The 72089-nt window shown below is 38.4% G+C and overlaps 3 pseudogenes across 1 annotated transcript; 1 reads left to right on the forward strand and 2 right to left on the reverse strand.

Annotated features, from left to right (window-relative positions):
• The first annotated feature begins 3906 nt into the window (after positions 1 to 3906).
• Positions 3907 to 14897, forward strand: LOC147828166 (vomeronasal type-2 receptor 116-like; annotated as a pseudogene). Its single transcript, XR_015451208.1, has 4 exons — positions 3907 to 4653; positions 5347 to 5574; positions 5918 to 6041; positions 12222 to 14897. The product of XR_015451208.1 is annotated as a vomeronasal type-2 receptor 116-like (transcript).
• Positions 14898 to 18389: 3492 nt separating this feature from the next.
• Positions 18390 to 40124, reverse strand: LOC101708815 (vomeronasal type-2 receptor 116-like; annotated as a pseudogene).
• An 11792-nt stretch (positions 40125 to 51916) lies between these two features.
• LOC101697289 (DNA replication complex GINS protein SLD5 pseudogene) lies at positions 51917 to 52799 on the reverse strand (annotated as a pseudogene).
• Between the last annotated feature and the right edge of the window lie 19290 nt (positions 52800 to 72089).

A 72089-nucleotide genomic window follows, 5' to 3' on the forward strand; every position in this document is an offset into this window, starting at 1 on the left:
TAAGAGCTGTTATTGTTATGGATCTTATAATAATGTTTAGATCCATTACTTCATAGTGCTAAAATCTCTATTAAAAGTACCACACTATACTATTATAAAGGTGCTCAAAGTCACTAATTACTTTTGCTTTTCTTAATTTTTATTTCTGGAGTTGTGTCTTTAGGGAAAAGATAAGCATGATAATTATGGAATTTTGTTTAAATTTTTCATTTTTAAGGGAACAGTTATTACAAGACCACTTTGCAAAATATGTTTGATTGACTCCCCAATGCTAGATGAAAATCTTAATATGCTTTCATTTCTTTTTTCCCCTTCAAATACATATTACCTAGTTATAATTTAAATTTTTTGTTCCTAATAGTTAAAATTTTTCTCTTCTGACTTTTAGGTAGTTTGTATTAGGTCATATTAACATAGGTTTTTTTAGACAACAATTTCATTTTTTCTTTTTTCCAGTTATCTATGGAAGTATTTGCTTTGAGTTACCAGTTACTGACAGGAGAAGAATTAGATATTCTCAGATTAACTTAGAGTCACAGAAGAGGAAATAAAGACAATCAGTAATGTGTCAGTTGACATGACTGAAGTAGACACTAATAACTTCTGAGGAAAAAAAAGTCTAAATAAAGATCCTAAATTCACTTCACATTTCAATGGCACAAGAAGCAGATCAACACTTTAGAAAATCTACAACTGTTTATTTTTGTCAGCAACACACACAGAAAAATTAAATAATAATAGTTTTAGATAATTCATTGCTCAATAGTCAAACATACCAACATGCAAATAAAAATACTAAAAAATTATTCATAGAAATGAATTCTACAACAAATATTAACCAGAAAATTCTCCAAAATGACAAATTTACAAAGAAACATGTAGATTTTTAAAAGTTGGAAGTTTCCTACATGGGTTATATTGGAGATAGAAAATGGAAAACTCAATTGTAATTCAAAAGATAACATAAATCAGTACCCCACATAAAAACCCCACAAACACACAAGGAACTTGAGTGTATTCAAACATAAATTCAATATGAAAGGACATCAAATGTAGAAAAGATTCTGAAACAAAAATAGGTGAATAATGTAAAAACAGCTGAAAGTTGAAAAGTCCATTAATTTTTAAAGAGATGAGAAAATATGTCCAGTTCAGCAACTGGTGTTTAGTTGTATAATGCATGGTAAATTAGAAGGGTAGAAAATAGCACTTACCCAAATAGAAGGGATACAGTAGAATAACAAAAGCAAATACATACAAATACATGAAAAATAAACCTTAGAATGAGTTAGAACCAATGTGAAAATAGAAACCAAATATTCATAGTAGAAGAAAGGACATTTGTTAATTATTACAAAATTGCACCAATTTTTTCACTTGAATACTGTACAATCTGTGAAATTTGATGAGAAAACAACAAATTTAGTTAACTCTTTGTGAAAGATATGTAGAAACTAAATTAATTTGCAAATTTTCACCAACAAAATATCACAGTTATTGTGCCAATGTTACTTGGAAAATACAATGAGAATAAATCTTTGGTAGTTTTATTAAATATCAACAAATTAGATAAAATACCTTATAGAAATAATAAGAAAATGTATGCTTAATTTATAATGCTGTGGATTTTCAAATTATCACAAATAAATAATATGATCTTACACACATTAATATTTAAGATAATGTAGATACAAAAAATAAAAAGAAGAAAATGAAGTTTATAATGATGAAGACGAGAAGGAAAAATACCAATAAGAAAACATATGGCAGTATTCTGGGGAATTCCAACTCTGTCTGAGAGAAAGATGACATTTCTGCAATAATAGTCTGACAAAGGTTAAGTTAGCAAGTTGTATTTATTAGACATATATAGATAGCTGTATGCCACAACTGAAAAATACGTATTCTGTGCTGGAATGTGGCAGAGGAGTAGAGAACTAGTATAGGGGGAGGGTCCCTGGGGTCAGTTTACATCAGTGCAAGAAAAAAAACATATTCTTTCCCCTCAAACAAGGAGTATTAAAAAGATGTGCATATGAACTAGTTTCATTAAGCCTTAACAGGTAGAACAATCAGGAATACTTCAAAAAGACTGTGCTATAGTCTTGCAAAATCAAATATCAGGCAGTATTAATGAAAAATGTCACTTGCTAGGAAACCATTTACAAGATATCAGAAAATGTGGAGCACAGATGCTATTTAAGATAAGCACTGCAACAGATGTCAAATTTTGCATTGAAATTATTTTTCACTTTTTAATGTGAAGAGGGACTATGCACGCACAGTGCCACCTCTCTTAGTATCCTGAGAATTTTCACTCTTGTCCATCCTTTATTTCTCTTCCAAATGTCTTTGCCTTTTCAAGGTTTCCCACCTGTGAAGCTCTAAAGGTAACGGGAGCTTCTTGGGTTTCAATGGCAGAGCCAGCCTTCTGCTGCATCATACTCACCCCACAGATGCCAACATATTCTGCATGTATGCACCATTCAATGTCGTTGTTCCCCTATTTGTTATTATCTTCATGTGGATGTCATGTCTGTAACATGAACTATTAAATGGTGTATTACTGTTTGAGATTACCTTGGTTCTTCATAATAGAAAATATTTATAACCACACCCTAAACGTCTCCTGCTTTTCCATCCTTCACACTTTCCTTTATAAATGGAACCATTTTCCTTTGTGCATGTAAAAAGTGGTAAGGATCACCAAGACCCCAAGCTACACCATTACTTTAGTATAAGTTCTAAGACCTTCTAGTCATGAGCTCTTCCAGAAATGAATTATTATGTCTGGTTATTCATCTTGATTTAGAATGTGATCTTAAATCAGACTTCTGTATAAAAGTGTACCACAAGCAATGTGTCTAAAGTAAAATTTATTTATCATAAGTCTTCAAGCTAAGAAATTAAGAGAGCACCTGATTGATAGTTTTTGTGTGGAGATGTGTCAATGTTACCTTCTATCACAAAAATACAAAGCAAGTTCTCTTTGATCTCCTGTAAAGACATTAATCTCATCCATGATAAATACACAGGCAGAATCTAGTTTAACATGAATCAACTTCCAAAAGACAACCTAAAGCCAGCACATTCAGGTTTAGGCTCTTAGGATACGAATTATGGGAAGACACAGCATTCAATTAACAAGTGGTATTGTCCTGGACTGAAAGACAATTATGTATTGAGTCTTTTCTCTAAGGATTACTTGCTCTCTTTTCAGCCTTATCCACAACAGTTACCAGAATGTTCTAGCCATCAGTTTTGCCATTGAAGAGATCAACAAGAATACTCATCTTTTACCCAACATCTCTCTGGGATATGAGTACCATAATTTAGTTTACAGTCACTGGAAGTTTTTAGAAAGTATCATCACTTTGTACACAGGACAAAATGGGACACCTAACTATAGGTGTGGGAGAAAGACTAAATCTGTAGCATTACTCACAGGATCACCATGGGTAATTTCTTCTCAAATTGGACCTTTGCTGGAACTCTACAAATTTCCACAGGTGAGACAGGGTAAATAGGGTAGGATCAAATAATGCCACATTAGTGGACAGTTTCAGGTTCAGTTCCTAAGGATGGTCAATGGATGGACTGGGTTTATGTTATGCACAAATTGTACAACCTCAAAATGTAACACACTGAGATTTGTCAATTACCCATATTCTCTTTATGTACATCATGAAGGAGGTACAGAGGAAATTAAGGATTTCCTGAACTCAGAGTCTGCTCAGTTATTTTCTAAAACAGGACACTTATGAAGTGAGATGATTAAATAGATGGGATAATGAATATTTCCTTGTACAATTTTCAGATATTTTTCAGTGCTCTTCAGGCCTAAGGTTGTGCTTTGCGTCAACTTGCTTCACAAAACTTTCACTTTTCTTTTCCTTTTAGCTTATCTTTGGTGGTTTTGATCCTGAGTTCAGTGAAAATAGTTTCCTTCTGTCCATCAGATGGCCTCAAAGGATGAATCTCTGGCCCTTGGCATGGTGTCCTCGATGCTTCATTTCCACTGGACCTGGGTGGGACTGGTCATCACAGCAGGTCAGAATGGTTTTCGATTTCTCTCAGATGTGAGGGGAGAGATGGACAAGAATGGAGTCTGTGTAGCATTTGTAAAAATGATCAAAAATGCTATTGCGTCATACCTCTGGAGTCCAAAGCTGCAAGATTTCCTGAGCAGAGAAACATCACCTGTAAATGTGGTTATCATTTATTATGATACTGACAGTCTAAATGATATAAACTATCAGGTCAGGGTACATCTAGTGACATGGAGAGTCTGGGTGACAAACACTCAATGGCATGCTGAATTGTCTGGGAGAAATTTTATCCTTGATTCATTCCATGAGAGTCTCATTTTTACACACCACTATGAGGAGATTTCCGGTTTTAATGAGTTTATCCAGACAGCTACCCCATTCAAATACCCAGAAGACACTTTCCTCACTCTGTATGGGTTCCGGAATTTCCACTGCTCTGGAATGGCTGCCTGCAAATCGTTTCGACACTGCCATGAGCGACGGGAGCTACAACGCATACAATGCTGTGTATTTGGTAGCGTACGCCCTGCAAGAGATGCTTCTTCAACCAGGTGAAATGCAACTGATGGGAAGTGAGGACACTACGGTGTTCTTCCCCTGGCAGGTAATGTATTTTTATTGTGAGGCAGGCCCTGTTATCATGATCATCTTATAGAACTTTCTACAAGTGCTCAAATCCAGTTAACAAAAATCTTTTCCTGAAAAACCCAAAGATTCTGTATTAATTTTATTTTTCAGATAAAATTTTGACCCGGAAATGAATCAAGATCATTGCTGTGCTTGGAAAAGATGTTAATATTCTATCTAATCATATTTTCCATCAAAAGATGAAAACTTTACCTTTGCAGTTTAAAAGAGAAAGCATGAATATATATGAATATTATATATCATATATGAATATATATGAATATTTACATATATAATTTACTTGTGTACCTAAATGTGGCAAATATTGCAGTGGATGTTTTATATAAAATTTGCATTTTATTCTATAACCATTTTGGATTGATAACTTCATTTTGCACATAAATGCTGTGGGAACAATCACAAAATTCTGATTAGACAGTGTTGCTACCCATGCAAATCGTATATTTACATGGGTTTTGTTTAAATATCTTCTCTTCAAGCTGACATTTTAGAAACATTGTGATATTTAATTTATTCCACTTCATTTGTTGCCTGTGTTGAGCTTCCACTATGAAACAAGGAGTAAAGAAAATTAGCGACTGTCCCATATTCAGGTTTTGTTTCTTAACATTGGGATGCAATTCATCATAGGATTATTCATCCTTTTCAGCTCCACCCCTTTCTGAAGGACCTCCAGTTCAACAGTCCCACTGGAGAACAAGTAAACTTAGACAAGGCAAATAAAATGGGTACAAAGTATGATATTCTCAACTTGTGGAACTTTCCAGAAGGCGTTAGACTCAGGGTGAAAGTTGGAGGGTTTTCCCCTCATGCTCCACTTGGTCAGCAGCTGTCTGTGTCTGAGGAGATGGTAGAGTGGGCTGCAGGAATTACTGAGGTAACTTGGATCTGCACATAACTCATTCCATGACATTTCATTAGACATAAATAAATGAAATTCTCTGTATTTTGTGCCCCACCCCTGGTCACAAATGGTCACAAATGGAATAACAGTTTGCCTTTCAATGCTAAGCATTTTCTTATTTCTCTAATTTCTGTTGAATGGGAATAAAGCTCATTTACTCAACCATATTTTAGTCAATATTCATGTTTTTATCATTAAGTATGGGATTCAAGTAAATATATGACTTTATGCATTTATAAAAATTGTTTGTTACTATGATTGTGAAAGGTTAAGTAAAATTTAGAGAAGGTGCCAACACTCATCTGATTGTCCCCAGACTCCCTGCTCTGTATGCAGTGAGAGCTGCAGTCCTGGATTCAGGAAATCCCCTCAGGAGGGAAAACCTGCCTGTTGTTTTGATTGCACCCCTTGCCCAAAGAATGAGATTGCCAATGAAACAGGTAAGAGTAAATCTTCTCAACCAATTGTCATGCTTTCTTTGGCTTCACATAACTCGAAGAAAAGAATATAATTTTGAACTGAAGAGCAAAGGCAAATTCTTTCTTCCTTTATTGAGCAATTTACCTCTGTAATATTACCCTTTCATAAACCACACTCTCTATCCCCTGAGCTATTTCTGAGATTTTTTTCTTTTGCTTTCCTGGGAATGTGATATAGACACATTCTACCACCGGGCGACATCCCCATTTCTTTTAAATTTATTATGCTTAGGAAAAAATCTCACTAAGTTTCTCAGGCTCACCTAAAACTTTTGATCCACCTCCTATAGCTTCCAGAAGTTGGGAATATAGGCATGTGCCACCACACCTGGTGCCTTTATATATTTTTCTAGACTCATTGAAAGCATGATGTTCCCAGCCCATTAGGGTGGTGCATGTCTGTTATCCCAGCACTCTGAGAGGCTGGGGCAGTATGATTGAGTTTGAACTCTATCTGGGACAGCTTAATGATTTAGTGAGATAATTTTACAAAATCAAAAATCACAAAATTCTGGAATGTGATACAGTGTGAAGGCCCTGGGATTTGTCTTCAGTTCCACAGAAACAAAGATAAAAGAAAGTACTGTATTCTCAACAGGAAATTAGAAGAATAAAGACATGCCATGCCCAGGATCCTAATAAACACTATATGTCATAATATGAACTAAGACAAATAATAGCAACATGTATGAAAAAGAGGGTAGGGCAATAGGATGAGGAAGGAGGAGGGACATGAAAGGGGAAGGTGATTACAAAAAAGAAACTAGCTGTAGTATGTACATGTCACTGCTCCCAGAGATGATTGTAAACTCCATGAACTACAAAGATAAAAATATTTTAAAAGAATAAAAAATGAGATAAATGCCTGAAAACCCTCTTTTACTCCCCAAAGTTGCTTCTCTTTCACCTCCATCACTATTTTAACAGAATATTATTAAGTACCAACACTTCTTTTTGAAACTTCATTTAGATCTCCTCAAAGACAATCAAATTCCAGATCCTTAGTTTCTCAGTAACGTAGCATGTCTCTTGACACAAGTGCTAGAGGGATTGTGTGTGTGTAAGAGGTATGCAATGGTGAAGAGCAAGTTTATGCTCAATCCTTGGCTTTTTATCCTTGCTCTCCTGCAATTTATAGGAGATTAAGGGGACTGCATCTTGGGGTGTATTCCATAAACTGTGCATTTAATTTTAAAAAATGACTGTAAAAGATGCATTGTCATTAATTTCTCTTAAAACACTCTTGCTTACTTTGAACACACTTATCCCATAATTTCTGCCACTTTTTGCAACAGGTTTTAATAAGCATATTTATTTGCACTGTTAGGCTGTAACATCTTCAAAATGTTTATCTTTCTTGTCATTGTGACTTTGGGGAAGAGCCAGAGGGAGCACTGTGGCAAATCCAGTGAACAGGTGGATGAGGATGCACCATAGTGTTCTACAGCCTACTTTTCTGTACTTAACTGCAGAGTTCACTGAATATTTGATCACATCTCATAGAGACACAAAAAAAGACTTTCTGAACCAATTCACAAAGCTGCAAGAATTATGGAAAAAGTGCTTTGAAAGTAAAGGAGGGTATATTAAGGGAAATTAATACCAACCTGTCTTTTACTGTCACAATGTTTAAAATTTTAACATTGTCCATACTTTTGAATTAATAATTACATATTCATATGAATTATGGTTAATGCCATGAGCTTCAAGATTTATATCTGCAAAGAGTGTAGGATGTAATAAATGATCAAGTCTACATTTTTATCTGTGTTTTATAAACTTTTTTTCACTCTGTATTATATCAGATGGGTGTAGGGTGTTAAATTGTTGATATGATCAACAGAAATGGAGATCATGGAATATCTCTAATTTGTATAATAGGTGAAGTACATAAAATGAGTTTCAATATTATGAAAGAATGGAGAATATGCAGATGGGTTTTGGGCCATGGTGCAGAAATGGTAAAGAAAACCCATATTGAATATTTTTGAACAACAAAATTGTCACTTTGGAAATAGTTGAATTTTTGATAATAAACCTTGGCTTGGTAAAATCACCTCTGTGCTGCATATTTTAAATTTTTAACTGTTACATATTTTAATTTCACAATATTTTGCATAATTTTGAATTAATTTTGAAATATAATGAGATTGATTATATAGTGTAACATGCAGTATACTCAGATTGGGTGTATGGTGTTTTTAGATATATACATTCCATGTGCACACGTAGAGAAGAATACATCCACACTATCTGCTTCTGGTTTAAGAAATGCAGTCTTCAGTATTAAAAATACATATCATATAAAATTAATATCATAAAAATTTACACAGTTATTATATAAATAAATATAAATATAGCATGTAATACTAAAACAGAAATTGTCTTTGAGAATTTTACCTACCAAACTCTTGGATTGAAGGTAAAACTATCATTAGAGAGAAATATTTACCTGGTATATACTTATATCCTATTATGTATATTTCAATAAAGAAAGCATGAAATCCTACATTTAGAGATTTTTATCAGAAACTAGCCAAAAAGCACTAATTCCACTAAACTAAAATGAGAGACAAAAAATATTATGACAGGAAATTTTAAGAAAATATATAGATGTAGAAAACAAATTTTAAGCGCACACTTGATTCAAGGAAAAAACAACCCTTATAACCTTTAATAAATTTGATCAGAAAGAAAAATTTGCAGAATGATAAAATTTAATTACTACAAATTTATTTCAATCTATGAAAATGTGCTTGAAATTTAGAAATTCACAAGAAAATAGCCAAATAATCCTAAGGAAAAAATAAAAAATATCCACAGTACCATATGTGTTAGCAATATGAGCTTATAAATTAATATTTTCCTAGAATTTTTATGGTACTTGTAGCCTCACTGGAAAAATTGATAAGCATTCAAAAACATACTAATACTGAGCATATTAAGTAAAAGTGAAAAAATATTCATTTTGTATGAGGGGATAGTTTGGCAGTCATTGCCAAAAATGTCACTAATAAAACAAATTTCACACTACTCTGCTTAAAGAAAACTCCAATCTGTGATAGAGGCTACATCATAACTAGATTTGCTTTTTGCAACATAATTCAATGCAGTTGTTTCCCATAAAATAGAAATTAAATAACTAAAGAAAAACCAACAAAATTGAGCACCTTTTGATAATTTAGAAATAAACAATGACAATAATGATGCTTACAAAATTAGAAGTAGGAGGAAACCATCTTAGTTCCATAAATAATGTACAGAATGCAAAGCAAACATAATATTAATAAAATCAAGAATGTGATAGGAATTCATTTGACTACTTCTACTCAATTACAATTTTGGGGGAAAATTAAAATATGAAATTCTCAGTAAAGATTTAGTATAACTGATATTATTTTTCAATATTAGTGGTATGTATATGATATTAATGAATTAATTAATTTACTTTGCAGTGACTGAGTGATTTATGTTAAATTACTTATGTGTCTAACTTACAAAACATTCAAAAAATTTAAAATATATTTAAAGTGTTAAGTACTGCTCAAAAATTCGTGTAATGTTTGGACATCTAGTGGTTAGAAATGAAAGAAAAAAATTTATAGCAAATAAACTGAAATAAATTGTGAATAAAACATTCTTGTGGATAGAAGATTCAATTTTGGAAAAATGTCATTACTTAGCAAGTTGATGTGTTATTCTAAGCAGTTTTGGTAAATATTCAGTTTTGGGGGTATTTTTTGTGTGTTTGTGTGGTCCTGGGGATTGAACTCAGGACCTTGTACTTGCGAGGCAGGCACATTGCCACTGAGCTAAATCCCCGGCCCTTCAATTATGTCTTTTAGTGAAACTCACAACCTTTTATAGGGTGACAATTCATACACATCCTGATGTTAAGTACTACTGGCAATACCTGCTTCACAGAACTTGTCAGATTATGGTGGTTTGTCAATAATTTCTTGGAGAGTGAAAGAAAACCTAGGACAACACCTACAGAGATTTATTTTAGGTACAGAAGGCATTCTACTTTGTGAAAAGAAAGAAATGCTGCTATGAATGTGCCAGATTAATAAGGACAATAAAGTGTCATCCATGAGATCATAAATAAGATGGCCAGTATCAATAAGTAACGATTCTTACATAATATTTTTACATATTTACAAAAAAAAAGAGAAACTTGCCTCAGCTAACCATGAGCGTCTTATGGTAAGGGCTGGGAATAGGAAGGAAAAACTAAAATTGCAGTGACAATAATTTGAATTTCTCACTAGATATGGAGCAGTGTGTGACATGTCCAGATCATCAGTATGCCAACATTCAGAGAAACCACTATCTCAAAAAGTCTGGGCAAAGGATAAAAAGAGAAAACTAAACAAAAAGAAATAGAATAAGAGATTAATGTTTATTCTACTGAAAAATATTAGATAATCCTTAAAAAGATGCATCAAGTAGAAAGAGAAACAACACAAATTCATAAAACAATATATAGTCTATTTTACAGATATAGAGAAAATCTACAAAAATATATAAATAATATCACATTAAGCTATTTGAAAATGTAATAAAACTTACAAATTTAAATACAGTTAACTTTCCAAAGAAAAAATAAGTTCTCCCATAGTATCATGTCAATTATCAAAATTGAATTCCCAATTATTTCTTCCACAATTATTGAGCTGTAAATATTTTTGTCATTGAACTTTAGAAGCATTCAGTGGCATATCATATAAATTTACTTTAGAAAGTTGGAAAAACAAAACTTTGGAAAACGCATTTTATTTTATGAAACAAGATACACTTTGCTAACCACACTTTACAGTGCAAGTTTCAGAAAAAACCCTTATAGGTTTTCCATCTTTTACTAAATTCACATTTCTTATTCTTAGCTTAGAGGTATTTTTAGGGAGGTTATATTGTGACTATACTTAATGTACATAATATAAGTTCTGGTAATAGTATGTGGAATAGGCAATAGTCTCAGAAATGAGAAAACATCCTAAAATTAAACATCTTTCCATGATTTATAAAGAAGAAATGGCAAATCAACCATTGCTAAAATGGGAGTAGAAAGTGTCTTAATTACATTAATTAGATATAAACAATGCTAAAGGAATTATCATGTATTCTAGTTTAATATTGAAATAAAAAATGAGACAAGCATGTTCCATATCATCACTTCTACTTGAAAATATGCTGGAGGTCTTGACTAAAGAAATATTGTCATAAAATATATAAAACAAATATTTAATGGAAATATTTTGTTTCCATTTTTTCACTTCTCATATTAATTCCATTACCCAAAAAATATGATGTATTATTTTGTGACTATACTTATGTATAAGGGTAAGAAATAGGTAAATAAACATAAACAATTGAATGTAGTGCTGAACAAATATAAGGTTAATACACAAATATTATATTTATATCTCACTCATAAGCTATTCAAAATGAAAATTTAAAAGATGATATTTATTATATCTTAAGTTTAGAAATATTCATCAATAAAGTCTGTTAAGGTTTTGAATGATTCTACCAATAAATTATTGAAAAGAGTTTAGACCAAAGGAAGTAAAACCTGTGGTTGTAAAAGTATATTTATGACTGAAGACTCAGTAATGAAAAGATTTTTATATGTACTCATCCAATTTGTCTATCAATTCAATCTAGTTGTAATCAAAAATTCCATTACACTTGGGATAAAAATGATAATTGTAGAAAATGAAGGAACTTACTATGCTTGACCTTGAGCAGAATTGGTCATATTTGGTTCCCTAGATCTTAATAAAAAATATGGTGAGTAATCCTCCCTATATTTTTTTCCTTGACTGAATCCCAAGACCATTGTTTACAGAGGTTTAGTTTAGAAAGGTAGGTCTTTAATTATTCAGTGAGAAGAGAAAAATACTGTGATGGCTAAAGTAGATATACAATGAGGAAAAATTTGTTTGGTTCTCTTCACCATGAAGAAGCTGATTGGTACTAATTGCAAATTACGGTCTATGTAATTTTTTACTTAATGCCCAGAAAAGCAAAGTAGGACAATTCACATCAACTGTTCCAGTGAATTTCTGCATTGGGGAAGAGATGTAAATAATGTGAAAGAATAAATTTGGAATGATAACAGTTTGCATTTCACACTAGATAGGGAGCAGTGTATGAAGTGTCCAGATCATCAGTATGCCAACACTCAGCAAAACCATTGCATTGAAAAGTCTGTGACATTTCTGACTTTTGAAGATCCCATGGGGAAGGCTCTGGCTGGTACTGTCCTGAGTCTCACTGTCCTCACAGCTGCTGTTCTTGGGCTCTTTGTGAAACATCAAGACACTCCCATTGTCAAAGCCAACAACTGAAATCTCAATTACATCCTACTCATCTCCCTCATCTTCTGCTTTCTCTGCTCCTTACTCTTTGTTGGCCATCCCAACACAGCCACCTGCATCCTCAAGCAGACCACATTTGGAGTTGTGTTCACTGTGGCTGTTTCCACCGTCTTGGCCAAAACTGTCGCTGTGGTGCTGGCCTTTAAGATCACTGCTCCAGGCAGAAGGATGAGGCAGTTGTTGGTATCAGGGGCACATAACTACATCATTCCCCTTTGCTGCCTGATCCAACTCACTGTGGAGTCTGCATGGGCACTAATCCACCCCACATTGACACAGATGCTCACTCTGAACATGGCCACATCATCATTGTGTGCGACAAGGGCTTGCTCACTGCCTTCTACTGTGTCCTGGGATACTTGGGCTCCCTGGCCCTGGTGAGATTCACTGTGGCTTTCCTGGCCCGGAACCTGCTGGACACCTTCAATGAAGCCAAGTTCCTGACCTTCAGCATGCCGGTGTTCTGCAGTGTGTGGGTCACCTTCCTCCCTGTGTACCATAGCCTCAGGGGGAAGGTCATGGTGGCCATGGAGGTCTTCATCTTGGCCTCTGGTGCAGGGTTGCTGGCCTGCATTTTTGCCCCCAAGTGTTATATTATTTTATTAAGGGTAGATAGACATTCTTGGACTAAATTCAAAGATAAAATATATACTAGAAGTAAAAATCCTTCTTAAATTTAATTTAATAATGTATTTTTTTTTCTGAAATACATGGAGGACCCTGAGGTTAATCAGCACCATTTGTTTAGAGAAATGTTAAATAGCAATATGGGTTTCATTTTAATGAACCAATGGCTTTTACTTCTTTGTGTAGTAGTTTAACATTCAGTACAACATATAGCCATCATCATTATAATGTAAAGTTCTTCTGGATATATTTTTTCCTCCAATAATATCTAATTGCATTTTTATTATGTTTGCTTAGTCTCTTCTTTGATTTTTGAAACTATTTATTTTTGCAGTCCATGGGGTTGATCCCAAGGACTTCAAACTGAAATACATCCATACCCCTTTGTAATTTCCTTCTTTATTTTGAAGAAAATTCCTGTAAAGTCTAAGTAGCCAAGGGCGGCCTTGAACTTGAATCCTTCCAATTCAAAATCATGGAGAGAATAGTAAATCTAATTATTCTAGGGTCAATATCCTAGTCAAGTGCTGTGAAAGATGTAGATATGGGAAAGGACCCCAAGCAGGTTTTCAAACTAGTGTATGTGAAGAAAAACTAAAGGACACAAGAATATGCAGTCTTGGTAAAATATAGTTAAATGTGATAGGCATGGTTGTGGACTTCTGTAATTTCAGGTATTTCTGAGTCTAAGATGTGAGAATCACTTGAGCTCACAAGTTGAAGAGCATTCTGAGAACCATATTGAGAACCCACTTGTATTTTAAAAAACAAACACAAAATGTATTATATATATGTGTGTGTCATATATATTATGTGAATATATGTGTCATAAATTTTATTTATATTTATATATATATGGTGTGATAAAAACTATAGTCAATGCTTAAATTAAAACAAATTACAATAGAAGATACTTTGCCATTAATTTTACCCCATAGACTCTACCACATCTGAGAGACACCACATTGTTCTTCTATCTTTCTGAAGCAATTCTGGAAGGCCTTTTCTTATGAATGTCTTTATCTGCACTGCATTGGCTAATAAAAATTTTTACCTTTCATGGTTATTTTTACTCTGGGTGTGAGCTAGAGTTGAAATGGTGCCATGTTTGGTGAGTAAGGCTTCTGGAAACATAGAGCAATTTTTTGAGCCTATATTTCCATCAGATGACACTAAGGAGTAACATTCATTGTATTTTTTAATCACACCTTGTAAAGACACTCAGGACAGAGGACTTCCAGAGCTGCTCAGATAGTGGCACAAATGCTAGCACAAGACTGAAGAAAGAGCAAGTATGAATTAATGGCCATGTGCCTTTTATGCTAATAAACTTTTAAATTAAATATTCACTGTGTATTTCAATCACACTTCACATACATAATGAGCAACTGGAGTGAGCAGGAGAATAAGAAGGAGGGGATGGTGCAATTGATAGATGACATTTTCTTTTGGTGATCAAAATGAGTCATTCGCAGCAATTGTGGGAATCATCTAGAAGAAAACATTCCAGGACAAACAGGCCTTGTGTGGGCCATTGAAATGGAACATGTTTAGAAATTTTAGAAAAGGAGACACATGTCATATTATACTCATGAATTTTACTCTGTTACTACATTTTCAGAAATGCAGGCATCTTCATTTGGAAATAGGCAACTAATGCCTAAGCAGAACTTTATATTGAGGTTTAAATATTCCTTATGTAAAAACATAAACATGTTTTCAATTATTAGAATCATTCTTGTGTTTGTTTTCTTTCAGATACCATAGGGTTAAAGAATTGTGTTAATCTTACTTCATATTATGACACATTATCATCCTTTATCATGCAGTATATTTAATTATTAACCTTATTAGAACTGTAGCTTATAAGTGCCTCATGTACACAAGTGTGAATGGAGGACCACTGCTCTTCATAGGGATTATTAACAAATGGCAGGAAGTAAGCACTACTTTCCTAGTGCATCAGAGCCAAGGAAATTTCTCCAGGCTCTTTTGCTTTATATTTTATGACTCCTCCTGCCATTCAGGATCATGGCACACAACACTGACATTGTGACCTGGTCACAGATGTGACTTTACTGGAAAAATATTTTACAACACGCTTGCCCTGTGGGACTTGCTATTCCCCCAGCAGGTTCCACCTAATCTTTAGTGGATTCTATACCAGTCTCGGTAGAAATCCATATACAGAGTGGTATGGAAATAGGTATATGTGAGATAGAAGAAACAACATTGTCTGAATGTCTTACCTGAAAGGAGAGAAATGATTAAAGTTGTCCCCAAAGAAACATTAGAGTGTGAACAGTGTACAAGCTCTAAGCTTCTAGAATGAATGAGGGGGGAAAAGTGCTTGTGTGTCCAACCAAGAATAAATAAATTTGAGCAAAAATCAAAAAATTCCTTCTTGCATTTGGAGAACAATAGCTATACACCACACACATCACTTTATCCTAGGATTTAGTGTCAAGAGGAAAGGTAGAACTATAAGAAAAATTAATGAATAAAAGTATACTTTACGTTTCTTTAAATGTAAAATGGTGATACAAATGTATAGGTACCTAAGGTAAAGCTCGATGGCACTCTACCATGGAACTACATTCCCAGCACCAATCTTCTTTTGAGACAAGATTTCACTTAGTTGCCCATGCTGTTCTCCAACATGTGATCCTCTTGCCTCAGCATGGCAGCAATCTGTCAGTGGAATCATGTACGTCCAGGCAATGATGAACATATGCTTTATGAGCAGCAAGAGCCAAAGTTTGAATTTTCTCCGTGGAAGAGAAGAGGGCCCCTCTGTTTTTCAGAACAGTCTGAAAGTACAGAGGCTGGGGTTTGGATGGGCCGATCTCAGAGGATGAGTTGGGTCTTCAGAACTGAAGCATCTGCAATAGTGGACAAAACTGAATTTCACTTCTTCCTCCTTGGTCAGCTCTGCCTGTGGCTCAGGCAGAGGAAAGTGGTTGGAGATGAGTTCTTCACAACCAATTCCCAAGTAAGGAGGGACCTAGACTGTTTCCTAAAATTACCTCTATGGCCAACAGATGGAGAAGTCTGTTCTCTTGGCCAGAATCATCCAATGTGGTCAAGAAGTGTTAAAGAATGTGAGCTCCTGGTAGGATTCTCCAGCACTCTAATGATTAGTGTGCCACAGATTCATACAAACATAGTTGGTTTTGTACAACTTATTCTGATTGATTCCCAGCCATATTAAAATGTATTGATCAGAAATATGAATTCCCTTTGCCTTTTTCTCCTTAGACCAAATGTGATGAGAAAAACACAATTAAATATTTAATTTAATGCAAACAGTGGCCTTAACTTTTGACAAAAAGAAAATAGAGATGAGAAAAAGAGTGGAAGATAAATTTCTGGGTAACATGAAACTTATTTTCCACAGATGAGTCAGTCAGACCAGGGCCAAAGTTGAGGTGTCTGCAAGATTTAGCAGCTAACAAAGAAAATTGTGCTTCTGTAGGTTTAGGTCAAATAGGCCAGTTTTAAATATTTTTAAATGTCAACTGTATTAAAGTTTAGATTGAAAATAATTAAAAGCTTTAAAACCTATACAAAAATTTAAAAGTTCTCCACTTCTCTGTTTATTTCATGTGCTTGCCTTCCCTCCACCTTCCATTCATTTTTTTCCTTGTACTCCTCCCATTATTTTGCCTTTAACACTCTTCCACGCATCTACCTATCCTTCTGTCCCCCAGTCCATGTCTCCATTTAGTTCCTCTCTTCACTTAGGCAAAGAAGTAGAAACAGAAAATAACATATGAAAAAATGTTCAACTTATGAAATATATTTTATTGCATTTATAAACTTAAAAATCCAGCAAGGATGGCACTACAAAGAAATAACATCTACTAATTCATTTAAAATAGTTGCAAACATTCTAAATTTAAATTTATTCAAAATAATCTTAGAAAAGTTCAGTACATCATGAAAAAATAATTTTTCCTGATAAGTACTATGTATTATTAATTGAATTTCTAATCTTTATAAGTACTGACAAAATTATGAATTTAATTCAAACAATTAGTTTCACCACATATTGGTTACAAATTAAGAGTAATTTAGAAATCTACAAACTCATTTTTATATGTTCTAAATTATAGACAAAAATAATAAACATAATAATTGATGTAAAAACCTTGGATTGTTCACTGAAACTATAGGTAATAGAAAGAAGTCTTTGGTCATTTTTGAAATAAAGTACCATATTAGTAATGTAAAGAAAAACAGAAAAAAACCACATCAATAGAATAAAGAAGAAAAATATATGATTACCATATCATATGGACTACAAATCCAAGAGATTCAACAAGGACAATTATAGAGATAAAAAAATTTGGCCATCTGATTCAACAAGTACCTCTTTCCTTACAAAATATTTAGTATATATTTTATAGATAAACTATGTTTACATTATCAACAAATCCTAAAATTATGCAAGAATAAATAGAAGAAAAATATTCCACATGATATTTATGTGTATATGTAGTAAATACAAAACAGACATATGGACATATTTTACATTGAAAAAGAATGTTTAAACAAGATAAGTAGAAATATTTAACTGACAGAACACTAATCATCTCTACATTTAACACATAAATTCAATTTAATGCATAAATTCAATTCAGTGCCATTTTAAATTCAAGACTATTTGTTATCACATGTGATCAGACAATCCTAGGATTCTACAGACAACAAGAAAGAGAATTTCTGCAAAACTAGCTTCAGAAGAATTTTCAGGCATGGGTGAGCTAGGGAATACAAAACCATTTATCAAAATAAAATATAAACAGCATAGTTAAGGTATGGTAATTGTTGAAGTGGAAAAATTTAATGAAATGCATCAAGGAATTCACAAATATGCTGACCTACAGACAAAAGTTACCATATTAACATTGAGCAAAAATGATCAAGGAGGTCAAGTGCTGCACAAGATAAAAGTGTAACAGAATGAAACAAGCAAAAATATAAGGGTTTATTAATGATTTTATGAGAGGAACAAAAATATTTCAGACTATGATTCAAAAAGAAAAGGCTGGCTGGGGATTTAGCTCAGTGGTTTTGCCACCTGCTGTGCAAGCACAAGGACCTGAGTTCGATCCCCAGTACCAAAAAAAAAAGAAAAAGTAAAAGTTATTGTTAACAATTGTTAGTGACTCTTTGAAAGAAATGAGACCCTCGGTAATGGAAGTAAATTCCATGCTGTAATGTAATTTGTAACTGAAAATAATAGTACAGATTTTGCTCCAGCCTCATTGCATATTTTGAGAAAAACACATTTTTTTTATCTTAAAAAGGTTCTGTCAGATTGTAATTCATCTCTGAACCCATGCAGAGAATTTCTCACTGGTCTTAAGAAAATACTGTAGGACTTAGGGGTAAAGATGCAGCCCAGCAGCCCTGCACTAGAGGCCAAACTGGAGAAGAATTCCATGGCCACCATGACCTTCGCCCTGGTGCCGAGGTACAAAGGAAGGTGACCCATGCATTGCAGAACACCAGCAGGCTGAAGGTCAGGAACTTGGCTTCATTGAATATGTCATGAAGGTTCCTGGCCAGGAAAGCCACAGTGAACCTCACCAGGGCCAGGGAGCCCAGGCATCCCAGGACACAGTAGAAGGAAGTGAGCCCTCATTACACATGATGTGGCCATGTTCAGAATGTGCACTCATGGCAATAAAGGGTGGATTTGTTGCCATCCATACTTTACAGTGAGTGAGTTGGATGATGGAGCATATTAGGATGATGTAGTTAGGTGTTCCTAATACCAGCAACTGCCTCATCCTTCTGCCTGGAGAAGTGACCATAAAGGCTAGCACCACAGTAATGGTTTTGGCCAAGACAGTGGAAACAGCCACAGTACACACAGATCCAAATGTGCTCTACTGGAGAATGCAGGTTACTGTGTTGGGGTGGCCAATGAAGAGTAAGGAGCAGAGAAAACAGAAGGTGAGGAAAGGAGCAGGTTGTAACTGAGAGCCCAATTGCTGGCCTAGTGATGGGAGTGTCTCAGTGCTTCAAAACGAGCCCAAGAACAGCGGCTGTGAGAATAGTGAGACACAGGGCAGTGCCAGTCAGACAGAGCCTTCTGCAAGGGGTCTTCATGAGCCAGAAAAGTCAGCAGATTATTACAGGCAGTGATTTCACTGAGTGTTGGCATACTGATAAACTGGACACTTCACACTTTTTATCTAGCAAAAAATGCAAATTTTTCTCAGTGTAGGTTTAGTAATTCCCTTTTTTCATACCCTCCACCCAAAGTAGCACACTGGAATAGTTGAGTCATACTCATCCTCTTGTGTTGTTATAGACCCCAAAATTCCAAATCAATACTGATTTTCTTCATTACAGTGCAGTAAACGGTACTAATATTGATTCTTTTTATTTTTGTGGCATGTTCTTGAGAAAATTTTTCCATTCTCTCAAGCCTTTAAAAATTTACCTGCTCAAACTAAAAACGTGGAAGCAATAAGATATGTATTCATTCAATGAGGGAGCACTCACTGGGAAACCTCCATGAGCTGTATTTTTTAATTTTCAGGAAAATAAATATGTGCCATAACACTCTATGAGGTACAGTAAGTTTTGTGAGTTTTTGCAGCTTTTACCACAAAACATAGTGGGATTTTCATTGTGATTGAATGGGATCAGTACAACAGTGTAAAGTATTATCATATTATTATTGACCCTTTTGATTCAGAAATCTTTATCAACTCATTTCAGGTTAATTGTTTGTAATAATTTCCTGTTATATATGTGTTGTTAGAAACTTTTGAAAATTTGACAATTTATTTCTAAATATTGCATAGTTATGATATAATGTCTTTTAAAATTCAGGTTCTGAATTATGAATGAGGTGAACAAAGTGTTGTTTGAACATTTCCTGATATTCAATCACCAATTGGTTTCATTGATAATTAATTTACCTGGACTTTATCCTTGTACACCATTATCATTCCAGATTAACACTGCTATTTTTTTTCCTTCCCAATATATGCTGCTTTTATTTCTTTTCCTGACCTTATTGAATTGGCTAGCATCTCTACCATACCATGAGATAGATGTAAAATTAAGAACTCCTGCCTCATGTTTGTTTTTAACATTGAAGGATTCTGTAAACATTTTTTGTGGCATTAACAAAGTTTCCTCCTATTTCTTATTTAATATAATTTGTTGTCATTTGTTTATAAATTGTAGCTAAGCTTCAATTTCTTTATCTATTACTTCATTTATTGACATTTTTAATGTTTTTTTCTAGAATCTAGTGCCCTGAATTACATGAAGTAAGCAAAATTTGGCCTTCATGTAGCCTCCTTAAACTATAGCACAAATAGGAACAGGAAATGTGATTTTGATGGAAGAAAGAAAGTTGCAAGCTGGGTGTGGGCATGCACACCTGTAATTTCACCAATTAGGAGGAGGTAGGAGGATCCTTGCAAATTCCAGGACAGCCTGGGTGACATAGTGAATTCATGACCAGTCTGAACTACATGGCATGACCCTGTCTGAAACAAACCAACAAAAAACCAAACAAAAAAGAGAAAAGTTGCTTGTGATGTTTGATTTTCTGTTGTCATGCATGAGTAGCACAGTTCAAGCTTGCTCATAAAATGCATTGATTTCCCCCTTCCCTGTTTATCTGAAGGAGTTTGAGTAATTTAGCAATGGCACTCTCTTGAATATTTGTAAAGTTCACCAGTTAAACTCTGAATCAACATAAAAATTGTGAGAAAAAAATGGCATATGGATTCAACTTTTTAGTAGATGTGTTATTTTGAAAAAATTTGATCAGTATTTATGTGTAAATTCATGAAGTTTACAAAGATTTCCAACTACATTGATGTGGAGCTATTTATATTTTCTTATAAAATGTTTTGTATTATTTTCAGATGTGTCTATTTTCAGAGTTTGTATATTTGGTTTTGCAATTGATCTCTTTGTGGTCAATTTTATAAGAGCTATCACTTATATTTTGTTGCCAAAATCAACTTTAATTTTTATGACATTTATGTTCTTCTATTTCCCTTTTATTTCCTATCTTCCAATTTCATTGTTTCCTTTTTCTTTTGATTTCTTGTTGGTGTTGAATATTTCAGATGCAGAACTTCAGCTTAGCTTTGCATAAACACACTCATAAAATACATACATATATATGTCTCATCAGATAATTTTAGCTTTAACAGACTTAATGAATGGTATTTTCAGTTTCAATTGTTTGTAATTTCTCCTAATTTCTTTTCTAGAAATCATTTTGAGAATGTTATTTATTAAAACAAAATAATTATTGCTTGGTGCACTTTTTAAATCTTCATGTGGTACATACAATGAAACTACTATATACCAAATAAGTGTAAAAATATATATTATACAAATATATATATTTTGTATATATAGTATGCAAATTAACTATAAGGTACAAGAAAATATTAATTTTGGCACATATTAAAAATATTGATATCATACAGTGAGGTGAAATTGAATCATATATCAGTGATCAAAAATATGGAAAAGGCTAAGCAGAGATATGATTCCAACCTGTCATGATTTCATATGATAAATGCAAGTATTTACAAAGGGGTAATGATGAAACAGAACATCTTCAGTATTGACTTTCTGTACATTCTCTATTTCATGTCTCAAGTACCCTCCCACATTGAGTATTTTCATAACATTGAACATTGAAGCTTAGTTCCTTTGAGTATTATATGTGGGAATGTGCCATTTTGACACTTCTGTTGAACTTCATAAGAATTTTTACGTACTTCTCATTCATCAGATATAATGTTAATATTACTTCTTCAGTGAAGTTTAAAACATTGTTCTTATTGGGCATGGTGTCACATGCCTATAATCACAGCACTCAGGAGACTGAGACAGGAGGATCTCGGTGAGCTTTAGGACAGCTTAGGCTATACAGTGAGTTCAAGGGCAACCTGTACTACATTGAGAGACCTTGCCTCAAAGAAAAGCTAAATAAAGTGCTGTTCCAAAATATTATATATATAGCATCACTTACTGAACCTCAGTCATATCATTATACTGATATATTATGACTGATATATACTCACTCATTACTGCTGAACTATGTGTATTGAAATCTATGAATAAGATGGAATTTACAAAGCTAAATTATTCAGGAATGAGGTATTGTGAAATTAGTGCTTTTGATGATTCCAGAAAAATGAATCAAGAAATGTTCAAGGGTCAGTGAGTGTGTTTTTTTCATTAAGTTTATTAGTACATTTTAGGTATATAATGTGATGACATTCATCATTAGAAATGTGTAACTTTACATGATATATGTTGATTCTTATATTTTCCTCATTTCTCTGCCCTCTCTTCAACCCTTCCACTCCTCTCTTTTTCACAAAGACTTGGTTTCCATTTTTTCCTTTTCTCATATTTTCTCCTTTCCCCTACTCCTCATGCTCCCTCCTCCCCTTTAGACCTTTCCTCCCTGTTTCATACTGTCTATTATACATTTTGATTCTCATTTACACCTTAAATTTCTCACACCAGGGAAACTATTCTGTATTTACACATGTGTGTCCTATTTATTTCACTTAAGAGTATTGCCTCAATGTGTTCCATTTAGCTATAAATGTCTCTAGTTTCTCATTCTTTATGGCTGAATAGTACTCCCTTTTATAAAATAAAACACATTTTCTTTATCCAGTCTCCAGGTGATGGGCAATTGGGCTATTTCCAAGTTTTAACTATTACAAACTGTGCTGCTGTGAATATGGATGCACATATATCACTGTGGTATAATTATTTTGGGAAGATACCCAGCAGGGAAACAGCTGGGTCAAATAGGACCTCTAATCCTAGTTATTTGAGTATCTCCATATTCATCACCACAGTGGTTTCACCATTCTGCACTCCCACCAGCAATGAAGAAAGGTTCCATTCTCCCGACAACACCACCAGCATTTGTTATTGGTTGATTTCTTGATACCAGCCATTCTTTCTGGGGTGAGGTGGAATCTCAGTATTGTTTTCATCTGCATTTCTCGAAGGACCAGTGATGTTGAACATTTTTTCATATGTTTATGTCCTCCTTTTACTTCTTTTTTCTGAGAAATGTCTGTTCATTTCAGAAGCCCATTTTTTAATTGGGTCTTCAAATTTAGGAGGTCTGATTTTTTAAAGTTCTTTTTATATTCTAGATAGTAGTCCTTTGTCTAAGGTTCAGCTAGTAAAAAAATTACCCACATTATGGGCTGTCTCTTAGCTTTTTTGGTGGTTTCTCTTGCAGTGAAGAAGCTTTTTAATAAGATGAGATCCCAGTTATTGATTCTCTGTGATAGTTCCCGTGCTACTGAAATTTTGTTCATGAAGTGTTTTCTTATGCCAATGTTGTCGAGTTCTGCCTAAACCATCTTCCAGCAAATTTAGTGTTCTTGTTTTAATATTTAGATCTTTGATCCATTTTGATTTTAGTTTAGTGCGTGGGGAAAGATATAGTTCTAGTTTTAATCTGTTGCAGGTTGAAATCCAGTTTTTCTAGCACCATTTATTAAAGAGGCTATCTTCCCTCCAGTGAGGGTGGTTGGCTCCTTTATCATAGATGAGATGGCTGAGTATGTTTGGAATTGTTTCTGCATCTTCTATTCTATTCCAATGATCTCCAGGTGTATTTCTTTAACAGTACCATGCTGTTTTTATCACAGTGGCTTTGTGGTATAGTTTAAAATTGGGTATTGTGATACCCCCAGCCATGTCTCTGTTACCTAGAGTTGCTTTTGTTATTCTAGGTCTCTTCTGGTTCCAAATGAATTTTTGGATTATTTTCTCTAGTTCTGTGAAAAATACTTTTGGGATTTAAATCGTGATTGCATTGAATCTATACAGCAATTTTAGAAGTATGGCCAGTTTTACTATATTGATTTTTCCCACCCAGGAGCAAGGAATATCTTTCCATTTTCTGATATCCTCTTCAATCTCTTTTCAGAGTGCTGTGGTTTTCAAGATAGAGGTTTTTTACTCACTTCGTTAGACTGATTCCTAGATATTTCAGTTTTTTGGATGCTATTGTGAAAGGAATTGTTTCCCCAATTTCTCAGTGAGTCTATTATTTGTGTACAAGAAGGCTATTGATTTTTGAGTGTTGACCTTGTGTCTAGGTACTCTTTTGCATCTTCCAATTAAGTGTAGAAGGTTTTATCAGAGTTTTTTGGTTCTTCTCTGTAGAGTATCATGTCATCAGCAAATAAGACAGTGTGATTTCTTCCTTTCCTATCTTTATTCCTTTTATTTCTTTCTCTTGTCTAATTCTGGGGATAATGTTTCCAAAACTATATTGAACAGGAGTCAGTGGATATCCTTATCTTGTTACAGATTTTATCAAGAAAGCTTTCGGTTTTTAACCACTTAGTATGATGTTCACTGTTGATTTTTCATAGATAGCCTTTATTAGATTGAGATAAAGACCATTTATTCCAATTTTTTTGTAGTGTTTTTATAATGAATGGGTGTTGGATTATGTTGAATCCTTTTTCTGCATATTGAGATGATCATATGGTTTTGTCCTTGGCTCTATTAATATAGTATATTACATTAATTGATTTACATATGTTGAACCATCTTTACATCCCTGGGATGAATCCAAATTGGTCAGGGTGTATGATCTTCTTGATAATCTTCTGTATTTTGCTTGCCAGTATGTGATTGAGGATTCTTACATCTATGTTCATTAGGGAGATTGGCCTGTAGTTCTCTTTTTCTGTGTGGGTCTTTCTCTGCTTTCCTAATCAAAGTATTGGTTCCTTCCAGGAACGAATTTGGGGGTATTGGTTCCCTTTCAATTTCATTAAAGAGTTTGAGAAATAGTGGCATTAGCTTTTCCCTAAATTTCTTGTAGAATTCAGAAGTAAAGCCATCAGGACCTGGGATTTTCTTTGTTGGTAAATTTATACATTATTCATTTTCACTGATTGAAATTGGAGTGTTTAGAATTTTTATATCTTCTTTGTTCAGCTTTCATAATTGATATGTATCGAGGAATCTGTCCATTTCTTCTGTGTTTTCAATTTTATTGGAGTACAGGTTCTCAAAGCAGATATTGATGATCCTCTGGATTTCTACTGAATGTGTTGTGATCTCACACTTTTCGTTCCTAATTGCATGGATTTGAGCCTTTTTCTTTCCTTTTTCTGATGTTTCATTAAGGGTTTGTCAATTTTATTCATTCCTTTGAATAACCAACTCTTTGATTCATTGATTTCTTTTTCTATCATTCTCAGTCTCCATTGCAATGGTTTCTGCTCTGATTCTTTTTTTTTAAATAAAATTCTTTTATTGGTACATTGTAGGTATACAACACAATTACATTTCTCATTGGAAATTGTACCTTTACATAATGCATCTTGGTTCTTATTTTTTCCCATTCCTAGCCTTCCCTTCATGCCTTCCACCCTTCCCTACTTACAAAGACTTTATTTCCATTTTTCCCATTTCTCATCATTTTTCCTTTCCCTTCTTCCCTTTCCCCTGCCCCTCCCACTACCCCTACCCCTTTGGACCTTTTCTTCCTATTTTACATTTTTGATTATTCATTCTAATCATTGGTACATTTTAGGTATACAATATAATGGCATTCATCATTGGAAATTGGCATGTTTACATAGTCTCTCTTGGTTCTTATTTTTCACCCTTGCCCAGCCCTCCCTTCAACCCCTCCATTCCTCCCTATTTACAAAGATTTTGTTCCTATTTTTCCATTTTCTCATATTAATCCTATTCCCTTCTATCCTATCCCCTAGCCCTCCCACTTCCTTCCCCTTTGCCCCTTTTCTTCCTATTTCACATTACCTATTATACATTTTAGTGCTTATTTACACTTTCAGTTTCTCATACCAGAGAAACTATTCCATATTTTTACATGTGTGTCCTATTGATTTCACTTAAGAGTATCACCTCAATGTGCATCCACTTAGCTATAAATGTCTGTAATTTCTCATTTTTTATGGTTGAGTACTACTCCATTTTATAAAAAAAAAAAACCCACATTCTCTTTATGCAGTCTCCAGTTGATAGGCATTTGGGCTGTCTCCAAGTTTTCGCTATTACAAACTGTGCTGCTATAAACATGTGTGCACATATATCACTGTGGTATGATTCTTTTAATTCTTTGGGGAAGATCCCCAGCAGTGGAATAGCGGGGTCAAATGGGACTTCCAGTCCTAGTGCTTTGAGGTATCCGCATACTGATTTCCACAGTGCTTGCACCAGTCTACACTCCCACCAGCAGTGGAGCAGAGTTCCTCTTTCCCCACAGCCATGCCAGCATTTGTTATTGGTTGATTTCATGATAGCAGCCATTCTTTCTGGAGTGAAGTGGAATCTCAGTGTTGTTTTCATTTGCATCTCTCGAATGACCAGTGATGTTGAACATTTTTTCATGTATTTATTTGCTATTTCTAATTCTTTGTCTGAGAAATGTCTGTTCCTTTCAGATGCCCGTTTATGGATTGGATCTTTAAATTTGGGAGGTCTGATCTTTTAAATTTCTTTATAGATTCAAGATAGTAGACCTTTGTCTGAGGAAGAACAGGTGAAGATATTTTCCCACATTGTGGATTGTCTGTTCGCACTGCTGGTGGTTTCTCTTGCTGTGCAGAAGCTTTTTTATAAGAAGAGATCCCATTTATTGATTGTTTTTGCTAGTTCACGGGCAACTGAGGTTTTGTTCATAAAATCTTTTCCTACACTGATGTCTTCAAGGGTTCTACCTAACCTCTGTTCCAACTGGTTCAGAGTCTCTATTTTAATATTTAGATCTTTAATCCATTTTGACTTTAGTTTAGTGCATGGTGAGAGATATAGGTCTGGTTTTAATCTTTGGCAAGTTGAAGCCCAATTTTTCCAGCACCATTTATTAAAGAGGCTATCTTTCCTCCAGTGAGGGTGTTTGGCTCCTTTGTCAAAGATGAGATGGCCGAGTGTGTCTGGCGTTGTTTCTGCATCTTCTAATCTGTTCCACTGGTCCTCAAGTCTGTTTCTTTGCCAGTACCATGCTGTTTTTATCACAGTAGCTCTGTAGTAGAGTTGCAGGTTGGGGATTGTGATACCTCCTGCCATGTCTCTGTTACCTAGAATTGCTTTTGATATTCTGGGTCTCTTCTTGCTCCAAATGAATTTTTGGATTGTTTTCTCAAGGTCTATGAAGTATGCTGCTGGGATCTCAATTGGAATTGCATTAAATCTATATAACAGTTTTGGAAGTATGGCCATAGTTTTCAGAGAAGAGGTCTTTGATTTCTTTCGTTAGGATGACTCCTGGGTATTTCATTTTTTGGATGCTATTGTGAAAGGAATTATTTGCCCTATTTCTCTCTCAGTGAGTCTGTCATTGGTGTAGAGGAAAGCTATTGATTTTTGTGTGTTGATCTTGTAACCAGCTACTTGACTGAATTTAGTTATTAAGTCTAGGAAGACTTTTGGTGGAGTTCTTGGGGTGTTCTATATAGAGTATCATGTCATCTGCAAATAATGACAATTTGACTTCTTCATTACCTATCTTTATTCCTTTTATTTCTTTCTCTTGTCTAATTGCAGTGGCTAATGTTCCAAAAACTATATTGAACAAGAGTGGTGATAGTGGACATCCTTGTCTTGTTCCTGATTTTCGTGTGAAGGATTTCAGTTTTTGACCATTTAGTATGATATTGGCTGTTGGTTTTTCATAGATGGCTTCTATCAGTTTGAGGTAGAGACCATCTATTCAAATTTTGTGTAGGGTTTTTATCAGAAATGCATGTTGGATTTTGACAAATGCTTTTTCTGCATCTATGGAGATAATCATATGGTTTTTGTCCTTGTCTCTATTGATAGTGTATTACATTGATTGATTTGCGTATATTGAACCATCCCTGCATCCCTGGGATGAATCCCACTTGATCAGGGTGTATGATCTTCTTGATGATCTTCTGCATTCTGTTTGCCAGTATCTTATTAAGGATTTTTGCATCTATGTTCATTAGTGAGATTGGCCTATAGTTCTCTTTTTCAGTTGGGTGTTTCTCTGCTTTGGCGATCAAGGTGATGCTTGTTTCCAGGAATGAATTTGGGAATATTGCTTCCCTTTCAATTTCATTGAAGAGTTTAGACAGTAGTGGCAGCAGTTCCTCTCTAAATGTCTTGTAGAATTCAGCAGTGAAGCCATCAGGGCCCGGGCTTTTCTTAGTTGATAAGTGTTTAATTACATTTTCAATTTCATTGGTTGATATTGGGTTGTTCAGAATTTTTAGGTCTTCTTCAACTTTGGCAATTCATATGTATCTAGGAATCTGTCCAATTCTTCTGTGTTGTCCATCTTATTCGCTTATAGGTTCTGGAAGTAGGTATTGATGATCATCTGGACTTCTGCTGGGTCTGTTGTAATTTCACCCTTTTTATTCCTAATTGCATGGATTTGGGCCTTTTGTTTCCTTTTTCTGACAAGATAGGCTAAAGGTTTGTCAATTTTGTTGATTCTTTCGAAGAACCAACTGTTGGCTTCATTGAGTTTTTGTATCATTCTCTTAGTTTCCATTGCATTGATTTCTCCTCTGATCTTTATAATTTCCTCCCTAGTATAGGCTTTGGGGTTGTCCTGCTCTTCTTTTTCTAGAAGCTTGAGGTTCAGCATCAGGTTGTTTAATTGGGCTCATTCTGTTTTCCAATATGCGTATTCACTGCTATGAATTTCCCTCGTAACACTGCTTTCATTGTGCCCCATAGATTCCGATATGTTGTATTGTCATTGTCATTTAATTGAAGGGAATGTCTGATTTCTTTTTTAATTTCCTCTGTGGCCCATTGGTTATTCAGAAGTGTGTTGTTCAATTTCCATGTGTTTATGAAATTTTTTGAGTTTCTTTTGCTATGGATCTCCAATTTCATCGCACTATGGTCTGATAATATATAGGGCATAACTTCAATTCCTTTGCACTTACTTAAACATGTTCTATGTGTGAATATGTGGTCTATTTTTGAGAATGACCCATGTGCAGCTGAGAAGAATGTGTATTCTGATTTTGTGGGGTGGAAGACTCTGTAAACATCTGTTAAGTTCATTTGTTCAAGAGTTTGATTGAGTTCTAGTATTTCATTACTTATTTTTAGTCTAGTTGATGTATCTATTTGTGACAGTGGGGTGTTCAGGTCCCCCACTACAATTGTATTAGTGGATATATGACTTTTTATGTCCGTTACTATTGGTTTTATATAGTTGGGTGCACTAGTGTTTGGTGCATAGATATTTATGATTGTCATCTCTTCCTCTTGGATTCTTCCCTTTACAAGGATGTAGTGTCCTTCTTCATCTCTCTTAATCAGTGTTGGTTTGAAATCTACTTGATCTGCCAAGAGGATAGCTACTCCTGCCTTTTGTTGGGTTCCTGCCACATGCAGTATTGTTTTCCACCCTTTAACTTTCAGTCCATGAGTTTCCTTTTGAATTAAGTGTGTTTCTTGTATGCAGCATATTGTTGGATTTTGCTTCTTGACCCATTCTGCCAGTCTATTTCTTTTGATTGGTGAATTGAGACCATTAACATTGATGGTTATAACTGAAACATATTGACTTGTCATTGCCATGACTTTTTCTTTTTGTTGGGTTCTCCCCGATTACATTTAATTTCTTGTCATGCCAGATGGGTTCCTTCTGCTTTGCTTCCTGGGGTTGTGATCCTCAATGTCTGTTGCTAGGATATTGTGTAAAATTCTTTGGAGTGCTGGTTTGGTATTCACGAAGTTCCTAAGGTGCTCTTTGTCATGAAAGTATCTTATTTCTCCATCCATTTTGAAAGATAGTTTTGCAGAGTACATCAATCTGGGTTGGAGGCTGTTTTCTTTTAGGGCTTGGAATATGTCACTCCAAGCTCTTCTTGCCTTGATGGTTTGTGTTGAGAAGTCTGCTGTGATTCTGATGGGCTTTCCTTTGTATGTGATTTGTTTCTTTTCTCTGACTGCTTGGAGAACTTTGTTCTTCTGTTGTGTTTCTGGAATCTTAACAATTATATGGCTATGTGTAGATTTTTTCTGATCAAAACTATTTGGAGTCCTATATGCCTCACTTATCTGTATGTCAAGCACTTTTCCCCTGCTTGGGAAGTTTTCTGCCATTATTTCTGTGAAGAGATTTTTTATGTTATCTCCACTCTCTCCTGTTTCTTCATTGAGCCCAATCAGTCTTATGTTATTCTTTTTTGCATCATCTAGCAGCTGCTGGATTGATTTCTCATGTTCCCTTATAATTTTGAAGCAATTTTTCTTTTCCTGGTCACTAATTGCAATCTTATCTTCTATATCTGAAATTCTGTCCTCATATTGGCTCATTCTGCTGTGTAGACTTTCAGTGGAGTTTTTCATGTCCTGGGAATCTATTTGCATCTGTTTTAAGGATTCCGTTTGTTTCTTATGTTGGGATTCCATCATGTTCCTGAGCTCCTCTCTAGATTTATTAATCATGTCTTGCACTAGGGGCACAATTTCTCCTGTTATCTGAGAAATTATTTTTGATTTCATTTTTTCCAGATCCCCTTTTGTTTCCAGTTCAGTGGGTCCAGGTGGTTGAGTATCAGAGTGTTCCATTTCATTTTCCTTTGTGGTTGCTCTAGGTGATCTGGAAGTCTGGTTTTGAGACTTATTTACATGTTTTCTCATTTCCACTGGGGATGGGGGCTGTTAGCACCTGAACGGATTACCTCCTCTGAGCTGGCAGAGGTGGGACAGGGGCCGGGAGCAACGGTAGGGATGCTGACCCAAAAGCCCTTTCCTGTGGGCTGGGAGCAGCGAGAGGGATGGTGGTCGGGAAACCCCTTCCTCTGGACTAGGGGCAGTGGGATGGTGGCTCAGAAGACCCTCCCTCTGGGCTGGGAGCCATGGGAGTGATGGTGGCCCAGAAGCCCCTTCCTCTAGGCCAGGAGCACCTGGACAGAAGGTGGACCCAAAGCCCTTTCCTCTGGGCTGGGAGTAGTGTGAGTGATGGTTACCAGGAAGCCCCTTCCTCTGGACCAGGAGCAGTGGGACGAAGGCTCAGAAGCCCCTACCTCTGGTCTGGGAACAGAATGACTCAGTACCTTGGTCTGGTGGTCGGATGTCATCTGTGTCTTTGTAGTGTGGAATCAGGTGCCTTCCTGTCTTCAGTGGGGTGATTCGGTGTCTTCTGTGTGTTTCAGGGCCCAGTAGGGCCTGCACAGACCTGTCTGTCTGCAGCGGGCTGATTCCCCGTGTGTTCCACGTGACTGGGGACCTCGGTAGCATGTAATCAGACCTGCCTGTCCACAGTGGGGTGATTTGGTGTCTTCCAAGTGACTCGAGATCTCGGTAGGGTATGCATAGACCTGCCAGTCTGCTGTGGGCTGATTCGGCATGTTCTGTGTGACTCAGGACCTAGATAGGGCATGGCAGACCTGCCTGTCTGCAGTAGGCTGATTTGGCATGTGTTCCACATGAATGGGGACTTCAGTAGTGTGTGGGCAGACCTGCCTGTCTGCAGAGAGGTGATTCAGTGTCTTCCACGTGACTCAGGACCTCGGTAGGGCATGCAAAGACCTGCCTGTCTGCAGTGGGCTGATTGGGTGTGTGTTCCGTGCTACCGGGAACCTTGGTAAGGTGTCCCTGCTTGGATCTTTATAACTTCCTCCCTTGTATGAGCTTTGGGTTTGTCTTGGTCTTATTTTTCTATGAGCTTGATGTTCAGCATTCCATTGTTTATTTGAGCTCACTCTGTTTTCTTAGCATGGGCATTCAGTGCTATGAATTTCTCTAGTAGAATTACTTTCATTGTGTCCCAAATGTTCCTGTATATTGTATTGGCATTAACATTTAATTGTAGCAACTGTGTAATTTCTTGTTTAATTTCCTCTGTGACACATTGGTTGTTCAGGAGAGTGTTATTCAATTTCCATATGTTTCTGAAGTTCTTCAGTTTCTTATGCTATTGATCTCTAGTTTAATTGCACTATGGTCTAATAATATACAGGGGATAATTTCAATTACTTTGTATTTACTTAAACATGTTCTCTGAGCTTGAATGTGGTCTATTTTGGAGAATGGCCTGTGTGCAGCTGAATAGAAAGTGTATTCTGATTTTGTGGTGTGAAATACTCTGTAAACATCAATTAAATCCATTTGTTCAAAAGTTTGGTTCAGCTCTATTATTTTGTTTTTAATTTTCTGCCTAGATAATCTCTCTGTTTGTGACAGTGGAGTATTGAGGTCCCCCACTACAATTTTATTAGTTCTTGTTTGGTCTTTCATGTCCATTAATATTTGTTTTATATAGTTGGGTGCACTAGTATTTTGTGCATATATATTTAGGATTGTTATCTCTTCCTTTTTGATTGTTCCCTTTACAAGGATGTAGAGACCTTCTTTGTCTCTCTTAATTAGTTTTGGTTTGAAATCCACTTTGTCTGCAAATAAGATTGCTACCCCTGCTTTTATCCTTGGTTCCTGTCACATGGAGAACTGTTTTCCATGCTTTTACTTTCAGTCTATGAATTTCTTTTTCAATTAAGCATGTCCCTTGTATACAGCATATTGTTGGATTTTGCTTCTTAATCCATTCTGCCAGTCTATTTCTTTTGATTGCTGAATTGAGACCATAAACATTGATGGTTATAACTGATATGTCTTGACTTATCCTTGTCATAATATTTTCCTGTTGTTGACTTTTATTTTTTATTTTCCACTTTAATTTTAATTTTTCCCTTTAATTTCTTGCCTTGCCTGATGGCTTCACTCTGTTGGATCTTATGGAATTGTGACCCTCATTGTCTTTTTCCAGGATATTGCTTAGAATTGTTGGGAGTGCTGGTTTGAGATTCATGAAGTTTCTCAGATATTCTTTGTCATGGAAGTATCTAATTTCCCCATTAACTTGAAAGTTAATTTTCCAGGATACAGCAACCTAAGTTGGAGGTTACTTTCTTTTAGGGATTCAAATACTTCACACCTGGCTCTCCTTGACTTAAAGGTTTGTGTTGAAAAGTTTGCTGTGATTCTGTTGGGCTTTCCTTTGTAGGTGGTTTGTTTCTTTTTTCTAACTGCCTGTAGGATTTTGCTCTTCTGTTCGTTTTCTGGGAGCTTGACTATTATATGTCTATGTGTAGATTTTTCTGATCATGGCTAGTTGGAGTCATATGTGCATCACATATCTGTATGTCAAATTCTTTTCCTCTGCTTTTGAAGTTTTCTGCCATTACTTCTGTGAGATATTTTAAATGTCATTTGTAGTTTCTCCTGCTTTTTCATGTACTCTTATCAGGCTTATGTTATCCTTCTCTGTATCATCTTGCAGCTGCTGGATCTATTTCTCATGGTCCCTTAGTATTTTTAAGAAATCTCTCTTTTCATGGTCACTAACAGCAGTCCTATCTTCTATATCTAATATTCTATATTTACATTGGGTCATTCTGCTGTGAATAGAGAGTGAATTTTTGACAAGGGATATTGTATTGTGTACAATCATTAAATCAGATACTAAAGGAAGGAGGAATTATATTTTGGCAAGCTCTTCACTTATTTTCCATTTTCTAGGGAGAAGGCAGTGTAAAGTGATAAATGGAGATTTTCTCTGGAAGGGAATGTACTTAATTGTCTGGTTGGAGATCTCATTCTCTGGGCAAGAAGTTCAATGGAAACAACAAGCAGCCTGTCCTTCCTGAGGGTATTTCCTGAATCCAAGATGACAGAATGAGGAGTCACTGCGCACAGAATGGTGGTCTGAAGGGAATCAGATATGTGTCAGTAACTTACTGGATTTTTACCTAATACTTCAAATATAGAGGAATAGAGTAAATTAAATAGGCATAAATCCCATATTTACTAAATGATATGAATATGTAATTTTTTTGAAAATATGGTTAAAGAACTTAAACCCTTTTCCATTCATCAAAACTAATTAATGAGAATAATTTGAAACTGAATTGCAACTTTTGAATCTCTGCGAGTGAACATTTCCTAAGCTAAGGAAAAGACTAAACACTCACAGCATAATTTCACTGTTTATGAGTAGTGAAATGCATTATCATTTCATCCAAACTACCCTGTAATTCCTGTGCTGCACTCTATCACATCCTTGTTTGAAGACAATTGCTGACTACGTGGAACATGTGGGGGAAAGTCCTACTTTTGTTGTAAGTCTGAGACCCTCTGGAAGATTCCAAAAGTTGAGAATATCATACTCTGTGCCCTGTTTCCTTTGCTCATCCATGTTGAATTGGTCTTCAGCAGGATTACTAAATTGAAGTTCCTTCAGAAAGTGGTGCAACTACAAGAGATGCACACCTCTGTAAATATCTTGGGCCCATAGTTAATGATCAGAAGTCCACCAGGGAAGGTCCTTGATTGTGTTTAGTCTCTGATTTTCAATGATTATTTTGCACATGCTCCAGTGAAGTAGAAAGAATGAAAGGCTGTGAAAAAGTCAAATATCACAATATCCCAGAAATATCCATGAAAAATGCTACAACAAAGCCCAACTAAATATTATTTAAAAACAAAAAACAATTTAGCTGTACAGTGAAAGCCTTCCACATCCATTTTCGGTCTTATTGTTTCCAGAAGATAAACATGAAAAACAATATTCTCAATACTAATTCAAATAATATATACAATATAATGCTATTATTGTTTAATAAGTACATACATACATTTACCTAGTATGTAAGGAATATGTTACCTATAGTCTATTAAATCTTCATGGGAAAATTTCAGATTTGTTTAGTTGAAAACATTAGGTGCACAGTACTTATCATGATTCATGTCTAATTTCCCCCATGCTAGTGTCTCCTTATTCTAAATAACCATTTGTGCTCAGATTGCTATAAATTTGACATATGAAACTGATGCAATGAAAATGATATATAGTCTGTTGTTCTTTGGATAAAATATTCTACACTGTGTCATTTGCACACCTGTGGAACCTCACAAGTTAAACACACTGCGGCAGTACCTGTCATCTAATGCAAGAGCCATTACCTGCCAAGGGGATAATCCCTTCAATTCTCCAATCTTTCTTCATTGCATCTGAACTTGTTGAAGAAACATCTCATGGAGGGCATGGGCCAAGGCATACACAGTATTGTAGATATTGTAACTCTTGTCACACATGGCTGGATAAAAACGGCACAGGCAAACGTGTGAAAGAAACATTGGATGGGAAGTTCTTCAATGTACAAACAAAATTAGATAAAGTGAAGTAAAATTACATGGACCAAAATACAATGAGGTAAATATCTTCTGGGTATTTTGAAGGGATAGCTGTCTGGATAAAATTTTGAAACCAGAAATCTCCTCATATTGGTTTGAAAAAATGAGTGGAAAGAGTCAATTATGAAATTTTCCCCAAAGGTTACAGAATGCCATTGTGAGTTTGTGACCAAGACTCTCCACATCACTAAATACTGTCCAGTGTAAAATCCTCCAGCACTTACACTATTAGTATCAAAGTATATGATAACACCATTTTCTGGTAATGTTTCTTTGTGTGGTCCATAAGTCATATGTTGGTCTATTAGATGAGTGTAGTATGGCACTGATTGAGATCATTTTCACAAATACTACACAGATTCTGTTCCTGTTCATCTCTTTCCACAAGTCTGAGAGAAACTGAAGATCTTTCTGACCCTCTGCAATTATCAGTCCCACCCATGTCCAGCTAAAATGAAGCATCAATGAGACCATGCCAAGGGCTAGAGATATGTCTTTGGGAGCCGTCTGATAGAGAGTGGGAAACTGGCCATTGTCACTGAGCATAGGATCAAAAGAGCCAAAGTTCAGCTACAAAGAAAAGAAAAGTGAAAGCTAAATGATGAAGAGATTGGTAGAAAGCACAATCTCAGATTTGAAGTACATTAATCATGAGCTGGAAATGATAAAAGGGGATATATGTTCATTCTACTCTTTTAATTATCTCACTCTTTAAAAGCCTTTCAGAAAATAATTAGATGCAGGGTTCCAGAAAACATCTTTGTCCACTTCCTTCTCTTCCTCATTGTTGTAGACAATTACAATAAGAGTGACCTATAGTAGTTTCTTTGTATTCCTTCTTTTAGATTATACAATTTTCTCATTTTTAAAAATTTTTTTATTAGTACATATTTGTCAGTTGATTATTTTCATCCATAGGGAATTTTAACTATATATAATTTATCTTAATTCATTTTTCCTATTTCCCTCCCCACCCTTCAATCCCTAATCTACTCTCAATTTACAGAAGCTTTATTTGCATTTTTCCTTCTTATCTCATTTTTCCTTTTCCCTTCCTCCCTCCTACTTTCCAATATCTGTTTTTGCCTTATTTACATTTAGATTCTCACACAAGAGAAACAATGGGATATTTAAACATATGTGTCTGACATATTGCCCTTAAAAGTATGATCTCAATGTGGATGCATTGACCGAAAAAATGTCTCATGTTTATCCTTCTCTATGGGAGAGTAATACTCCACTGTAGATAAAAATAACACCATCTATATTCATTCATCCTTTAATGGGCAACTATACAGTTTCCAAATTTAGCTTTTACAAGCCATGCTGCTATAAACATGAGTGTGTACATATCACTGAGAATCAACCACTCATGGCAAGAGAAGATAGCAAAAGCAACCAGAGACCTTAACAGCAACTTCTTATCCCTTTTATATTCTACCTAGGCAAGTGGGATCATGGTGGTGCCAAACCAATCAGTGGAGTGATTTAGTAATCACACATCCTTAATCCTATTATGGATGAGCTAGTTCAAATAATAGAGATGCACAACACTCTGTGCCAGATTCCAGCCCATTTATTATAGCTGGCGGTGGAGGAGGCACTAGTGCCCAGAAGTTTCCTCAGCAATGGGAAGCATTTTGATTTCTCCTACTAAATTATGCTTTCAGTTGGGGAGGGCTCAGGGGACAGCAAGGAGAATCTTACAGAAGCAGAACCATGCCAGGTTAGTTGGGGGTGGTATAAGGAAGTTTCACATATTAGGTGAGCTACAAAACATCCTGCAACTGCAGCACGTTTACTGCCAAGCATGTTGTGGGGGTTTTGGGTGCTTTGTTCAAGCACAAGCACTTTGTTCAAGCACAGGTACAAAATGGCACTGAGGCATAAAATGAACTCAGGTTGGCTATCACATTCCTAACTCCTCTAAGCATAATGTCAAAGCATTGACTCAATGAGACCCTTTTAATTGGATAGGAGTTTATACAAGGGATTGTAGTAGGATCTCATATACATCAGTTAAACAAAGGCTACAAAGTTTACAAAGTGATTATCCAATTAAGAACACAAGGGCCAATCAAGAGCCCAAGAAAAAGTAGGATGAGAGGACCACCCAGTCCAGTGATAAGGGTAGCTACCCAAGGGCTCCAATTGGAACCATGAGTTTTTACTTTCCTTTTTCTTCTGATATCTATCTTGATTTTCCTTGACCTTTTGAAGGGTGTCATGGATTACACCAGACCTGGCATAGAAACAACATGGCTCCTGTAGAGCAGCACATAATCCTCCTTGTGACAAGAGCACTATACCAAGTCTCCTTTGATTCTGGAGAAACATCTCAGCTAGTGACTCTACTTGGGAGTGAAGAGTCTCAATGGCATATTGCAGGCTTCCTAGGTCAATGTCTACCTGTTCTGCCAAAGCTGAGAGTCCAAGTTCTCCTCTACGCAATGCAGCAGTTCCAAGTGCTGCTGAGCCAACTACCAATAATCCCAATAAAATTGGAATGACTAAGGGGTTGCTCACTTCTGACTGTATGGTAGTTCTAGGGATGCTATGAAATCCAATCCCTGTGGTCCTCTGTACACATAAACTTGAGGAAGAACTCACATCAGGATGCACAAGACTTCAGGTCTAGTATCTCCCTCAGGAATTCTGACACACCTAGTGAGTCCTGAGTTACAAGCTAGCCAAGTGCTGTTATGGGAAAAGTAAGCCTTCAAGGTCTCCAGAGTCATGGTTTGGCTACACACATCATGGAAAGTAGAGTTACTCATATCATAAGAAGTGACTAGACAGGTTGCATTTCCATAATCTTCACCAATTGTCAAGGAGGGCTTTGCGGAAGTGCATGCTGAGGCAGTTCTTGAGGCTTTTATTGAGCCCCAAACCTCCACACCCTCATAACAAGGATGTTTTGCTTTTAGTCAGAGCCAACAGTCCTGAGCCAGGTTTGGTTGAGTCAGGTTTAACATAGTGTGGATGGCTCCCAGCATGGAGAAAATGGAGGAAGACAGTCCATGTGAAGGATCTGCTTTATTGGTAGCTAAGAGCAGATGCTTCAAAAGAGGGATAATAGGGTGAGGCTCAAGTAAGGGGTCCTTTACCTTCATTAAGGGTCCTATTGGCTGTCTCGGTGCTTGGATTAGCAACCAGGTTTGAAAGGTAATGATTTCCCCTGCATCAGGTATTAGTCCTCAAGGGATACAGAAGCAGAATCCCAAATTCCATCCTGTGCCACATTTAGAGTCCCAAGGCCTTTGTATCAGAACTGTGACTTGGCTTCCATGTTTTGGAACTATGATATCATTAGTGACATTTGGGCCCACACTATAGAAGGCAATCTTTACACAGCACCAGTTAGGGCAGTAGACACCAGTTGGGGACCAACAACACTGCTGTCCAAGTAGACTGAACCCTGTACACCTATAAAAGTCCTGGCCTCCCAGGTTTGGGAAGTGATAGTAGTAGCTTCCCCAATTTCTTCTAATTTACAGAGATCAAGCTCAGGCAACCTGAGAGGACGCCAGGGGTGGAAGGTACCAAAAGTGACATTACTTAGAATTTCTCCTGAGCTAAAGGATGTGAGGAGAAAACAGTGCAACTCTGCTCATTTTATTTCCCCAGAGATCAGTCTCATCAGCACAAAGACAATAAGGACAAATGTCACAATCATGATGGGACTAGGCTTAGCTTTAAAGAATTGGGTACCAGCTCATCGGTCCACAGTTTCACCCAACTGACACGTGAACGGTGAACCCATGTCGAGATTGCATCAACCTTGAGAGCTGAGGGTGTAATGAGGATGACTGTGTTGGATTTCTTCCAGGCTGGAGTCAGTCCTTCACTTTGAAAAGCCTTGATGAAGACAGTACCCCAGGCTGGAATGGATGGCATAGCGTACAGCTTAGCAGGGGCTGAGTAGCTCATATCTGGGAGTGAACGGTATTCTATACCTGTTGTAGAGAATGGAGGTACTATACCCTGTAAGTCCTGGGGTCCAGGCACCAGCATTCGCTGGCAAAGAGCCAAGCTTTTAAAGAGGGCCACCAAGGCACTGGACAAGGTGCTGACCAGCGTGTGTTGGCGCAGTTGCTTGACTGTCTTTCGGACGCGGGTCTGCACCAGCACTTTGGCGCTCACACGTAGGGCGCAGATTTTCCGCAAATACCTGGCAAGACTGTCTGGGTCGCTGTTGGCCAGCAGGCAGCCTCGCAGCTTGTGCACTGCTCATGCCACGAGCTCCTCCATCACCCCAGCTCTGGCCATCTACCTCCATCCAGGCCTCGCTACCCTGCAGAGCCCACTTGCTCGCTCTCTGGCTGGCTGCCTGCAACAACTTCCGCCTGGCATCCCTGGGTCACTGAGCTAGCCCGAGCGGGGTCCTGTAGGCATGCTGGGGTGGTGGTGGTTGGGGGGGTGCACAGGCAGTGGGAGGACAGACTGCATATCCTCGCGGCTCACTGATGACTGGGAAGTAGGCTGAGGGTCCTCGGGGAGCATGTGATGCCTAGGCCTGGAATCACACGTGCGGCGGGAGTGCTGTGGATGTGCACTTACTGATGATAGAAGCCTTGCGGAGGGTTGTTCCTGGCTGCAAGATCTCTCGAGGTCTCCTCTCCTCTCCTCTCACTGTGCCCTCCCGGCCCTCCCCGCCTGGAACCCCTCTCCAAAACACCGGCTACGGGCTAATTTTGTGAGCCAACAGGAGCCCGAACATACCCACAGGCCAATCAGCTCTGGCCTCCATACTGCCCTGTTGCACACACTTCTGGGGAGCTGACGTTTCAGGCACCACCCACACATGCACGGGCATCAAATCGCATCACACGGAAATAACAAGGGGCAGCCAGAGTTGCATCAAGGTAGCTGCACCGATTGCACTGTGTGCAGGAGCCTTGAGACCTGGACAGAGGCACTCCTCTTCAAGGAAAAAGCTGAGATTCACGAGGGTAATGTTTGGCTTCCTCTTTCTCCTATGTCTCTAAACACACGTCTCTTGCATAAGCATCACAGAGAATCATCTTCAATGGACCACAAAAAGAAAAGAAAAGAAACACAAAAACAAAACTGGCCAGGTGGATGTGTGGATGTATGAATGGCTGGCTGGCTGGATGGATGGAGGGATGGGTGGACGGGGGGATGGGTGTGTGGATAAGTGGATGGATAAGTGGATGGTTGGTTTTGTGGCCGAAAGGGCTGCTGGATGGGTGGATGAAGGATAAGGTGGGCATTTGGTCTCCTGGGTCTGGAAACCGAAGAGCCCAAGATTTTGCCAATTGGTCTCAAGGGTTCAGATGAAAGGAGGTTGCTCCGACCTGGTTTCCCACAATGCACCCGGCCTGTCCTCCCACCTACTTGGGGAGATCTCGCAGGTCAGTCTTCATTTACCCTATGGTAGTGATCAAAGAAATCTCGAACCGTGCTCTTCCCCCCACTCTGTCCGTGTGTCTGTCTGTCTGGCTGGCAGGCAGGCTGCCTGGGTTTCTTTGTTTCTCTCTTTCTCGCTCTCTTGCTAGCGCTTTTGAGTCCACTGTTGCTGGGCCAGTAGGCAGAGACTTTTGAAATGAGCTCTCTCCCCGAGGGCATTTTGCAAAATGTTTTCATTTGGGGACGGCTTCTCCGTCACCCACTAAATGGTTGGGGCTGGGCTCGAATGACTGGCAGTCCTCCTGCTCCAGCCTTCCAGTGTTGTGGCATGAAAGGTGTGAGTGAGTCTCCGGGCCCAGCCTGGGGAACTTTTCTCCATCGACTCTCCCCTTTTCTTGCCAGCGTATTGAGCCAAGTGTCCTTTGCCCTCCTTGTAGGGTTGGAAGAAAAGTCACGAGGCTTAGATTTAATGACAAGAAAGTGCTCCTGAGAGGATGAAGGGGGCCTGTGTTGATTGGGGGAGGATGTGTTGGCAGTTGTCATGTTGAGAGGCTGGTGAGGTGACCGCCCCTACCATTTGTTCAAAGAAAGTGGGATGGTTCGGTCGGTAAGGACGTGGTAGAAAAAAGCCAAAATATCTTCCCATGATCCAAATACACGAAGGGGCTTTGGAAGGGGTGTCGGAGTGCACCTTTAGGGGACCCTGTCTCCTTGGGGCTGTCCACAGACGAAGGAGCACGTGCGGATCCATGCCCATGAAGGCACGGGGCAGGAGGACCTTTCTCTGCCCTAATGGCTCTGTCACTGTGATTTCAGTGTGGACGGTGCGTCTGTCTGGCCCACAGCATCCCTTCCAGCTCCTTGAGAGTAGCCCAGCAGTCCCCACCGCCACTCATACCCACACCCCAACCCCATCGTGTCTGTTCCCATTGGATTTCTTGCCAGTGCTGGAGTTCCTCGGGCAACTCCCGGGCCAAGCCAGGCCTGTAGTTTACCTTCTGGAGAGGATTTTCTTGTAATCGCAAATGGACTTTGGCCATCAGAGGGGCGATTTTCTGGGCTGTGGGTTTCCGGGTGTTGAGTGCTGCCCTCAGAGGAGGCCTGGCAGGATGGGGACCCGCACCGGGATTGGACGGCCTGACAGGAGGAACGCAGAGTGCCCTGCTCCCACTGCCATGGCCGGAGGGGCTGATCCCCTCCCCTGTGGGGTGCTCTGATCCTTGGAGCCTGCGTGTTGCTGAGACTGTGACCACCACTGCTGCTGCCGCCGCTCCCGCCACTGCTGCTGCTGATGCCGCTGCTCTGCTTCCTCCTCCTGCTCCTCCTCCTCCTTCTCCTGCTCTTCCTCCTCCTCATCCTCTTCTCTCTCCTGTTCCTCTCCCCTCTCCTCCATTTCCTTCTCCTCCTACCAGTCTTCTTGATATTCTTCCTGCTCCCCTTCCTTCTCCTGCTCTTTGTATTTCTCTTCTTCCTCCTCTTTCTTGTCTGCCTCCTTTTCATTCTCCTGCTCTTCTTCTTGCTCCTCCTGCTCCTCCTTCTCCAGTTCTTTCTCCTGCTCTTGATCCTCCTCCTCTTCCTTCTCCAGTCCCTTCTCCTTTTCCTCCTCCTCCTGCTCCTCCTCTTCCTCTTGCTCCTCCTGTTCCTCCTCCTGCTTCTCCTTCTGCTCCTCCCACTCCTCCTCGTCCTCCTCCTTGTCCTCCTCCCGTTCTTCCTGGTCCTCCAAATCCAAAGTTCTCCTCCTGCCTCCTGGAGGACGCAGTGCTGAAGGGGATCAGCTTGGTCTGGTGGCCTGGGGGCCCATTTGCCCCCGCCGATCGGACCCTGGTCGTCAGAACTTGGAGTCGCTGTGCTTGGGCATTCTGCAACCCCAGGTACATCTCCCGCCAGGACTCGTGCTCCTCTGGCTTTTGGTCTTTGAAGTCTCTGTGACAATGAAGTTTCCATAAATGATCTGTCTTTTCAGCCAGCCCCGGATTGCAGGACTCTATGTGACGCAGCTCAGGAGGTGGGCACTTCTCCAACACGGGTCGAAGGACACAATCGGGGATGAAGCTCACGTCGTAGATGGTGTCCAGGTTGTCGGAGAGCTCCTGGCGGAAGCGCTCATAGAAGGCCATCTTCTGCAGCACAGACGTGCGGGTGGAGGAAGCAGAAGAGACCCGCAACTGGGAGTGAATTCTGAGGGGGGCGGTGTGGCGGGCTCCTGGGTCTTGTTCCTCGGGTTCCCACAGGGGTGCTCCTGCAAGGAGCCTTCCTGCAAGGCCTCGGCGGGCTTCCGGCCGTGAGCCCTGGCCCCCAGGTGCTCTGTGGAGCCATAGTAGTGCGCGCACGGCAGCCTGGGAGTGGGAGAGCCCACACAGGAGGCGGGGAGGTGGCCACTTTGGGAAGAAAGTTCCCAGGGTGTGGAAGCAGGCGGTGTGAGTCTGGGGCGCTGCTCCAGGCCGGCTGTGCTGTGGCCATGGCTGAGGCGGAGGAGGAGGCGGAGGTTGAGTTGGTTCTGAGACCACTTGGGAGTTGTAGGGATCCCCCTCAGGCACCCTGTCTGTTCACGCACAGAGTCAGTTCTGCTTGCTGTGCTCCAGAGTTCTGCCCGGTAGTGTTGGTATCCCCAGGTGTCCCTTCCCTCTGGCGGCACTATGCCACTACCTCGGTCCCTACCTCCTCGGATGCCTCGGTCCCTGCCCCCTCCGCCCCCTCGTTCCCTGCTCTTGCAGCCGCCACCACCTCCCTCTGAGCCCGTGCTCTCCTTTAAATCCTGGGGCGCATGCCCCAGCTTTCACTGGCAAAGTGCCAAGCTTTTCCAGAGGGCCGCCACGGCCCTGGCCAAGTTGCCGACCAGCGCATGTGTGCGCAGGCACTTGACTGTCTTTCGGATGAGGGTTTGCGCCAGCACTTGGGCGCTCACCAGCAGGGCGCAGAGTTTCTGCAAATACCTGGCAAGCCTGTCTGGGTCGCTGACGTCCAACAGGCGGCATCGCAACTTGAGCACTGCTCCTGCCACCCACTCCTCCTTTGCCCCAGCCCTGGCCATCTCCCTCCGTCCAGGCCTCCCCTTCCCCACAGGGCCATCTCGCTCGCTCTCTGGCTGTCTCCAGTTGGCTGCTTCTGCCTGGGTCACTGAGCTTTCCCAAGCAGTGTCCTGTAGGTGCGCTGGGGTGGTGGTGGTTGGGGGGGAGGGGCACGCGGTCAGTGTGAGGTCTGCCCAAGTGTCCTCGTGGCTCACTGCCGGCTGGGAAGTCAGCTGAGTGTCCTCGGGGTGCGTGTGAGGCCTAGGCCTGGATCACCCGTGCACCAGGCGTGCTGTGGATGTGCACTTACCAATGCTAGAAGCCTTGCTGCGGCTTGGTCCTGGCTGCCAGATCTCGCGAGGTCTCCTCTCCTCTACTCTCCTCTCGCCCTGCCTTCCCTGCCTGGAACCCCTCTCCCTAACACCCGCTCCTGGCTACATTTGTGAGCCTACATGTGTCCGACTATACCCACGGACCAATCAGCTCTGGCCTCAATCCTGCCCCCTTGCCCACTCTTCTGGGGAGCCGAGTTCTCAGGCACCACCCACCCATGCATGAGCGTCCAATCACATCACACGGAAATAACAAGGGGCAGCCAGAGCTGCAGCTGGGTAGCTGCATCCATTGCAGTGTGTGCGGAAGCCTTGAGCCCTGGACAGAGGCACTCCTCTTCCACGAAAATGCTGAGTTCCATAAGGGCAATCTTTGGCTCCCTGTTTCTCCCTTGTCTCTTGCATAAGCATCACAGAGAATCAACTTCAATGGACCAAAAAAAGAAAAGAAAAAAACCACAAAAACAAAACTTGCCAGGTGGATGTGTGGATGTATGAATGGCTGGCCGGCTGGCTGGCTGGCTGGCTGTCTGGATGGATGGATGGGTGGACGGGGGGATGGGTGGATGTATAAGTGGATGGATATGTAGATGCTTTGTTTTGTGGCCGAATGGGCCGCTGGATGGGTGGGTTAAGGATGAGTTTGGCGTTTGGTCTCCTGGGTCTGGAAACCGAAGAGCCCAATATTTTCTCAATTTGGTCTCAAGGGTTCAGATGAAAGGAGGTTTTCTCTGACCTGGTTTCCCACCATGGACCTGGCGAGGCCTCCCACCCACTTGGTGAGATCTCACAGGTCAGTCTTCATTTACCCCATGGTAATGATCAAAGAAATCTAGAACCGTGCTCCTTCCCCAGCCTTCCAGCATTGTGGAATGAAATTTGTGAGTGAGTCTCTGGTCCCAGCCTGGGGAACTTTTCTCCATCCACTCTCCCCTTTTCTTGCCAGTGTATTGAGCCAACTGTACTTTGCCCTCCTTGTAGAGTTGGAAGAAAAGTCACATGGCTTAGATTTGATGACAAAAAAGTGCTCCTGAATTGTTATATGATTGTATTTCTTTGTTTAACTGGTGACAAGTGTCCACACTGTCCCCACTACTAACACCTCAATAGTCCATTGATGCTGTGATGCTCCAGGGCAGGATTACACTAGCTGAAGATATCCTAGGAGGGACAAAATCTTCATCTTCATAGTCATTCATTCATTCATACAGCAATCATTCAGAGGTTAAATGCATTCCAACCCTATCAGCAGGTTTTTACCAGAATGGCTGGCTTATAGCCAGACCAGAACAGACCAGACCAGATGGCCACCTCAGTCAGCATCTTGACCTTATGGAGTGGCCTGGGGAATGCCTTTGTGAAAGACTACTACCCCCCACCAGAACCAGAAGGATCCTTACCAGACCAGCTGTTCTTCAGAAAATTAGGAGGGCATCTCAGGCATCTTTGCAGTCCCTTCAGTGTCAGCAGTGAGACTACGGGGCCCTGAAATGTGTCACAGGGTGCCTCTCCTATAGTTTGCTGCTTCAGGTGAGATGGATCACATTGAGGCCAGTCCAGCCAGTGTGGCCATCTCACTGGGGTCTCCAGCTGTTGTGCATGAGTGAGTTTGGACAATAGAGATGCAGCACACACTGTGCAAGATTCAAGCACATTTATTATAGTCAGTGGCTGAGGGGGGCTAGTGATCAAAAGTTAACTTGACAATGGGAAGCAGTTTGATTTCTCCTTTTAAATGCAACTGTAGCAAGTTTACTGCCAAGCAGCATGTGGGATTTTGGTGCTTTGTTCACATGCAACAACTTGGTTCAAGCACAAATATAAAGTGACATTGAGGCAGAAGATAGAGGCAGGTTGTCTATGACACTACCTAACTTATCTTCCAGCAAGTTTAGTGTTTCTGTTTTAATATTTAGATCTTTAATCCATTTCAATCAAGGTTTCCAACATTCTTTATATTTGTACTGTTTTTCTGCAGAATGCAGGTTCATGTGTCCCTGTACATTTACAAAAGTAAAGCCTTTGCCATATTCTTTACATTCAGATGGTTTCTCTCTATGGCTCCTTTCATGGATCTTAAAGAAACTGAGGAATCTGAAGGCTTACCACACTGTGTACATTCATAGTGCATTACATCAGCATGACGATGTTCATTTTTCCAAAGCCACTGGTGACAACTTACATTTATATGACTTCTCTCCATACTCCTCACTGTCATGTGGTCTACACCTAGCAAGAGAGGTGGGTTGCCCTCTAACAAACGCTGGATGTGTGAGGAGTATTCCACACAAGCTGCCTTTAGAAGCTGTTACAAACGCAGGGGTTCCCTTGGTGAGACTGGGTTGTGAAACTGAGATGATGTTTTCTCCACACTGATAACATTTACTCTCATAGAGTTTTTCAAACATATGACTCCCGTAAAGAATTAACAGCACATTGTCAATGACTTCAAATTGTCAATAGGATGTAAAATTCTTTAAAAATACTTTCAGGGGATATAGTTTTCCTTCCATGTCAGAATTCTTTCCAAGTGAATTAATGGAAGGTTCTAGAAAGGTGCTAAACCATCGACAATATTATAACAGTAAGATTAGTAGGCATAGTGGCCCATGGCTATAATTTCAGCTACTGACAAGCCTGAGGCAAGAGGGTCTCAATTTCAAAGCCATCCTGGCAAGCTTAACTGGGAAGATTTCTGCTCAAATTTTAAAACAGAAAATGAGATAAATGGGCATGGTACTACACCCTTGCAATCTTACCACTTGTGAGACAGGAGTTTACAACTTCCAGGGTTGCCTACATTATACAGCAAGTTCAAAACCAGCCTGGATTACATAAGGAGACCTTTCTCAAAAGGTCAAAAATGGAATGAGACTGGGAGTAATAGCTCAGTGAAAGGCCCTATGATCAATTCCTAATATCAAAAAGAGGTATATTTATATGTAGGATTGTTATAGCTTGTATCTAAATGTGCCCTCAAAGCCTCATGTGCTCGTAGATGAGTAGTTTTGGAGTGAACTGGATCTAGGTTGTGTGATACAGGCATTAAGTCTGTGTGGTACTAAATGACTCCTCTGATTGGTTTAGCACAGTTCTGGGTGTGGATAATGGGAAGAAGGCCCACCCTGGACTGGATAAAAGGTCAAGGGAGGGTTTTTAGATTGTTGCTCCTTGCTTCCTCCTGCCTCCTCTGGCATGGACTGCTTCTCTTGTGTTGTCCCTCTATCATACTGCCCTACCTTGGAGCCAGCTGACTAAGGACTAAAACCTTTACAAACTGTGAGCCAAAAGAAATGTCTCCTCCTTTATCTTGTGGATGACAAGTAAGTAACTAAGACAAGGATTTCTTAACAGCATTTTGAGCATCAATGACCTTGATACATAAAAACTTTTCATGAAAATTTTCCAACAAGCATATTAGATCTGGGCCTATAGTTTGCTTGCTTGTTTTTGAAAAGTCAGCATCTGTGAAAGTTTTGACAGTCACTATGTACTGTTATGAATGCTACTCACCTTGGATTAATCTCCTGCTTTTTGTCCTTATTTTCTGTGCTCCATTCTTTCCATTTTGTCCCTGAAAGTTACATCCACAAAAATCATCATAAAGTAAAAATTATAGAAAGTTAAGATACAAGATGCATAAATAACTTAGACTCATTTTGTCTCTAAAGTTACATATTTTTCAAATGTTATAAAAGAAATCTTTTCTCTAATTCATTAAATGAAGGAATGACATGATCTTTACCCAGAGTAGCCAGGTTTCTGATGGTTTCCCTCATCACATCTCTGTATCCAGCAGAGTCCACTCATCAAAGGTAAACTTCACAGCCACATCCTCAAAGTCCACTGTGTGCTAAGACATCCCATAAATTGGCACAAGAAGATGATGAGACGGGCAACACTGGAGATGTACCCTCAAACCCTAAAATATTCCAATATAACTCGATGGTTTCCAAATATTGACTGAATCATTTGATGGCCAGAACATCAAACCTCACTTTGTTATAAAATTTAGCAGTAAAGAAAACACAAAAATGATTTCTACATTGTTACCTCTACATGCTATGCACCAATTCACTTTTTTCTTTTCTTAAGTATTATTTTCTTATTTGTTTTTGTTCTTTTGGTGGATTATGAAACAAGCTCTCACTATGTAGTTGAGGCTGGCCTTGAACTCACAACATAGTCCAGGCTAGCCTTCAACTCATGCCAAACCAAGTGAGATTACATTCATGCACCACCACACAAGCCTCAATTCACCTTTCAAAATGAGAGAAATGATATTCAAGCAACAAAACAATGTAACCAAGTCCATATGAGATATACTGTCATTTGGACTTTATTGTGCATTGTATCAGTTAGTATTTCATGATATACAAAGAGAAATGTACATGTGATTTTAATGGATCAATTTACCCTGAGAATTATTCACATCAACAAATACTAAAGGCTAGGAGGCCTATGGAAGTAAAATATGTAATAAAAGCTAGTTTGTTCAGAGATATTACATAGCATTAGAAGTACTCAGACATGAGTATTATAGTGCACATCAAAAGTTGCAACTACTTGGGAAACTGGGGGAATAGAATTACATGCTTAATGTCACCAAGAGCAACAAAAATAAGGGTTTAAGATGTAGTCCAGTATGAGTGATTATCAACCATGTGGGAGGATCTGGGTTAAATCACTAGAAACAAACAAAACTATACTGAAATAGACTCAGGAGAAAAAAAAAAAGCTATTTGTGACTTGTGATCCAACTTGGTGATAGTCACTGATTGGTATATGGAAACCTAGAGTGCAAGCCCCTGGACATATATTGTACTGATTATTTCTGATACTAGAGATGGAATCCACAGTGTCTTACATGCTACCCAAGTATTCTACGACTTAGAAACTGCATTAATTACTTTTCACATTGCAAAGATAGATACCCAACAAAAACAATTAAAAGAAGAAATGTTTATTTGGAGAGGTTTCAGTTCATAGTTGGCTGGCTCCAAGCAGAGTGGCATCAGAGAGAATAAACACTTCATGGCAGGCAAAAGGCAACAAGGCAGAAGGCTACCAGGGACCACACTAGTCCTTATGTCCCTTATATTATATCTAGGCTACATCCCATGAGGGAGGGTAACACGGACACCTAGGGTGGGGGACCCTAAATCCTAGCAAGAGCTATGCCAAAACAATTGGACTAATTTAGTATTCATACACCTTTGATCTCTGCATCATGTACTTAATCCCAGCATCACACACCCCAGATCCAGAAATCTCTGAAAAACCACATGAGGCTGGGGGGGTGGCATATAGACACAAGTCATGGCAGAAACATACCAGAATTCTATTTCAAGTCTTATTTTGACAGAAAGTCTGGTTATACCAAACTGGCTAGCCCTGAACTAGTGATCCTCCTCCCTAAAATCTGTGAGTAGCTGGAATGACAGGCAGTTGCTCCCACAACTGGCAAGTTTCCACAAATTACCACATTAATTTGGATTGCCTTTTATTGCATTTAGTTTATTGGTACATTTTAGGTATACAATATAGTTGCCTTTTAGCAAGAGAGAAATACAGGGTGAGAATATTATGATATTTCCTTATATACCTTTCAGGTGTTACACGTCTTTATGAAAGCCCAGAATTGACATGAGGGATCAAATCAATTTACCTGACCCATACAGGTCTATTAAAACACAAATGATATGGGGGGGGTCAAATCAATTTACCTGACATATACAGGTCTATAAAAACTGACTCATACTACACCCACCAGCTTAATCATAATTTCTCACACTAAAGACTCAAGTTGCTTTTTGCAACTACATCATGTCTAATATTCAAGAAAAAGCAAGAAATTATTGTTGCTATTTGTTTTTAGGTTTTTTTTGATACAGGGTCTCACTATGTAGTTCAGGGTGTTCTTCAGCTCACTGTGTAGCCCAAGATGGCCTCTAACTCACAGCAATTCCTGCATCTGTGTCCTCAGCATTGGGATTACAGGTGTACACTGTCACACCTGGTGAAAAAAAAAATTTAGGGTTAGGGTAACCAGCTAGAAATGGCTTCTACTCAGGCTTACACCTGCCTGGACACTTGAAGTTCGGGAGGCTTTCGACCTTTAATAATAGACAGGTAAATTAGTTAAAATATTATAGGCAGTCAGACAGAGCTGGGCCTTCCAGAGAGTCAATGCAGAAGACAAAACATTACAACAGTGGCTAGAGGTGTATTTGTTGAAGGTCAGGCTTCAAGACAAGGAGAAATGACTATGCTTACGTACTTCCCCTAGGGATATACAGCAGTGATTGGTATTCTAAATAAGCTTCAATCACCTTGAGTGGGGGACCAAAACTTCCCTAGCCCATTCCTTTCCAGAAAACACTTGTTCCTTGCATGTATCCTTGCTATATGACTTGTTTCCCAATTTGATCCCCATTTAATCAATATTACCTAAGCAACTACACTTGTAATCTTATTGGTTGACTACAGTTTTCTCCCACTTCAGACCCACCTTGTGACTTTGCATTGGATCTATAATGCCTAAGTGACCATACTTGTAATCTTATTAGTTGACTGTAGTTTTGTCCCACCTTAAACCCATCTCATCTTGTGGTTTTTCCCTTTAAAAGTCCCTGCAGTAGTAACTCACTTTCAAGGATCCCTTCTGGCTCTCTTAGAAGTTGTCTTTTCCTCAGTAAATATTTCCTACCCTTAACCTCCATTGTGGGTACAATTCACTCTTCAATTTTAGAGAACACAAACTCAGCATATCACATATGTAATCGGTTGCAAGTTATATTTCCTTCATGCTATTTGTATTATTTGGAGGTCCTATATCATCCCTATGTCATAAACCCTACATCACTTCCACACACCCCACTGCAGTGAGTGCACCTGAGAGTGTGTGTGCATTTGTGCATTTGTGTGGGAGCATTTCCCCCACCCCCTCTCTCCTCTCTCTCTACTCCTCTTTCTCTCCTCTCTCTCCAATCTCTTCTCTTTCCTCTCTCTCCCCTCTCTCTCTCTCCCTCTCCAACTGAGAACCTGAGGCTTAGTCACCAAGTGTTCCTGAACTGAGCTCCACCCTCAGCCCTGAGGACATTTTCGATTTCTTTAGGGGAAGTACCTTCCTAGTGTGAGACTAATTTGTAGAATTGTTCTCATTTTGCAAGACTGGAAAGACCTATTAAGAAGCTGCCCATTCCTGTGGTGGGTGGGTGTAGCTCTTTTGTAGAGCTCTATCTAGAATGCTTGAGGTCCTGGATTCAATCCCCCCATTTCAGTAAAGCAGAAACCTTTCTGTTCTGGAATCTGCTCAACCTCTTGCACCCAGTTTTTCTTTCTGACTCTGAATTTGACTAAGGTGCCTCATATACTTGAAATGATATGGTACTTCAAGTTTTCTGTCTGGCTTATTTCACTTATCACACTACCCTATCAAACTGCAAATGTTGTGAGGCAAATGTCAGAACATTATTTTTTTTCCTTTTCTTACTGATGGGAATTGAACATATGACCTTGCTCATGCTAGGCAGGAGCTCTACCACCACTGAGCAACATCACCAGCCTGGATTTATTTATTTATTTTATTTCCATACAGGGAATCCCAAGCTTGCCCAGAAGTGCCTCAAACTTAGAATTTTCCTGCTTCTGTCCATTGAGATGATCATGATATATATCACAATGGCTACCAATGGCTTTTTTTTTTGTACACAGTGGGAATCTACATTTGCCTGATGCACAGCATGAACAGAACAATGGCCCCCTCTGTTGACACTGGCTGAGTTGGCAGGACAGGAGGAGGCAGTGTTTGTTTATGGCAGGTTAGGAATCATGCCTTGATTCCTTTCCAGTGCCCAAGTGATCCCAGGCATCACTGAGTAGTCTGATGCCCGGAGAAGAGCTTCATCATTGCTTTTAGGCCCCAAGTGAGAGGAAGTGCTTTTGATATTTCTTCTGAGTCCATGTCTTCACACTTGTTTATTTCTAGTTTCAGATCAGCTGCACTGCTCCAGAAGCAAGGAGAGGTGCAATGGCTCTGTATCGGATCAGGTGCTGTGAGCCCTCCTCCAAGTCAATCACATAGTCTTCTGCTCATCTGCTTCAGGTTCCAACAGTATGCTTTCCTGTCATTCTTTCACTCCCATAAATACATATGAATCTAGATCTGCTTTGGGAACTGGCCTCAGCAGGACTACCTTCTGTAAGTTTGGAGGCATGTGCTTTAAGGTGACATTCTTCAGATAGGTCTCTGTGTGAGCCATGTTCTTCTTGGCCAAGGCAATCTCCTTTGGAGAGAGGCTGGAAGGCTCCCCCTCAGGGGGCGTTTTCTCTTACTCAAGGACATGAGGGAAAAACTTCTCTATCTTCATGAGTTGATACTGCAAGTAGCTGCTGAGGACATAGTGGATCCTCTCCATCCCCATTCAATGGATACTGACCTTCAGATCCTCCTTTATCGCTCTTTTGAGATTTTCTTCCATATGATCTCTCATGACACATTCTACAATTTCAGGCTTGTTTTCTAACAGCTCAGGGGCAAACTTTTCATTTATTCAGGCCTGCTCCAGCCTCTCAATGAGCTCTGTGGGCATCAGGACCACCCCCTCACTCCCAGGTTTTTTAATCTTTACTAACAAAGTAGGAAGCTAGAAAAAGGAGTTATGTACAACAGCTGGACTTTTATCCAAAAATTTACCCTAAAGTTTTTATACTTAGGAACCTATGTACGGAATTTATAGAGGGTTTAAAAAGTCTGGAGCTGTCATTTAGCAATGACATGTTATATTTTGTTATAATACAATCATATAAAAGTTGCAGAAACTTTTATCACCATAAATAACTTTTGTCAGGAAGTTATGAAAATAATAAGATTGTTTTAGCTTTGTATGTTTGAAGGCCTGAGAGTTTGGGAAACACAAATATATTTAATATACTGTTAAGTTAGTAATAATGAGCATCCCAGCTATTTATAGAAATTTTGAGATATATCTATTTGTTTTTTACATTTAAGGCCGAATTTAGTTGTTGTTTTTTTTGGTACCAGGGATCAAACTCGGGACCTTGAGCTTGTGAGGCAGGCCCAGTGCCAAGAATTTAGATTTTTATCAGGTTTATGGTGTCTAACCACACTAACAAGAACTAAGAAACATCTTTACTAGTCTTACATATTTTGGAAATGGTGTCATTGACCACAAATAGACACAGTATCTGACAATAAGTGTGTCTCATCTATATAATAGCACAATTTTTATTTAACTAAAGCCAATAGATTTAGATCAAGTTTTAAATAGAGGACAAAATAGGGAAAGATGTCAAATTTCGATCATTTTGCATGTTTAAGAGCCTAGATATATATTACATAAAAGAGAACATGGATTAGTCATGTTGTATGTATTAAACTTGTGTAGCTTCAACTCTATAGGTTTACATTTAAGCTTTTACTTATGTATATATTTGTATTTTAAATTATGTCAAAAATTGAGATAAATTATTCAGCCCATTATAAACAGATCATTGAAAACTTTTTATAATCCAACATTTGATTTAAATTTTTTTCAATTAAATTCTTTTTTGGTACATTGTAGGTATACAACACAATTACATTTCTCATTGGGAATTGTACCTTTATATAATGCATCTTGGTTCTTATTTTTTTCCCCATTCCTAGACCTCCCTTCACGCCCTCCACCCTTCCCTATTTACAAAGATTTTATTTCCATTTTTTCCATTTCTCATCATTTTTCCTTTCCCTTCTTTCCTTTCCCCTGCCCCTCCCACTACCCCTATCCCTTTGGACCTTTTCTTCCTATTTTACATTTTCGATTATTCATTCTAATCATTGGTACATTTTAGGTATACAATATAATGACATTCATCATTGGAAATTTACATCTTTACATAGTCTCTCTTGGTCCTTATTTTTCACCCTTGCCCAGCCCTCCCTTCAACCCCTCCATTCCTCCCTATTTACAAAGATTTTGTTCCTATTTTGCCATTTTCTCATATTAATCCCATTCCCTTCTGTCCTTTCCTCTAGGCCTCCCTCTTTCTTCCAATTTGCCCCTTTTCATCCTATTTCACATTACCTATTATACATTTAGTCCTTATTTACACTCAGTTTCTCACACCAGAGAAACTATTCAGAATTTATTCATGTGTGTCCTATTTATTTCACTTAAGAGTATCACCTCAATGTGCATCCACTTAGCTATAAATGTCTGTAATTTCTCATTTTTTATGGTTGAGTACTACTCCATTTTATAAAAAAAAACCCGACATTCTCTTTATGCAGTCTCCAGTTGATAGGCATTTGGGCTGTCTCCAAGTTTTCGCTATTACAAACTGTGCTGCTATGAACATGGGTGCACATATATCACTGTGGTATGATTCTTTTAATTCTTTGGGGAAGATCCCCAGCAGTGGAATAACGGGGTCAAATGGGACTTCCAGTCCTAGTGCTTTGAGGTATCTCAATACTGATTTCCACAGTGGTTGCATCAGTCTACACTACCACCAGCAGTGGACCAGGGTTCCTCTTTCCACATAGCCCCACCAGCATTTGTTATTGGTTGATTTCATGATAGTAGCCATTCTTTCTGGAGTGAAGTGGAATCTCAGCATTGTTTTCATTTGCATCTCTTGAATGACCAGTGATGTTGAACATTTTTTCATGTATTTATTTGCTATTTCTACTTCTTTGTCTGAGAAATGTCTGTTCATTTCAGATGCCCATTTTTGGATTGGGTCTTTAAATTTGGGAGGTCTGATCTTTTTAAGTTCTTTATAGATTCTAGATAGCAGACCTTTGTCTGAGGAAGAGCAGGTGAAGATTTTTTCCCACATTGTGGGTTGTCTCTTCACACTGCTGGTGGTTTCTCTTGCTGTGCAGAAGCCTTTTAATAAGAAGAGATCCCACTTGTTGATTGTTTGTTCTAGTTCACGGGCAACTGAGGTTTTGTTCATAAAATCTTTTCCTACACTGATGTCTTCAAGGGTTCTACCTAACCTCTGTTCCAACTGGTTCAGAGTTTCTATTTTAATATTTAGATCTTTAATCCATTTTGATTTTAGTTTAGTGCATGGTGAGAGATACAGGTCTAGTTTTAATCTTTGGCAAGTTGAAGCCCAATTTTTCCAGCACCATTTATTAAAGAGGCTATCTTTCCTCCAGTGAGGGCGTTTGGCTCCTTTATCGAAGATGAGATGGCTGAGTGTGTCTGGCTTTGTTTCTGGATCTTCTAATCTGTTCCACTGGTCCTCAAGTCTGTTTCTTTGCCAGTTCCATGCTGTTTTTATCACAGTAGCTTTGTAGTATACTTGTAGATTGGGGATTGTGATACCCCCTGCCATGTCTTTGTTACCTAGAATTGATTTTGCTATTCTTGGTCTCTTCTTGTTCCAAATGAATTTTTGGATTGTTTTCTCGAGCTCTATGAAGTATGTTGCTGGGATCTCCATTGGAATTGCATTAAATCTATATAGCAGTTTTGGAAGTATGGCCATTTTCACTATATTAATCCTTCCTACCCAGGAGCAGGGGATGTCTGTCCATTTTCTGATATCATCTTCAATCTCTCTTTTCAGAGTGCCATAGTTTTCAGAGAAGAGATCTTTGATTTCTTTCATTAGGATGATACCTAGGTATTTCAGGTTTTTGGATGCTATTGTGAAAGGAATTATTTGCCCTATTTCTCTCTCAGTGAGTCTGTCATTGGTGTAGAGGAAAGCTATTGATTTTTGTGTGTTGACCTTGTAACCAGCTACTTGATTGAATTTGGTTATTAAGTCTAGGAAACTTCTGATGGAGTTCTTGGGGTCTTCTATACAGAGTATCATGTCATCTGCAAATAATGACAATTTGACTTCTTCATTACCTATCTTTATTCCTTTTATTTCTTTGCTTGTCTAATTGCCATGGCTGCCTAATGTTTCCAGAACTATGTTGAATAAGAGTGGTGATAGTGGAGATCCTTGTCTTGTTCCTGATTTTAGTGTGAAGGATTTCAGTTTTTGACTATTTAGTATGATACTGGTGGTTGGTTTTTCATAGATGGCTTCTATCAGTTTGAGGTAGAGACCATCTATTCCAATTTTTTGTAGGGTTTTTTTTTCATAAATTCATGTTGGATTTTGACAAATGCTTTTTCTGCATCTATGGAGATAATCCTATGGTTTTTGTTCTTGGTCCTTTTGATATAGTGTATTACACTGATTGATTTTCGTATATTCAACCATCCCTCCATCCCTGGGATGAATCCCACTTGATCAGGGTGTACGATCTTCTTGATGATCATCTACATTCTGTTTACCATTATCTTATTAAGGATTTTTTGCATCTATGTTCATTAGTGAGATTGGCCTATAGTTCTCTTTTTCAGTTGGGTCTTTCTCTGCTTTGGGGATCAAGGTGATGCTTGCTTCCAGGAATGAATTTGGGAGTATTGCTTCCCTTTCAATTTCATTGAAGAGTTTAAACAGTAGTGGCAGCAGTTCCTCTCTAAATGTCTTGTAGAATTCAGCAGTGAAGCCATCAGGGCCTGGGCTTTTCTTAGTTGATAAGTTTTTAATTACGTTTTCAATTTCATTGGTTGATATTGGGTCGTTCAGAATTTTTAGGTCTTCTTCGTTCAACTATGGTAATTCATATGTATCTAGGAATCTTTCCATTTCTTCTGTGTTGTCCATCTTATTGGTGTATAGGTTCTGGAAGTAGGTATTGATGATCCTCTGGATTTCTACTGGGTCTGTGGTAATTTCACCCTTTTCATTACTAATTGCATGGATTTGGGCCTTTTCTTTCCTTTTTCTGATAAGGTTGGCTAAAGGTTTGTCAATTTGTTGATTCTTTGGAAGAACCAACTCTTGGCTTCATTGATTTTTTTGTATCGTTCTCTTAGTCTCCATTGCATTGATTTCTCCTCTGATCTTTATAATTTTCTCCCTTGTATGAGCTTTGGGGTTGTCCTCCTCTTCTTTTTCTAGAAGCTTGAGGTTCAGCATCAGGTTGTTTAATTGGGCTCATTCTGTTTTCCTAATATGCTTATTCACTGCTATGAATTTCCCTTGTAAGACTGCTTTCATTGTGTCCCATAGATTCCAGTATGTTGTATTGTCATTGTTATTTAATTGAAGGAACTGTCTGATTTCTTCTTCAATTTCCTCTGTGACCCATTGGTTATTCAGAAGTGTGTTGTTCAATTTCCATGTGTTCTTGAAATTTTTTGAGTTTCTTTTGCTGTGGATCTCCAATTTCATTGCACTATGGTCTGATAATATACAGGGCATAACTTCAATTCCCTTGCACTTACTTAAACTTGTTCTATGTGTGAGTATGTGGTCTATTTTGGTGAATGACCCACGTGCAGCTGAGAAGAATGTGTGTCCTGATTTTGTTTGGTGGAAGACTCTGTAAACATCTGTTAAGTTCATTTGTTCAAGAGTTCGATTGAGTTCTAGTATTTCATTACTTATTTTTAGTCTAGTTGATCTATCTATTTGTGACAGTGGGGTGTTGAGTTCCCCCACTGCAATTGTATTCGTGCATGTGTGATTTTTCATGTCCGTTAGTATTTGTTTTATATAGTTGGGTGCACTAGTGTTTGGTGCATAGATATTTATGATTGTCATCTCTTCCTCTTGGATTCTTCCCTTTACAAGGATGTAGTGTCTTTCTTCATCTCTCTTAATCAGTGTTGGTTTGAAATCTACTTGATCTGCCAAGAGGATAGCTACTCCTGCTTATTTTTGGGTTCATGTCTCATGGAGTATTGTTTTCCACCCTTTCACTTTCAGTCTATGAGTTTCCTTTTGAATTTTGTATGCAGCATATTGTTGGATTTTGCTTCTTGAGCCATTCTGCCAGTCTTTTTCTTTTGATTGGTGAATTGAGACCATTAACTTTGATGGTTATAACTGAAATGTATTGACTTGTCATTGCCATGACTTTTTCTTTTTGTTGGGCTCTCCCCCTTTACTTTTAATTTCTTGTCATGCCAGATGGGTTCATTCTGCTTTGCTTCCTGAGGTTGTGATCCTCAGTGTCTGTTCCTAGCATATTGTGTAAAATTCTTTGGAGTGCTGGTTTGATATTCACGAAGTTCCTAAGGTGCTCTTTGTCATGAAAGTATCTTATTTTTCCATCCATTTTGAAAGATAGTTTTGCAGGGTACATCAATCTGTGTTGGAGGCTGTTTTCTTTTAGGGCTTGGTATATGTCACTCCAAGCTCTTCTTGCCTTGATGGTTTGTGTTGAGAAGCCTGATGTGATTCGGATGGATTTCCTTTGTATGTGATTTGTTTCTTTTCTCTGACTGCTTGGAGAAGTTTGTTCTTCTGTTGTGTTTCTGGAATCTTAACAATTATATGCCTATGTGTAAATTTGTTTTGATCAAGGCTATTTGGAGTCCTATATGCCTCACTTATCTGTATGTCAAGCTCTTTTCCCCTGCTTGGGAAGTTTTCTGCCATTATTTCTGTGAAAAGATTTTTTTATGTTATCTCCACTCTCTCCTGTTTCTTCATTGAGCCAAATCAGTCTTATGTTATTCTTCTTTGCATCATCTAGCAGCTGCTGGGTGGATTTCTCGTGATTCCTTATAATGTTGAAGCTATTTTTCTTTTCCTGGTCACTAATTGCAATCTTATCTTCTCTATCTGAAATTCTGTCCTCACATTGGCTCATTCTGCTGTGTAGACTTTCAATGGAGTTTTTCATGTCCTGGAAATCTATTTGCATCTGTTTTATGGATTCCATTTTTTTCTTATGTTGGGATTCCATCATGTTCCTCAGCTCCTCTCTAGATTTATTAATCATGTCTTGCACTAGGGGTACAATTTCTTCTGTTATCTGAGAAATTATTTTTGATTTCATTTTTTCCTAATCCCTTTTTGTTCCCAGTTCAATGGGTCCAGGTGTTTGAGTATCAGAGTGTTCCATCTCATTTCCATTTGTGGTTGCTGTAGGTGATCTGGAAGCCTGGTTTTGAGACTTATTTATGTGTTTTCTAATTTCGACTGGTGTGGGGGGCTGTTGTTGCCTGCACGGATTACCTCCTCTGAGCTGGGAGAGGTGGGACAGGGGCCGGGAGCAGTGGTAGGGATGGTGACCCAAAAGCCCTTTCCTGTGGGCTGGGAGCAGAGGGAGGGATGGTGACTGGGAAGCCCCTTCCTCTGGATCAGGAGCAGTGGGACAGTGACTCAGAAGCCTCTACCTCTGGGCTAGGAGAAACGGGATTCAATACCTTGGTCTGGTGGCCTGGTGTCCTCCTCGTCTTTGTAGTGTGGAACCAGGTGGCTGCCTGTCTGCAGCAGGATGATTCGGTGTCTTCTGCATGACTCAGGACCTCGGTAGGGTGTGAACAGGCCTGCCTGTCTGCAGCAGGCTGGTTTAGCATCTTCTGAGTGTCTCAGGTCCTCCATTTGATTTAATTTTTAAAACTCAGTTGTGGTAAGTAAAAGTTTAGCTGTAGAAAACACAAGCAACTAGGTATAATATAGAACCCCTCATTCTAACTCTAGTTTTGTAAGCTTAATCAAGAGATCTTAATATTTTAAGAATACCGTATTGTTTTATCCACAGAGAACTTAACTTTTAATGATAGCCTATGTAAATATATTATAATGTTTAACAATATTTGTTGGGGTGTGTCCCCAATGATTTTGGAACTTTCCATGAGTTTGGAAACTTTTCGAAATTCTATCAGGGATTCTCTTCCAGTAGATTCTCCAAGCCCAAGAGATCTCTTAACTTAGCTATTTGAACAATTTTTTGCTCTCTCATTAGAACAAGATCATAAGAGTTAGTACATTATGTTTGACCATGAAAAGCTCTTGTTACTGTATATAGACAATTATAGGCAATTGTTATATTTAGACATTGTATTATGAAACCAATTTTTGATATCATTTTGATTGGCTGATAATCTGAGTGGAAACATGTCATTAAGTTTAAAGACAATTTTACTAAGCTGAGTTAATTAGCTTAATGTTAATCAATGTGAACCAAAGAGCATTTGGGTTAATATAAAGAGAGTTTATAAGTCAACCTAAGTAGAACATGTATTTTTACATTTACATATGGAAACATGTACATTAGTTTAAATCATATGCAACTTTTATGCTTTCAAACTTAAAGGCTTTTATTTATGTCTTACATTAATTTTACGTCTTTTAACCCTCATCCTGCAACTTTCTTAAGTGCTCCTAGTAATTTTTAAAAACCCAGATAACTGATTTTTTGTGTGTGAGAGAGGCAGGAAAGTCAGAAAAATAAATAAATGGAAAATAACAGTGATATAAGCTCAAAAAACAAAGCAGCTTTAGGTACATTAATCATTTTAAAGAAATAGACCAGACTGAGGAGCCTTCACGTTACCAGGGGATCTGCCACAGCCCTGGCCCCTCAGTTGTCCTTTGAGCTTTCACTGGTTATACACAAGCAGAGATCTGTCTGTGGAAAGGAATCTAGCTGCTTGTCTGGCCAACATTCCCACTGGCTTTGGTGGGAGATCAATGGGGAAGTGCTGGGGAGCCTGTTCTCTGCTTTCAGAGTGGCACCTGCCCTAAGAGTGTTTAACTGACTGGCAGAGAACCCATTGCTCTTAAAGTTCCATAAGGAGATAGGCAAAGCTTGTATGTGCCACCCTTACCCCTCAGTAGAGAAGACAAGTAACCCATGTTGGTCAACAAAGATATAACCAACTACCTCTAGCTCTCAGGTCCTTGTTTTGGGGCAATAAAGTTTGTACCTCACAAAACAGCAAGCAGTCAGTGGTGGGGAATGGCCTGTGTGTTTATTAGAAAGAATTTTAAAAGTTTTGTTTATCAGGAAGGGTTTTTTTGTAAGCTGCCCAAACTATAGATGTTTTAGTCCATTGACCTTTTCTATAGTTTTTGGTAGGAGTGAATGTAACAGAATGCAGAGATGCTCTGGGCTGCTGGTAGGCCTTTGATATCTGGAATGTAAGTGGCTTTGTTTGTATTTTACTTTTTTAAAAGTCTCCTTCATTTGGTTAGGGTTTTGTTCTTTGTCTCTTGTATTTTATTAGGCCCTGATAATCAGTTTGCATAAGTTAGTTATTTGTGGCCTCTGATATGTTAACTCACCTAAGTCCTGATTTTTAGTTTATTTAGATTAACTACTTAAGACCTGTCCCCTATTTGTCGAGTTTTCCCTGTCTCCTTGCTTTTCCAGGTATAAAAGTGTCACCAGCAGCTGTGCGAATGTCCCTGGAGTCCTGATCATGGGTTTAGCTATTCAGGAGCAGTCTGTTCCTGTTACCAACTGCAGCCAGGATGCAAGGCGGTCAGAAGCAGGGACTGAAGTCCCTTTATGTTTGCCAAAACTGTTACAGGCCACCTAGCCTCACATAGTCAGATTCATCTGCTGGCTGATGATAAAATGAAAGGACCATATCTTTGAAGAAAAAGTGGAAAGGATTTATACAAGCTAGCTTCTAGGAGGTTGAGGGGTCTGTTTTTAACAAATCATTATGTCAACCTGTACAGGTATTGTAGTGGCAAAATGTCAGCCAGAACATACAGACAGGAAGTCCAGGAGAATGGAAGATGCGCTCAAAAGTTTTGGAGGCAAAGTGTATAATTTTATTTCTAAGGCCAGGTGGTCAGTCTGGGGCTTCTCCACAAAGAGACTGACCCCTGCCTTGGGGGATAAGCATGGCAGGTTATACTCTCTGGAGAGGGGCGGGCTTGCAGTTGAGCACTTTGTATTGATTACATAGAGTACAAGTCATCTGGGCCCAGCAAATTCCCTGGTTAACAGATATTACAGACAGCAAGGTCAGTGCACAGAGCCCCATCTCATTTACATTTGGCAGGGAGATAGAAGTAATAAAACTGAGAACAAAGAAAATTCCTGAGATGCTCGAGAGTAACTGTCCTGAAGTCAGGACACTTTGAGGGAATGGGGGAAAACTTCCACCAGTAAGTTTGGCTTTAACTGCAGAGAAACATATTCCCTGTTCAATATTTTAGGATCTTTTCTAAATGGAACAACGTGGGAGAGAAGACAATGGAATCTTAGACATTTTCAGGTAGTTCCATTCCTTCCTAGGCCCAGAATTCTCCCTTTCTTGACTAAGAGTTGAAATTGGGCTTGAACTATTTGTGGTAGGATTGGCATATTCAGTCAATTACTCTAGGTGGAGGAGAGGTGGGAGAGCGATTTATGGCCTAGGCCTGAAGAAGTTCAGAAGCAATTTGACTCCAAAGGAAAAAGAAATCTAACTTTTGAACTTTAATTCTGGAGCCCTAGTTACAAATAGAAGGTGAGACATTCAGAGAAGAGCACCACATTGACATGACATTGAATACTCCATGTTGCTAGTATAACAGTTTTGGCATTAAGTACTGTTGTTAATCTCTACCTGTACAAATTTATGAATTAAAAATTTTAAATTAATTATACTACTACATTTTAGATATACATAATGATTACATTCATCATAGGGTAATTGTACCTATATCTAATATATGTAGATTCTTCTGTTTTTCCCCAATCCCCTCCCCTCCCTTCAACCCCTCTTCCCTTCCATATTTACAAAAGTGTTTCTTCCATTTATCAATTAAATTGTATCATAGGTTTGTATGTACAGCAAAAATAATATATGTGGTTTATATGATTCATTAATGTCCACTGTTATGTTGGAAACATACATTGGGGACATGGAAATATACCCTTTTCAAATCAGGGATATTTTTCAGTTTATTTCCTATTGAAACAGCAAAAGAGTTACACTGAGCAGTGATTCATGAATGAACACCTTGCCTCAGGACACATAGCATCTGCATTTCCCAAGAAGAGTCACTCTTCCATGCCTAAGTCAACAGCACCTGCATTTGGGGAAAACTTCTGGCTATGTTTACCTCAGAGGAAAACAGCTTCACACTATTGGTACCTCAGCTCCTACCCGGACCTGCACCTGTCTTGATGTGAAGGAGCTAAAGGCATCCTTGTCCAACCTTGTCTCCACCAAGCCTGGGAGATCCTCCCCTTGTGCAGGAGCTGTCCTCTGGGCAGGGAGGGTCTGTAGAGAATCTCTGGTATGTACTCACAAAGGAGATGCAATCTCTTAATACCCAATTAATCCTCCTAAATTACTAGCACCCTTTCAGGATGGATTTCTGGAGCATATGCTAATGGAATCAGGGGAGGTACACAGCAAAGGTTAAGCACACAATATTAGTTCAGAACACCCCTTAATCTGGCATCTCCACCAGGCTACATGTGTCCCAGGCTACATGTGTCACCTGAGAGTATCAAACAAAAGAATCTCTTTTGCCTTTTCACACTAAACACATTGTATAATGCAGACCATATGGCATGGGACATAAAGAGTAGAGGTACAATGGCAGAGTTCAAATAATTTGGGAAGTGTTATTCTCTCTGGTTGGAACTGTAGAGGTGGAGAAATGAAAACATCCTCCAGATTGGGAACCAGCCTGCAAGTTTTGCCCATTCTGTGTGTCTTCAAGGAGCTCAGGTGCCCAAGATAGCTGCTAGATCAATGGTTTTCAATCAGTGGTGACTTTTGTTTTCAGGGAATATATGAGGTGTCTGGAGCTTTTCATGATAGAGATGGGGGATGGATTTTACTGCCATCTTGTGACTTTAGGCCAAGGAAGATGCTAAATATTATACAATGAAAGTGATAGCTTCCATGACAAGTAAATTATTTTCTGACAAGTTTATATTGAGAAGATTGATTAGTATTTCATGTATTGCTAATCAAATGAGTCTCAAGCATTTTTCTCCCTTCTGCAGTTTTAGTGGGTGGGGCTTATCATTTCATCCCACTTGTCAGTGACAAATAAAAACATTTTTTAGAAGTTCTTTGAAGAATTCCTTAGTCCTTCTGGATTTCAGATAGTTCCTCATCAAGAAAATATAAACATATCTCTAGCCACTAAAAAGCTCACTATGACACAACGTACAAAGTTTTCACTTAAGAAATTTCATCAGCGATGATCTTATATTATTGTAGGTAGGTAAATTAATTAGATATCTTGTAGCCAGTTGGACAGGGCCAACTTCAAGGTGCCAGCCCTCAAGGAGCCAACACAGCCAGAAGCCAACTTGGAGAGCAATTCAGGCACATTTAGTGGTTAGCATTAAAGAAAAGGAAAAGAGGTACTACTTCCCCTAGAGATAGATAGCAGTGATTGATATTCTAAGTGGGAAATTCCTTGTATATGACTTGTTTTCCCATTTGATCCCCATTTAATCAATATTACCTGGGTGACTATACATGTATTCTTATAGGTCAGTCATGGTTTTGCCCCACCTCATGCCCACCTTGTAATTTTCCATTAGGTCTTATAGTTTTGTCCCACCTTGAACCCACCTCACCTTGTGGCTTTGCTCCATAAATCCGCCCTGGAAAATAGGGTCCCAGGCAACCCACTTTCCTGTCCCCCTTCTGTCCCTATTAGACAGAAGCTTTCTTTCTATAAATTTCTCCTATTCTTAATCTCCATTTTACCTAGATTTCATTTTTTTAATTTTAGAGAACATAAACTCACATTTCAGATATCTAGTAGGTTTGAGAGTTACATCTCTTCCCCCCATATCAATATCAGAATTCCTAAACTATGATCCAGTAATGCAATACTCTATGTGTATTCTCCTAGTTCCTGTGGTGTGCCAGACTGTGGAGAATAGTCACATTAAGTTGTCCCTAGACTTCACCCAAAATAGCAACCTATTCACTGTAACACAATTTCAAATAAACAGTTGAAATGAGAGGAATGTGGTTGAGCTTCCAGAAGATCAAAACTTTGGGCAGCTACACTTTTTTGAGGGAGAGGTACTCATAAACTTCTAAGAGTTTCACTAGACAAATAATTAAAAGTGTGCATAATCCCCTGAGGCAATCTATACATAGTTCTAAAAAAAAACAAATGTAAATCGGTAAGCATGGAACATCTTGTTACAATATTCAACTGGATGGTGACAGAACCACCAATACACAGCAAAAAGCAAACAGTTCACACCTGAATGATTTTTTTCTATACATTTTGTAATATGGAAATAAATTCCATGTAATCTTGCTTTTCAATAAGTACTAAATCTTCCAAGTTTTTGAGACAGGGTCTTACTCTGTGGTTCAGGCTGGCCTTGTACTCACTATGCAGCCTAGGCTGGCCTTGAACTTGTGGCAATCTTTCTGCCTCAAACTTATTAGTACTGGGATTAAAGGCACACACCACCATGTCCAGCTAATTCTTGGATTTGTAATCTACATACAGTATCTTAGAAATGTCTTTTTCTTCTTCATGAATAAGCACAGAATGAAATCAAGATAATTCCTAGTTTAAATTTAAAGACTTCATTTGAGTATATATGTGTTATATAACTTGTCAATGTTGGTGTAAAGTACATGAGCAAACTATAGTAGGGAGCACAGTCTTAAATCCAGTGAGTTGAAGGTGAGAAGTATTAAAATATTAAGCTCAAAGAAGAGGGTCATGACCATCTCTTTGGTGTCTCCTGGGCTGCTCACCCCTTTGGTGTGTGGCCTACAGCTGCTAAAGTAGATGACATATGTGTCACCTGCACTGGGAGGTTTTGTCGTTTCAGAGGTTCTTATTCTTTACATTGGGCTTTTTCCTGGAAAGTGGTTTTAATACACAAGGGGTTGCTGAAGTAAAATATGTTCATATGAAGAAAATCTATAAAGAGTAGTCAAAGAGAAATTTCACTTATATAGACTTCCACAGAAAAATTTGGTGCATTTGACAGTTTATTTTGCTCAGACACCTACTACTAATTTTATTAATTTCTTTGTATAGGTACAAAATACCTGATATACAAAACTTAAGAACAAAAGGGTTACTTTAGCTCAAGATTTCAGAGATTTTAGTGGGTTGTTATTTAACTCTAAAGAAAAAAATTCACTGTGGAAGGAAATGAAGAAAGAAAGGTAATGAATATATGAGAACCAGGAAGCACAGAGCAAATCAGGTGCCAGAAAGAAAGAGTGTAGTAGAAGATAATCACCTAATGTCACACCTAATGTTCCTAATGTCACACCTCTATAACTGAACTACATATATAAGAAATGTGTTTTACTAATACTCCATGTACATTTTATCCCAAACCAGGTAGTAACCAAGAGTATCACATGATTCCAGGTAATATCTTCCTTTGAGAATATTAATGTGTTGAAAGACAGAAATTTTTGATTTTTGATATGGAACTATGAGGCACAGGAAACTTAGAGTCTGAAGTGCTTAGGTTTCCCTGCCACAGCACCAGGAAGGGCATTCATTCCATAATTGTATATCTATTTTGTATATAGTTATTTTCCTGGCTTCAAATTAGAAAATTGACCTCCTTCGTAATCCTAAATTTCCAAGTCCCCACATTGCCCCAATCATGATAGGTGATGATACATGCCAAGTGAATACAAAGGATGGTTTAACATTGCCACCCATGTGTCTCCATGGTAGAGCATTTACCTTGCACAAAGTGAACTCCTCTGTTACATACACAGAATTGAAAAGATTGTCATAGTAGTTATTTAGATGGCAAATCTACTACTAAATGGATTATTTAAGTGAGGACTTCCCATAGAGTTTAGAATGTTGAGTAAAATGGAGGGGAAGTTAATGTATTGTCCAGAGCAGGAGAAAATGTTTCTGCTAAGGACAACTTCCAGAAGGGCCTGCCTGTTAAGCACAGTTGGGGAAACTCACTGGACTTGGGCCTCTACATTGACATGTGATTTGGTAGGAGTCTCAAGGGAAAGGGGTGTCTTCCATATAATTGCTGTAGTCCCAGAACTGTTTTCAGACCTTGTTCTAAAAATTCAAATGCTTATAGAAGTGGACATTTTACTAAAGGAATACTGCAGTACTGATAAAAGAACTAAATGTAAAGTCTTCAGGCATATGAATTTGTAGGAACAAAAGAGTTTTGTTTGTAGAGAGAGCAAATGAGAGGATCTTGAATGTGAGAGAGGAAAAAATGGTCAAAGTGGTAAAATCTGCACCTACCACAGAGAAGGTCTTGCCCTGAGGACAGGTTATTCTCTGGATGACAATAGAGAAATTGTTATGCATTGGCTCAGTCTGAGATTGGGTCAAAGATCACAATCCTTAAGCAAAGTTTAGAAATTACTAAAAGTTAGATAAATATGCCTTCTGTCTCTCCCATCCGGTTATTTTTGAAGGATAGTTGAAAATTAGGAAACTGGCATTGTTGTAGGCTTAAGAATTGGTGAATGTTATTATCTAAATGTGATGGGAAGTGATTTCTTCAGCATACAAAAGATTGCATCGTACAGTTATTTTCTTGTACAAAGGATCAAAATCAGGTCTTTCACTCCGAACTAATTTTCCCAAACTTTCAGTATTTTTTGTGACTAGATCTCTCTAAATTGCCAGGGTGCAGGGAACTTTTGAACTTGTTCCATCTTCTCGGAACCCTGAGATGACACTCATGTGCCACTATGCCTGTAAGACAGGAGCTGCTTAATCACTGCTGTTAACCAGGATTACAGTGCTCAGTGACATCAAACTTCAGTGCAGCATGGTAGTGCCCACCTTTTACCTCAGCCACTTGGGACAATGAGGCAAATGGTAAGTAGTCACTGGAAAGTTTAGGTGGATTTTTGAATTTTATTCTGTTTGCACAGTAGTGGTATGTGGGCCAATGTTCAGGTTGCTCGACTCTAGCAGTGAACCACTGCTCCATCAGCGACAGGACACCGAGTAAAAATAGCCAATGGTTTACATACAATGCACTGTTTTCAATTAAGTCCACAAGATATTTAGTATTTTATTATGAAATACAGTATGTGTTACATAGTCACAATTACAGGTCAATATAAGTGTGTTAGATAAGGTCTTTCCATGCTAATGTTTTTCTTATTTTCTAAGCATGTATGTTGAACTTTGTCAAGGGCTTTTTCTGCAACTGATGAGATGATAATATCATTTTTGTCATTTTTTTTTTTTTTGGTACCGGGGATAGAATTCGGGTCCTTGCGCTTGCACAGCAGGAGGCACAACTGCTGAGCTAGATCCCTGATTTTTGTCTTTTCTTCATTTATGTGATGCATTCTACTTACTGAGTTACATATGTTGAACTGTTAGTCTATCCCTGAAATGAAGCCAACTTCATAATTTATGATTGTTTAAAAATAATTTGCTGCATTCTCTTTGCCAGTGCCTTGTTGATAATGGAGTGGGAGGGGTGGGGACAGGAAAGAAGGGAAAGGAAAAATATGAGAAAAGGAAAAATGGAAGGAAAGTCTTTGCAAATAGGGAGTGGTGGAGGGGTTGAAGGGAGGGCAAGGAAAAGAGGAAATAATAAGAACCAAGATACATCATGTAAAAGTTCTCAATGACAATAATAACTTTTTTTTTTTTTTTGGTACTGGGGATCTAACTCGATCCCTTCTGCTTGTGAGGCAGGTGGTGGAACCACTGAGCTAAATCCCCAGCCCAATAATAACTTTTATTGTATACCTAAAATGTATCAATAAACAATGAAAGAAATGGACTATAATTTTTTTTGTATTTTTGTATTCTTTTCTGTTCTTAGTATCAGGGTAATTTTAGCTTCAAGAAATGAATTTTTCCATATTTTCCTTCCAACTATATTGACAAGTTTGAGGAGTGTTGATTTTGGGAGAACATTAATGTTCAATTTTCTCTGAAGTTCTTTTAGAATTAAGCAGTGAATTCATTGGATCTAGGGAGTTCCTTAGTTACTAGGTTTTTCATTAGTGTCTCAATATCCTTCCTTATTGTTGGATTGTTCAGTATTTTTGTATCTACTTTGTTCCATTTTATTAATTCATTTATTTCTATAAATCTGTACATTTCTTTAGATTGCCACATTTTTTGAAGTACAGGTTTTCAAAATAATTACTCACAATTTTCTAAATTTTAGTGTTTCCAGTACTATTTCACATTTTTATTTTTAATTCCATGAATGTGGATTTTCTTTTCTTTTTTGGTAAATTTATTTAAAGGATTTTCTATTTTGTTTATATTTTCCAATAACCAGATCTTCAATTAATTAATTCTTTATAACTATTTTTTAGTATCAACTTTAATAGCTTTTGCTTTGACCTGCTGTAATTTTGTGCAATGTGCTAGTTTCAGGTTTGGATTGTTTTACTTTTTCGAATACCTTTATCTGCATCATTAGGTTATTTTAATCACTTTCTTTTTTCAGTATAGGCATTCACAACTATCTTCCCTCTTTGTTGTACTTCCTTTGTGTCCCACGGGTTTTTTATGTTATACTGTCATTTTGATTTGATTCTGAAAACTTTAATTTCTTCTGTGTCCGACTGATTATTCAATGGTGCATTGTTTAATCTCTAAGATTACATAATTTCTGTGATTTCTGTAGCTATGAGTTCTAGTTTCAATGAACTATGATCTGATAATATGCGTATGAGATTACTTTGATTATTTCATATTTGTATAATCATGCTTTATGGCCTGATATGTGGTCTTTTGGAGACAGTTCCGTGTGCTGCTGAGAAGAAAGTGTATCTCAGTGTTGTTGGATTGAGCACTATATAGATATTCACTACGTCCATTTGTTCAAGATACAGTGCGAGTCTGATATTTCTTTATTGAAGTTTGGCAATGTGATCTATTTGTCGAAGTTGGATGGTGGGTTCTCTCACTGAGACTGTGTTAAGGTTTATCTGATCTTTATGGCCAGTAGTATTTGTTTTATAAATGTGCGTGCACCAGTATTTGATTTATATGTATCTTCAGTTGTTGTCTCTTTGCATAGACTTGTTCCATTTACCAGTATGGAGTTACCTTCTTTATCTCTTCTGACAAGTTTTTTCATGAAGTTCAATTTGTCTAAAAGAAAGGATAGCAATTTCTTCTGGCTTTCTGGCTTCTTTAATATTAAATATTCTTATATTTAATTAAATTAATTAAAATATATTTTATTTTAATATAACTATTAAATTAATTTAAATATAAATATTAAATATTCTAAATAATAGTCTTTAATATTAAATTTGTTGTTTTATGCACCACCACATTGGATTTTAAAAATTCAATCTACTGGGAATTCAACTCAGTGGTGCTGTACCTGCCTCGGATGTGCTAGGTCCTGAATTTGATCCCCAGTACCACACACACAAATATTCAATCTACTAACCTGTGCTTCTTGATTGTGAAGTTGAGACCATTTATATTGGGAGTTATTACTGAAAATTATTGGCTTTTGAATTATGAACTACCCTTGCATCCCTGCCATAAACCCCGCTGATTCATGGTTTATAGTTATTGTGACAGATGCTTGGACTTGATTGGTTGTTATTGTGTTGAGGGACCCTGCATCTTTGCTTATGAGTGAGATTGGTGTGTAAGCTCCTGGTCTTAAAAATAGCTTTCTTTTGGTATTATAATAAATGAGTTAGAACATATTTCATTTGTCTATATTTTTAGAAAATATTAGAACATTTGCATTTGTCTCTGAAAAGCTTTGTGGAATTTATCAGTGAATTCAGGTGGGTCTGGTGATTTTTCAAAAGGGATATTAATAATTGCTTCAGATTACTGTGTGAATCAGGTCCATTGTGTCCAGGTAGAGAGACAGGCACATGAGGGAACCTCAGTGGAGGGCCACAGGGTAAAGAAGAAATTTTGAAGCAGGTGAGATTAACAAAATCCAAATATGCTAGGAAAATCAGCAGCACTGTAACAGTGAATACCTTCTCCATTTTCCTCCTAAACACTGTGTCCCTACTTCATTCTATCCGCCACAGACCATTCAGTGTCAGGAAGGGAAGTCCCCATTCTAAGGAGACAGCTCCTGAGAACCTTGATTACAGGTAACAAAGAACTTGCTGGTAGGGAGCTGCAGACTGCATCCCAGAACATACTGGGGAGAAAGCAAGCTATAGAAGGGCAAAACTAGAGCAGGCACTCACCTATTTTTCTCCAAACATACAAGAATTTCTGAGACAGTGTGGTACCCTGCCCACTGCACATAGTCCTGTGGTGGAAAAAAAGAAAAAGCCCTGTGCTGAGCCCAGGGGCTCCGTCACGTTTTGTAAGTTAGAGTGATCTTTTGAGACAGTGACTGAATTAGGACCACAGAAGGATGGACAAAGAGTAGTGCCTGAGTCAGAGTGTTTCCAGAGATGCACTAGGCAGAAGGTCTGTGGAAGGAAAACAGGAGGAGGACCACAGAATTTGCCCTGCAGTGAAGGGTGACAGAGTGGGATGTCCCTGGTGGAAGTTGATACAGTACTGTCATTGGGTAAAATAGACCTTATGTTTGCCTTCCCATATTAACTGAGGTGGTCAGATCTCAGTACAGAGACAGAGGCCTACCTATGCCCAAAGCATTACTTGCAACCAAGGACATGTGTTGAGAAAGACATCAGCATCAGCCACCTCACCCACACCAGGCAGGCAATTAAACAAATCATAGAAGCATGAGGAGAACCAGCTTCGAGGCTTACAGCCGGATTCACATTGCAGCATGAGCAGAACTGGGGAGATACTCCTGGTTTCTGGTATTACTGCTGCAGGAAGGCTTACTGTTTGCTTTGTTTTCATTGTTGTTGTTGTTTGTTCTTCTTTATTAATTTTACATGTTAGTATTTTTCTGCTTTAACTTTCCCCTCCCTCTACTCTATTTTCTTTTCTGCTTTCCTTTTCTTATCTTCTTATGTTCCTGCTATTCCATTCCACCTCCCATGTGGCATATATACATCAGGAGGGTGTAAGAACTTGAATCCAAGGATGATGTAGTAGATCATGTATTCAGTGACATACCCAAGACTTCAAGACACTGTGGAAGCTGTATCCAACAGCTGATACATGATTTTTAAAACCTTCAAATTATAGGAATAAATAAAAGACTTAAAAGACCACTAAAATAAATAAACAATACATTCACAAAAATCGTAGCAGAAAATTTTCAAAACTTAGGGAAAGAAATCATTATTCAAATACAAGGGGCTTACAGAACCCCAAATAGTAGGACTAGAAAAGCACAGCCCATGACATATTAAGGCAGGAGATTTGGGTGTGACAAACCAGCTGAGTAAACTT

Source organism: Heterocephalus glaber, unplaced genomic scaffold (genome assembly GCF_053883595.1).
Source record: "Heterocephalus glaber isolate CG9 unplaced genomic scaffold, H.glaber_assembly_v1.0 deba00001244, whole genome shotgun sequence".
In the NCBI taxonomy this organism is placed as follows: Eukaryota; Metazoa; Chordata; class Mammalia; order Rodentia; family Bathyergidae; genus Heterocephalus; species Heterocephalus glaber.